Below are 72,089 nucleotides of genomic sequence, written 5' to 3'. Positions count from 1 at the left end.
TCCTTTAATCTTTAGTGTGCTTTCAACCAAGAATCCCCATCACATCTTGACTATTGTAGGTCAGACTAGCTGAATTGGTCAGCTGATAGAAATACAAAAAGTGGGCAGGAGGAGATGGAGAGAGTTGACAGAGGAAAACGGAGTGAGACAAGAGGATGACAAAGTCACAGAGGGGAGGAGAGATCAGGAAACATGAACATGAGAAGAAGGAGAAGAAGTGAATGGGAAGTATGAATGAACCGAGTGAGAAAGACGAGACAGGATCAGATACGAACAGGAACTGATAGAGGGGGATAAAGACAAAGGGGACACATGACCCAGTGCCAACAAATCCACATGGACCTCATCAATTCCAGGACAGTATACTGGCAGACACTATTGTCCATGTAGGCTTTTGCTTGTACAACTTATTTAGAAGTTAAGTTACTAATAAGAGTTATCCATTAAATAGGAAAGGCCTGCTATTAAAGCTACTGGAGGAGACATTAACGAGGACATGGTTTCATTCAGCTCAGCTCAGCACAGAGACCTGCCCTGAATGTCAACAGGCCTGCAGCAGCAGGACACAGTCACAGCTCGGGACAGTTCGGGACAACTCGGGACAGCTCGGCAGCCTACGGTCGCCTACGTGGAGAAAAGTAGTGAAGGCACGCGCTCTACATACACCGTCTGCCCACACCTCTGGACCAAAGTCTTCTTCACACATCCAGATGTGTAACGTTGCCTCGGGTACTCAACTCAACAAGACTTTAGGACATCCATTTAAACAGCCTACCAACCAACCAACGCATAACGTTATCTCAACAAACATCTTTATAATCCAGTAACTCTTCAACATACACCGTGACATTAACCCACATGTATCTGAATAACGTGAGTGTGTTGTTGTCTCCGTGTTATGATGCTGCCTGGTGGCTCAATAAGCAGAGGAACGGACCTCCAGCACACCGACACTAACATTGGTCCATGACATGTTTGTAACTAACATTACAGAAGTCTGCAACAGTAACGTTAGTCCAGATGTGTAACACCAAAGTTTAGCCCTCATCAGACTACTGCTGCTAACACGACAACATGTCAACAGTTACAACTCACACGGCTCAAGTTAACGGAGGGTGAGAGATGTTTAACATGTTACAGGTGGTTAACATGTTAACAGTAAACAGGGTGGACTTCATAAGAGTTCACGTTCATGTAAAGATATCTCCCTTTAACAGAGAACTCAGTGAACATCCACATTGTAGCCGAGCTAATGCTAACAAGCTGTCTCCATCAGGCTGGTTTATCTGGAGAATCTCTACAACGGTTAACTAAATACAGTTTTAATGACTTCAGAGACTCACCAGCGGTATGTTGTGATCCATTTAATGAAGCCAACCAGCAGACACACAGACAGACAGACAGACAGACAGACAGAGAGACAGACAGACAGGTAGCCAGCAGGATAAACTGAACCAACTCAATACTTCCTGGAAGCAGGCAAGGCCTGTGGAAGGAGGATGGGACACGGACAGAGAGGGGTCTACGACGCATGCGTAGTGTAACTGGAGCTGCGGTCCTGCGTTGCGATTGGTCTTTACTACGCATGTGTTGTACCCCTAAAGGTATGACGCGGTGATGATGCGTGATCATAGCCTCCTTCAATAGGCCTTGGAAGCAGAATATAAAGCGTTCTTCTTCTTTGGCTTCATTTCTGGCAGCGCAGACTCATCGTGAGCGTGTTACTGCCCTCTGCAGGGTCACAACCAACTACAACAAGATACCATTAAAATACTACTCTTGCTGAAGTAAGCGGCAATATCATATGCATAAAATAAAATTATTAGTAGTAGTATTATTACAAATTATAATAATAATAGGCCAATAATAATAATGATAATAACAATAATAATAAAAAATAATAGTGTTATTATTATTAGAATCCTTGAATTCAGAATGACTGCCCCGCCTCACCAAACAAACAGCAACAATACCTGAACAGTTCAGTTACAATACCTATTTCATTTCAACAAGGTGTCAATGTTCACATTTATTGAGGGCAACTTCACTCAAATAAAGAAAGAACAACCTTTGTATGTCTTATGCAGCATATAAGATAAGATAAGATAAGATATTCCTTTCTCAGTCCCGCAGTGGGGAAATTTGCAAACCTAAAGTGTCCTGTAAAATCTGAATTCATCCCACATCTATATATATATATATATAGATGTGGGATGATATAAGTAGTAGAATATATATATTCTACGACTTAATTTCCCAAAATGCCTGCATATTAGATCTATAAAGTAACCACTTCCTCTCATGTCTTGGTTTAGTTGTTTGTCTTAATCAGTTAAACACAGTAATTAGTAGGAGAAATGGTAGTATTGTTACTACATTATCATCATGTTGTTGTTGTTGCTGTTGTTGTTGTTCACAGTTTATTCATTTAGTTAGTTAATCCTTTATTTAAACAGGTGCTCTCATTGGATTAAAGTGTCGTTTTCATAAGAGACCTGTATACAAGAAAAATAAAAGCAGTACAAACGCACAAGCAAACACAAATACACAATACAAAAATGAGTTACAAGCAGCATTCAGATTGCCTTTGAGGGTTTTTAAAATGTCTTTATTTTTCCCATTTGGCCAGACAATGCTCTTTCAGGCACGTCACTTTCATTTGTAGAGCCTGATGCTCACCAGGCTCTCTCCTTCTCTTTCAGCTGGAGACCTCCTTGTGAATGTACTTCATCTTGAATACAATTACAACATTTCATTCATCACACATGGGTCTACATATAATTCATAAAGATTGTAATTTAGGCTAAATTAAACAAAATATTACATTACACTTCACAGATACATGTTTACTTTCAACTTAAACAAATGATACTGAGGCAGAAATGCATACTTGTCTAGCTGGACAATGAAAAACATTTGGGGTCTGCTTATTTGAATAAATTTGAAATGTCTAAACAATTGAATAGTTTTAGTCAATTTAGAATTTTTGAGTTTTAAGTTTTCAATCATAGTCAAATATGTTTTAAAATCAGTATCTTTAAAAAATAATAAAGCCATATCATTTTATGTATATAATATTTTGCAAGGATAATAATCAAATTAATCATAAAAATCTCATCTGCTGAAAAACTGGGATTGTTGACAGTGAGTAATATCTCAATCTTTGTTAGGATGATATCTTTTTCAAAATGTTTTGAAAGATTCTTCTGTAAATTAAACCAAAAAGAAGTAGCAAGAAAACAATCTACAATCACATGTTCAATAGTTTCCGATCAATAACTTATGAGCTCTGAAAAAGGACCTGAAAAGAGCTGCTGTAATGTAATTCTGTAAAAACGTCAACCAATCACTTCCTCGATGTCCGCTTTGAAAGAACCAATCAGATGTCTCCCTGCCTCCCTTGGCGTGCACCCGCATGAACTCAGAGCGCGTAACCGCCGCAGGTTAACAGGAGGATGGAGGAGAAAGCTCAGCCTGCAGCAGCTCTGCCGAGGTTACTTGTAACAGCTCGTCCTGCTAAAAAGCCAAAGACAAGAAAGACAGAAGCAGAAAAAACTGCGACTAAAAAGGCTACAGATAAAGCTCGAGCACAAACCCGAGTTTACATCGGGACATGTTTCCAGAGATGGAGACAACTGAGAGAGATGAAGGGCCTGCAGAGTGATGAACACGTTGCTGTCTATCTGATGGACAGGTACGCTTTGGTTTGTTCTTTTGGGGGGATTTGTTGTTTTCATGAAATATCTAGCCACTGTAGCTATTCAGGTAGTCATATACACAATGCTAACGTTAGCTTCCCTGTTGATCTAGACCAGAGGTCTAGTAGCAACCTGCAGCTCTTTAGCCCCTCTCCAGTGGCTCCCTGTGGATTATTATAAACATGGGAATGATGTAGATCTATGGTACGACGGAGTGTTAGGACCACATTGAGGAAATAATAAATAAATCTGAGATTTCGAGAATAAACTCATAATATCATGAGAATAAAGTCAGACGTTTTTGAGAAAAAAGTCAGAAGTTTACGAGAAAAAAAGTCATAGTATTGTGAGAATAAAGTCCTAATATTATGAGAATAAAGTCATAGGTTTACGAGGAAAAAAGTCGTAATATTATTAGAATAAAGTCAGAAGTTTTTGAGAAAAAAGTTGTAATATGAGAATAAAGTCAGAAGTTTAGGAGAAAAAAAGTCGTAGTATATGAGAATAAAGTCATAATATTATAAAGTAGCAATTTTACGTGTTATTTTATTTTTTTCTCTTAAACTTATGACTTTATTCCCATAATATTACAACTTTTTTCTCGTAAACCTAGGATTTTTTTTCTCGTAATATTATGACTTCATTCTGGAAATCTCTGATGTTTTTTCTCTCAATGTGGCCCTAATACTCCATAGTACATTTGCACTTTGGCACTCACTGCATTAGACTTACAGTATATAGGCTACTAATGTTTTGAGAATCCCCACAGATTTTTTTTTTGCCTAAATTGGTTCTTTAGATAGTAAAAGTTGCTGACCCCTGATCTAGGCTAATACATTAGCTATGTTTACACATTCCTATCTAACATAAGGCTAGCTACTTGTGTAGCGTTATATGGTCGGCGGTGTCTAAACGTGTCGTTTACATATTGGCGTTTAACAACTGTGTTGAAGCAGGTTATGTGTGTTGTTTTTTTTGTAGTTTCGAGAAGGATCCATCAATTTCGACGCCATGTAAACACGAATTAATGAGAACACCTCCCCCTGCTGTGTCAACTGTTGTTACGGAATCTCTCTCCGGCCGGTGAGTCTAGCGTGATGCAGATATGAACATGGCTTAGATGACCGTTCTCTTTGATGGGTAATAAATAGACAACACCCCAGATCCAATTGCCACAGGCGAGCCTACATTTCCAGAGGCATCACATGTCATGGTTGAGGATGACATAAATTGGCCATCCTGCATCCATTGCATATCATGACAGCCTGAAGCAGCTTGCCCAGTATCTCATTCTACCTGTCAACATGTGTCCTACTAAGGAGCCAAACAAGACGGTAGAGTGCCGGTCACCTGGACCATTCAAAGTCAATGTCAAGTCCAGGGGAACAGCTGCTGTTGTTGAATGGGTGAGTCTTTATTTGGCATAAAACTTCATTATTTACAGTTCTTATCATTCATGTGTTCATTATTCATTATTTTTTCTGTTATGTCTTTTTTTTCGACACTTTTTCTCAGGTGTGTCCTTATGGCCATACAGTTTTTAAATGGGCTTCCCAGCCAACGTTGAAATATGGCATGCTGGTTGGAGACTTCATGTTGGCCTTTAATATCCTGTTGTCAGGCAACACCTATGCCAAGATATCACTGCTATTCCGGTTTATGACAATGGGGACAGTGGAGAGGTCAACATTGTTCAGGATCCAGGACTCTTACTGTGTGGACACTGTGAAGGAGTTCTGGAGTGAGAAGAGAGCCGCAATCATCACCCAGCTTCAGCCAAAAGGGCCTGTTGTGGCACTGGGTGAGTTTGACAGACACACACACACACACACACACCAGACATACACCATATAAAATAATTATTTGTTCCCAAGAGATGGCATTAGTATGGCAGATGTATGGTGATACAAAGAGCAAAAACAGAAAAAAAGTCAAGTGCAGTCATAAAAAAAGTACGATAAAGTTATAAATCAAATTCAAAACAATGGGCACAAAATGTCCATTATTTGTTTACTGGTGTTACTCAATTGATTGCAAACTGATGCCAGGCTCCAGGGCTCTTTGTGTATGCTATTTGAAAAGTTGATAAGATTTTCTATGAGGTTTTTATTTTTAAGATATGAAGCGCTAGAGAGATATATTTCCTGTTTTTTTTTTTTGTCATGTAGTTGGATCATTATGACATGACCAATTTATCTCAGTTTGGAACACTGTATTTACCCTTGTTGCTTTCTTTTTGTTGTCATTTCTCTTTTTTTGTTTGTTCTATGTCAAGGCTGGGCAGCAAAGGGAGTGTGCCATTCTTCAGACCTGGAACGAGGATATCTGTAACCACTTTTGGTATTGCTGCAAGACTGCAGATAATAACAAAGATGTCCTTGTAAGTATTATAGCAATTTATCTATTTAGGTCTGACCCTTTTATTGAATATATTTTGTGCAAACTTTGTTTCATTTCTTGCTGACCTCATTACTCACAATTCATTTGTAACCTTTTTTCCTCAGGACATGTGGACTGGACTCCTCCAACATGTGACAGGACAACATGCGTGGATCAGCATGGCCCCTTGGTTGAGGACGACTGTATTTCAGGCTTTATCTGAGGCATTTCTCAAAGACTTTCAACCCAGTGCTGAAATGGCAATTTTTGGAGTTCCGGGGGAGGTTATATTAACGACGAATAAAATAAAAGATGTGTTTGCCTTTGCAACCCTTCTTGCTCGGAGAAGGATCTTGTGGGAGTGGAAATCGGAACGCCCACCGAAAGCTAAAATATTCCGTCAGAGGGTCAACCCAAAAATTCCACACAACATGGGACCCTTTAGTTTAGTATCTTATTTCAAAAGGCTTAAGACCCTTCCCCAAAATTAGGCAGGCACTGTAACCCCAGGAACCGCTCATTGAGAACCTCTACACACTAGAATGGGACTAGAATATGCATATATACTTGAACATCCACAAATTTGTTTGCTATAATATTAATTAATATTATTAATATACATATTTCAAAGCATATGTATGTATCTTTTCCTATGCAAAATGTTAAATTAATTAATCTGTATGTATGTTTTATTTTATTATTTTATTAATTTTTATTTTACTTTGTATTTATTTATTTTTTGTTATTTACATTTTTATAATCTTACTACTTAATTTTGAACCATTATTCCCTGTGTAGATATCTTATCAATGGGGGGTGGGGTTAATAATGTTCCTTTTTCTCGAATAAAAATATTTAAAAAAAGAGCTGGCTTTATAAACACTGACTTGAATATGCAGCTCACTTTATGTTATAGAGTTATTTTCTGTGCCAAAAAACAGGGACATTAAGTCATCAGAGACAAATTAAATGGCTATCGTTTAACTTTTTAAATCCAAAAGTACACATTCAACACAAGGAAGATGTGTCACTGTCACACAGTTATCAGTGTGATCAGTACGCACCTCACTGATGATCCACTAGACTCGCAGGGTGTTATTACATCAAATGTACCGTACAACTGTCCAGCCTACCATGCCACTAGTGAGACTGGCAAAACTAGTACTACCTGTATTACTATTTCTCCTCCTACCAACGTCTATTTCCACTGCTAAATAAACACGTATTACTATTAAACAGGTGCAAAACATGATAGTTGCCAGGAGAAATCACCCTGTAGAGCCTCCATCCTATTTTGTATCTAATTGTTTTCTAATTATTCTGAAACCAACCAACTAATTTTCCCTCCTGCTACCTAAAAAGAGTAGTAATTTTAATAACATACATAGGTAGGGCAGGAATTTGGCGTAAACTGCATTACTAATCTTAATCTTTATTGTACTATGCTCGAGTTCATTGAAGAAATGTTTATCTGACAAATGTGCTACATTTGAATCCATGCCCTAATAATCTGGGCTGCTCTAACTGATCTAATCAAGGATCCCCAACAAGGTCAAGTGAATGTGCTCTTCAATACTCTGAATTGAATATCAGGCCAACAGAAGAACATTTACTGAATTAGATTAGATTTCTTTAGGGAATAACGACCTAGTAGTAGTAGTAGTAGTAGTCTTTTTTTAAATTATTACATTACGCGCTGAAGTTATTACATTATTACATTTTTTTTTGCTGTTTATAATGTAATAATGTTCACATTATGAACAAAACTGCTCAAGGTTTTATTACATTTACATATACATTTAAATTATTACATTATGTGCAGTTATAATGTTGGGAGTTGCTACAAACAACCCCCACATGGCAATGTTAGGGCAGACCTATAGATATAGTTATAGAACTTCACTGACTGGACCGAAGTTCTATTACTATAGATATAGTACTAGAAGATGGGTCCAGTAGTAGTAGTAGTAGCAGTAGTAATAGTAGTAGTAGTAATGTTAGGGCGTACCTATAGTACTAGAAGTTGTGTCCAGTAGTAGTGGTAGTAATAGTAGTAGTAATGTTAGGGTGGACCTATAGATATAGTACTAGAAGTTGTCCAGTAGTAGTAGTAGTAGTAGTAGTAGTAGTAGTAATACTAGTAGTAGTAAGGTTAGGGTGGACCTATAGATATAGTACTAGAAGTTGGGTCCAGTGGTAGTAATTGTAGTAGTAATAGTAGTAGTAGTAATGTTAGGGCGGACATATAGATATGGTACTAGAAGTTGTCCAGTAGTAGTAGTAGTAGTAGTAGTAGTAGTAATACTAGTAGTAGTAAGGTTAGGGTGGACCTATAGATATAGTACTAGAAGTTGTGTCCAGTAGTAGTAGTAGTAGGCCTAGTAATAGTGGTAATAGTAGTAGTAGTAGTAGTAGTAGTAGTAGTAGTAGGACGGACCTATAGATATAGTACTAGAAGTTGTGTCCAGTCAGTGATACTGAGGGGAAATGACACAAAGTTGAAGGTATTTTAAAAACCTCCATTCATTGTTTTTTTTCTGGTTCTTGTCATTTAGTTGTTTGTGTGTGTCCATGTCTCATTGAGCACTTTTTAACTGACCTGTGCAACACAAATATCATTGACCTTTACCTTACTAACAGTAAAACAAACACAACTGCAGACACTAGTACTACAAATACAGATGCATGAACTGATATTGCTGGGGGAGGGGGGGGGGGCCCTGCAGTAGCCTGTTGACTTAAAAAGGCACTAAATGGAACCACTTATATAAAACACCTGTGTAACCTCCGAGTGGTGCATGTTGCATGTTGTAGCATTATGGAAGGAATGTTTGCAGAGAGGTGATGGACACGTCCATGAATAACTATATTGTGAATGCTGTCAGCAGACTGCAGCTCAGCTCAGCTCTGCTGCAGTAGGGAGGAGGAGGGAGGTTATATGAGGACAAGTCCCGCGCTCTCCGGTCACGATGTCTGATACCGGAGGTGCGACGGCCAATTAAATTCCGACGCTGCCTGAGGGCGGTCAACGTCACGCCCCCCTCCTCTCCCCCCCACTAACACATCTCTGGCAGACTGGCACAGACATTGAGACCAGTATCAGTAACACATTAACAGTATCAGTCCTAGCGGTAGACCTGTCTGTTGTCTCGTCCCTGCTGTCCTCCAGTCGTCGGACTATGTCTCTGCCCGCCGTGTCCCGGTTGTTGAGGAGCTCTCTGAGGACTCAGCTCGTCTCTGTGGCGAATGTGTCGGCTAAACCTGCCAAACACCACATCAGTGCAGGGGTGAGTTCAAGTTCACTGCTGACCATGACCTGACATGACCGGACATGACCGCAGCCAGCAGGGCTCCACATACCCGCCTCTGTCTATGTACGGTTATAACGTTCATAGGATCTATTCTCGGTGTGATATGACGGAGCAGTATTCAGCCTGCTGAGCGCACATTCCTCTAACTGCGTCAACCTTTACATTTCCATGCTTCACTAACAGCCTACTTAGTTATATCTCTCTATATATAATGTTGATTTTACTATTTTATCCGGGCACCTGCTGGTAGCCTTTATTTTATTTGATCAAATTAATTTATTATTGAACTCATTTGACAAGTGCGTCAACAGCTCGCCATTATTCCGCCTAAAGGCAACACGTAGACGCCTCTGCTATCAGCTCAGACATGAAGAGGAAGGAGAGATTAGAGAAGTGTTCACACATCCTACAGCCGAGCATGTATAGATATATTATATTATTATATTATACTATTATGTTTTATTAAAGCACTGCACAAGTTAAAGATGGTAATATATAGTTAGTAGAGTGTTGAGCAGGTGGCAGGTGTCTGACCTTGATGTTGATCACGGTCACAGTCACAGAGACTCACTAACCACAATAATAGTTATTAGTTTACATTTATCTCATTTGTTCCTGTTTGGAGAGTTATTATAATAATTAAGAGCATTTTAACACCGGGGCTACATATTGAAAATAAGGCTACATATTGATAATACGGCTACATATCAGCCTATAAGTATGAGGACTAGGGGAGACCAGGGTCAGTTGGAACATTTCTTAGTTTCCTCAAGTTACAACTTACAACAATTGTATCAAATTTTGTTACACGTCCTCTATGTGGAAATAGTTACAGACGTATTATGAATATGAATATGATGAACAAAGTATATTTATCGAGAAGATTGCATTGCATCATTACAATTTGGCCCAGCATGTGAGGTCAGCTGTGACACTGCAAATAAATGCGTTTTTACACATTTGAATGTATGAAATGTATTTTTACTTTGCGCGTGTTAACCATGTTAAGAGAGAGGTGCTATTTAAGAAAAGATGATTGTTATTGTTACTTTCTTGATAGCAGCATTCATTTGTTCACCTCTGTTTGACCCACATCAGATTATGGCAGTTATGGCAAGCCCCCCCTTCCATAACTACATGGACTAGATGCACTTTATTTTACCATGCACTTTAACCTTTGACATTATTGCAATTTGAACTGCATTATTTGTTTAATGATATTGTACATGCAGACTGACTATATCTATTTATTATGTATTTCATTATTTTTTATAATCATTGTCTTTATTATAATCATTGTCTTTTATATTGTATTCATTGTCTACTTACTTTATACTGCCCTTTAAGACAGTTTGCATATACAACACTGGTCACTATCCTTATATCTGTCACTTTGTATAGTACCCTATAATTATAGACTGTCTTTTAATGCATCGTGTATTTGATGGGGAGTTGCAAACTCAATTTAGTTGTACCTGTGCAATGTCAATAAAGGAAATCAAATCTAATCTAATTTTAGCTGAGAAGTGATTGCTTGTTTGGGGAAAAGCTCAGTTTAAGCCTGAACGGTGTATTTTAGCCTTGTTTACTTATTCTTTTATTAGAATCAGGAAATTAGGAGGGTTTTTTATTCAAATTGTATATTATTTCAACTTTTAGACTGTATTTAAAGGGAGTTATTGTATGCTTGTGTACTGCTTGTGTCAAGATAACACTGATGCACTGAGAAATGTGTCTTATTTCAAGCTGATATCGCGCCAAAGCGTGTAATAGACCCGTCAGTCCACCAGAGGACAGCGTGTCAGCGTCACGCTTTGCCTCACAGAGACGTGAATATTACACGCCTGTATTAACGTGCAGTACCAGCAGGGGGCGACAAAGCCACTGATTTAGGTTCAGGCAAGAAAACCATTTTGTGAAGTTAAAGGAAAACGCGGCTTAAAATAAGTATGTAAGACACGTGTGGAAACAAAGTAACGTCAGTACGGGAAATACGTGACAAACATCACGTGACAACCGTTACTACGGAAACAGCGGTCTCGTCCTGTGTTTGTTTGATCCATCCACCTCCCCACCCGTCCCACCCGTTCACCATAAGTGGTCTTTCTCAATTTATATATTACGTAACTAGCTCTGCAGTTAGACTTCCGTCACTACACAACACGTGACAAACGTCACGTGACAATAAATAACATTACCGTTACCTTACTCTTATTGATTTATATGGAGCCAGACTGATATGGAATATTTAAGGCGAACATCTATTTTTAAGAAAAATAGATAACGATCCAACATTAATTTCTTTCACAAATAGACTTTGTTATCTAAGATGATAGAACATATTGAGCTTAAAGCATCGTTTAAACATTGCTCCGTAGCGCCACTGGTGGCTTTTAAACCCATAGCACATGCTGACATACCTGTTGGGCTCTAACAGATACATCTGACTGGAGCATTGTTTTCCTGCTGCTACTTTCCTCTACACCAAGGAGAAAGACACAGTGATTTATAGAGTTTATTTTCCATTTGGAACACTAATCAAACCAGTCAAAAAAAAAAAAATCCCGTTTGAAAATCGTTGCTGCCTTGATTTAATCAGGACATCTGAACTGTCCTTGGAGACGGGCTTTTAGTTGCTGCTTGTACTCAGAATTATTTGAGGACTTTTTGAGTCCTGAATATACTGTAGGTGGGTAGAGGGTTGTTTTTGGGCTGAATCCTTACAGACTACAGAATCTAAGAGAAGTCTTTTTTTGTTGTTTCCTGCCAAAGATAACAGCAACCTCCTACTGTATATGACCAAATACGGACACGTCTAGTAATAGGAAAGAGAATAGGTTTAACCATTCCCTTCCTTTTGTTTTGGTGTTTTAGTAAGGTTGAAAATCTCACAATGCTACTGTGAACAGGTGGGACTAATGCGTGAACATTGTATTTGCCACCCTTAATCATTTCTATAAATCAAATTCATTTAAATTATTAAATAAATAAAAAGTGTTATGCTGCTCAGTAATATGAGTTCAACCATGTCTTTGTTTCTGTGTGTCCCTCAGGAGCAGGCGATAGCTATGACAGCCTTTTTTGTGGCCATCATGGGTCCCTCCTGCTGGGTACTGTCTCACCTGGAGGACTACAAGAAGAAGGAGTAGAGGAGGAGGAGGAGAGGGAAGAGGAGGAGGAGGAGGAGGAGGAGGAGGAGGAAGGAGTATCATTCCGGCCCAGATGAAGATGCAGATCAGCCGGCCAGTCAGCCCACTGTCCCTCCAGGTCTCTCACTCTGCTCCGTCTTTCTTCAGCTGATGAGACCAGATGCCACTTTTTTTTGTTTTATTGTTTCTGCACTTCTGACCTGTAATAATGTACATCTGTGCACCTATTAACCTCTTACCAATAAATACATGTTCAGTACATAGAAACTCTGTGTGTGTGCTGTTGGATTGCAGATTTTCCTCTGATTGTGGTAATAATTGATATTGCACCAATAAGGCGTATATAGGGCTGCACCTGAAGATTATTGTCATGATTGATTCTTCTGTTGATTTTTCAGACATACAGGCTTTCAGGCTTACAAAATGTCAGGAAATACCAACAAATAACAGTTGGCGTCTTCAAACGTCTTGATTTGTCTGTCCCAACAGTCCAAAATCCCAAATCTATGTTCAGTGTTCAATAGAATAGAATTGTGTACAGTATGTTTACCATATATCAAAGATATATCTGATGTAATATGTTGTACAGCTTCTAGATAAATTTTTACGACCATACAACTTAACTTCTATAGGAATCTGTCACAAGGTCCCTCCATCCACTTCCATCTACATAATGATAGATGATCACTGCATAGACAGGATGAGCATGATGTCATGCTATAGTGGGAAGATAAGGCCATCTTCACACTCTGAGCCATTGTTATTCAGAACCTCACATGCAATGCATGTTGGGACTTGGAGGCACCGTGGGACAGACTGAGCAAGACAATGGAAGGCCAGATTGAATATTTGAATGGAAGGTGAAGTGATGATAGTTTTAATGGACCAGACAAATCATCAGTATGACATCGAGCGCCAAATAATTCATAAAGCTGTTGATATGGTCTTTTTGAAGTGTGAGGAAATAACGTTGTTCTAGGCTATTTCACCGTAATGTTTGTTAAGTGTCAAATCATATGTGGGCTTGTCACATTATACATATTGTGCGCATGGCTTTCACTGGTTCATCTGCAGGTCAGGCTGCTAATCCAGGCAGTTTATATGGCCAGACACAACACAGACTTAAAGATTAATCCACTGACGTGTCACCTGTCTCAGCTCCTCCTTAGCTTCATCTCTATATTTACTCGCCGCGACAGCATGTGGCGTTTTTGGACCGGAGGAACTTTTTCATAGTTTTAAGACGGTAGTTCCAAGAACCCCCATTTTTATTGTGTCCGCACTGCAAGAACAAGGAACGATCGTCGCTCTTAGAACGCAGTTTTGCGGAACCTATTTCAGAGTAGGTTCTTTCCCAGCACAAGAGGAACCGTGAGTGATGTTAGTGCACGGTGATTGGTCGAACATATGAGCCAATGCAGCACCAGCAACCACCATTTTTAAAGACCCATTAGCCGTGTGAACCCCCAGCCCCCAGGAAGAGCGCCGGTCATTGATCCCAATATCCGTAGTGGCCAAACGGCGGTACTACAACTTCTGTGTACGTCACGTGATGTCATTGGGCCCAAAAATACTTTTTTCCCATAGACTTACATTGGGAAAGAGACGTCTGGAACTCAGCGGATCATTTTTTTTTAGGTGAATCAACTCCCCAGTGCGAACACTCTAATAATCCTTAAATCCCTAAATCATTAGGTCCTAAAAGTAGTAAAACGCACTAATAGCTGAATCCAGAGTTATTTCCCTTCCTCCCTTAAAGCTGAAGTAGACGAGATTGGAGCAAATATGATTAAAAAAAGTTATTTTTATAAAACGGTCACTATATCGTGACAGTAGTACATGAAACAGATAACCTGAAAAAAATCATGTTCCTCTGTGTCCTCCGGTGCTCCTAATGGCATCTGCAAGATTTCACAAACCGGAGAAAAACAAGCAGTAAGAGCTGATCTGAGGTCTGCTGTCCAGCTGCCATCTATGTCAATCACTCGCGAACTCCGACCAAACGGTCAAACTAGGCAGCGCTGATCAAATATGAATCAATATTCTGTTACGTTAATGCCTATTTCTCTCCTCAAATGTTTTCAGAATCATCTTGTAGTGTACGGTTTAGCTGTAAAATGAGAAAGTTTGTGACGCTGCCGCCATTGTGAAATCTGTTGAAGGAACGCCAAGTTCTGGTCACATGACCGGAACACAGCCAATAGGAACGCTCTCTTTCTGAAATGACCTGTGATTGGTCAAAGTCTCCCGTCACGGGGTCGATTTTCTAAAGCCTGAAAACAGAGCCATGAGGAGGAGCAGAAGTCTAATTTTCTCTCACAACACTTGAATTACAATATGCTGAAAGGTTATTATGGATTTTTTGCCCAATGATGCCAAAAATATACTGCCTATTGCCACTTTAAGCTTTAAAACATACTGGAACTGACTATATATCCCCTTGGCTGCTACACTATATGATCAAAAATCAGTGGGTACCTAACCATCACACCTATATGAGCTTGTTGGACATCCCATTCTAAAACCATGGGCATTAATATGGAGCTGGACGCCCCTCTGCGGCTAGAACAGCCGCCACTCATCTGGGACGACTTTCCACAAGATTTTGGTGTGTCTGTATTTGTGGTAATTTGTGCTCATTCAGCAAAAAGAGCATTTGTGAGGGCAGGCACTGATGTTGGACGGGAAGGCCTGGCTCGCTATCTGCATCTCCAAACCCAGATTCATCCAACGGACTGCCAGATAGTGAGGCATGATTCATCACTCCAAAGAACACGTCGCCACTGCTCCACAGTCCAACCACCGCTTGACCATTGCGTGCGGTAATTTGAGGCTTGCATGCAGCTGCTCGGCCATGAAAACCCATTTCATGAAGCTCCCGACGCACAGCTTGTCTGCTGATGTTGCTTCCAGTTTGGAACTCTGTAGTGAGTGATCATGCAACAGATGACAGACCCTTCAGCACTCGTTGGGCCTGCTCTGGGAGTCTGCGTTGTCTACCACTTCGTGGCTTCGTAGGCACTTCCACTTCACATTAACAGCACTAACAGTTGACGGGGCAGAAAGTTCACAAGCTTTTCACAAACTGTGACTTGTGGCAAAGGTGCCATGACAGCGCCGGGTTTAAAGTCACTGAGCTCTTCTAAATTCTAAATGTTTGTCTATGGAGATTTCATGGCCAAGTGCTGGATTTTATACACCCGTTAGCAACGGGCGTGGCTGAAACACTTGAACTCAATAATTAGAACAGGTGTTCACTGACTTTGGGCCATATAGTGTACCAAATACATGACCTCAGTGAACCACTGGGATACCACGGGTCTTGGTTGAGTGTTGGCATTAATAATGAATTAATCATCAGCAGGTGTTGTAGGAGATGACGAGGAGAAGGCCACAGACAGCAGGTCAAACTTTATTGAAACTCTCCAGATACTGTACGTGTTTTCACGAACGGCTCTTCATTTATTAGCAAATCCAAATGTTGAGTCTCCTGACTGGATAGTTTCTCACAGGAGACGTTCCAGTGGCCCACTGATACCTGATATTTACTTACAAGGGGAACTCATCACGTGAATCAGTAGAAAGTATCTGATGCACTCTGAAATTTAAAAGAGCATTTTAAAACAATTACTAGTAACAAAATAGGACAATGTAATGAATTCCTTAACCAGACGTTTGATTTTATTATAGGTACATTTTGTGAATCTGACATTGAAGTATTAGAACACCTTTATTGGATGTATTATTGTATTGTAATAAAACCTACTGTACGAAGAAAGTAAAGTTTCTGTCTTTGCTTTTGAAACAGAAGATCTGTCTTGATCTTTTGCTCAGTATTTCCCCCATAGAATGTTAAATCCATCTCTTTTATTATAATATATGAACTAGTAAAAAACAAACTCTTTTCTAATACACAAAAATCACAAGAATATTCAGTATATTAACATCCAGTCTAAATACGTTTACTGGATACATATGATGTAAACGTCACTTTATGAATACCACAGTATTTACCACTACTTAACCATATCTTATATATTTTGTAAAGTTGTCCAAAACTGTTTCCCCAGAGGAGGAAATATTTGTCATATGATAGATATATTCAGCACTTCCGTTTCTCCTAAGTCTGCTCTGAGAAGCTGTGACAGCCAGTTCACTGGTTCGTTACGCATTTTACTTTTAAAGTTGAAATGAAAACAAAGTGACCGTTACGTCATGACATATTTCCCCTTAATGGGGGAATATAAAACACGGGTTCATAGTTCGTTTTTTGTGTAAAATGCAAATATAATCTCCTAAATGACAACAGCTTTCTTACATGCAGCTCCCACCACTAGAGGGAGACAGAGAACATGAAGACAAACCACAACACAACACAATAGTTGAAACCTTTTTATTCCATGAAAATATTAACCATTGGCACTTAATTTAAAATCAACTTTTAAAACCTTTTTAATCTGGTAAAAATGGAACAAAATCAGTCCAGGAATGTGGACCAAACTGTGTGGAAATAAATGGTTCTATTACAGCAGATTCTCAGCTTTACCTTGACATTTGTCTATTTATTCCCACATTTACTTTGCCTGGCTGTAGATCACAGATATTTTGCATCAAAATCGGCACAAAATTGGAATTGTGAGAAACGCCCTAGGGAGTCGGGGCTTGATGGCATTTTCAAAACTAATTGTTTTTTTACGGGACAACTGGCATGTATGGAAGCCCAGCTCTGCCAGAAAAATAAACACATAAGTAGAAATGTAAAAATGTAGGGGATGACAAAATAAATAATAGAATGAATTAATGGCAAAACAAAACTATGAGAGGATCAAAATTAAGACTTTATCAAAATTATGATCTCTCAACATGTCTCAATTTTGACATACAAGTTTATTTAATTTATTAGGTCTACCTAGCTAAAACTAAGGCCGGGTTCAGACTACACAATATTTTTGACTGTTCCAATGGACACTATGTCAGAGTAGGCCATTATGGAGTCCAAATTCTTGCCGCTTGGCCGAGAGACGTCACATGAGACTACACGTTGGTCCCTGACCAATCACAGCTTGCCATCCTTCAAGATACGCACGATGTCATCGGGAAGGAGGTGCTAGGAACCGACTTCCAAAATAGGAATGTATACAAGCAATGGCAGTGTGTATGATGCTGGCTGTCTTGTGTTCAGAAAAGCCTAAACAAAAAAGAAAAACTGTGACCTTTCCTCTGATTCACGGTTCCACCTGGCAGCACCATCAGTCCTTTTTTTTTTTGCAGTTGTGCATGGAGAGCGCTCTATGCTCCTATTGGTCAAAGTCATGGAAGTGAAGGAACACGTCGTGAAAGGCAAAATTTGTTTTTAACATGCTAATCTTTCTGTTGGGACGTCGTGAGGTCGTCCACTTTGATACGCTACACGGGGTAAAACGAGCAATTGTCGGGCACATTTTCGTTCCCGATCTGAGTAGACACCCTCCGTCTGCCGGATCAGGCTACAACCGGGCTGATATCGTGTAGTCTGAACCTGACATAATGTAGTCTAATACAACAATCCTGCAATAAATCCTCCTTTATGAAGGTTATGATGCTCATTGTTTGTTACCTCCGCCAAGGAGGTTATGTTTTTACCAGCGTTGGTTTGTTTGTTTGTCTGTTAGCAGGATTACTCCAAAAGTTCGTGATGGATTTGAATGAAATTTTTTGGAGGGGTGGGGTGTGGCACAATGAACAATCCATTCGATTTTAGCATGAAATGCACGACCAATGGTCGACTTACACCCACAGTCTACATCCTGTGAGTCAGACTATAACCTTCATGAAAGAAGGGTTTATAGCAGGACTGTTGTATTAGGTCCACCTCGCTAAAACTACTGCCGTCTGATAAACTGGCAACTAACAGAAATGATAAATCTCACAATTTTGACTTGACATCTCATAAATGTGACTTATTAGTATTTTATTTTTTAATAATCCACCGTTTCCTTATCTTTTCCTAGTAGAAATAGGCCTAGTATATGTACCGATTGAGAGGGGACTTTTGTACAGCTGCTTTCATTAGTGTTACTGTAATGTTCTTTAATAGTGTTGGCTCAACACTTTTAGTGAAGACAGTGTCTTGCCTGGTTTATCCTCCTGCTTTAAGTAGCCTCAGGAACATTTCTACAGGGACTTTAAGTCCATCTGGGAGTCCAACGTAAAAGGACTCTGAGACAGCCCAGTCTGTCTGCTTGGACATTTACTGGGGTCATCGACGGTTCACAAAAAAGCATTTGCTTTTGACCTCTGATACAAGAATGCAACATGGGAAATTCATGTTGTTATTCATGTCAGATGAGAAGACTGATATGACTGTGTGTCCAGTACAGAGACAGATAACCTTCTGAAAGCTCTGTAATCATACGCACACAGGCCACCCAAATTAAAAAAATGTTAAGTACTCGCTGAAGAAAATATCCAGACCAAAGCTATCAATGTCAAGGTTTACAATATGTGCTGCTGTAACAGAACCAGAGAGGACACACACACGTGCTCAAAGAGCTAAATTACACCACCATAAAAAAATAAACATTCTCCAAAATGTAGAGCGTAAAAGCAAGGCCAAGGGTCATTTCAAACAAGGCTCGTTTGTTTCTGCATCAGCCACATATTTCAATGAGGTGCTTTGATTTTCCACTGCATCGCCAAGTCTTTGCAGGAACAATAATGTGGAATTTCATTTAACTCCTTCCAAAGTATGTACAGTGCAATGCCACACACACACTGAGCTTTTCACAGATGAAAAGAAAAATCAAATGTTCACTGAAATGACAAATTTTGAAGAAGTTAGTGGTTTTGGTGTGGCAGGAAATCTCACCATTAAAAATTTATCTACAAGAAGACGAAAGCAAAAACATCCCGTCCTGCTGGTCTCTAAAGTCGGTTTTGGGCACTGTCCACAAACAATTCCTGTCCCATTGTTGGTCCCATGGGTGCTGGACTTTTGCAGTCTTCTCGTCCTTACAATCTTAGTGTGCTGTTATCAAAGTTATACACAAAGTTATTTTCTGATCACGGCCTCTCCTAGCTTTACAGATTGAAACGTGAGCCGAACATTCTTGATTTGCTGCACATTTGCATGCACTTTGAGACAATTCTTTCAGATTAACAGAACTGAAGGGTAAGCTAGTGAAGTACAGGGTGCACATGGAAAATTCAAGCCATCTTTGGTTTGAAGGGTTAAAGAAATTCTTGGAGGGGATTATAAAAAAGAACTGTGGTTTTCTCTCTTTACTTCTGCATGAGTTAAAAGGGCTCTCAATACTGGGATCATTAAGATTATTATGTCATAAGCAGCGAAATGTAGGAAAACAACATTTCCAATTGGAATGTGCAAAACAATCCGCACCAGAATTAAAAATAAAACATGAAGAAAGAAACATTTTGAATGTGACTGAACAGAAACTCTGCTTCACAGATTCTACCTGGGGCCAGATCTATGAAGGATGTGTACTAGTAGAAACCGTGCAAACGCCATTTTCCCACCCACACACCTAAACTGGTATTTCTAAAAGAAGAACAGACTTCAGACCAGCGTACACAGTTTTCTAGAGATAGCTGTGGCTGATGTGATAAGGAGAAGATTAAATCTAAAGTGAGAGATGCAGCCTTACAGTAAAAAACATTGTTTAGCTTGTTTGCCAATTTACCTGATTATTATTTGGTTTTGTGTTTTTGTTCTATAAAATGTAAATCAAAAGGTGCATTTATAAGATTTAGGAGGGATGAATTTGATCACTTTTTATTTACTTTTGAGCAGTCGTCTCTTTTCATTCGATCTTGAATTGTGAAGCAATTTGTAAAGTCTGTTTCATTATGAGCTTGATAAATAAATCATTGATCGTCCTTCTGATGTTTAATAATGATGACCGATATACTGTACATCACCGTGATGATGGTTTACACTGTAAAGAGGGAAAAAATCAGAGATTTCCAGAATAAAGTCATAATATTACCTGAAAAAAAGTTGTAATATTACGAGAATAAAGTCATAACTTTACGAGAAAAAAGAAAATAACACGTCAAATTACTACTTTATAATGTTATGTCTTTATTCTCATAATACTACGACTTCTTTTCTCTTAAACTTATGACTTTATTCCCATATTACAACTTTTTTCTCGTAAACCTATGACTTTATACTCAAAATTCTATGACTTTATTTTCGAAATCTCAGATTTTTTTTTTTTTCCTCAACGTGGCCCTAACACTCCATCATACCATAGACCTACAACAATGATAAATAAAAATGAAAATGTAAACAAAAAACAGTTATTCATTTCCATTTTTAAAAATCCACAGGGAGCCACTGGAGAGGAGCTAAAGAGATGCATGTGACTCCGGAGCCACAGGTTTACAGCTACATGTGATGAATTAGTGGTATGGACGCTATAAATAGCCACAGCTGTTGTGGTGCTGTTGGAGAACCTCACTAATGTAGGTATAATGAGAGGTGGAGCGGGCACTAGCATCGATATGCAAACTGATGTTTAAGGGTGTCTCTACCTCCATTTATGGGAAACTGGGGGAGTGGAAATGAGGCTTGTGCGCCCAGCTCCACAATGACTGAGCTTCATACAACAGAATCAGACCTACGTGCGGCTTTATAAATCTGACGAAAAAGAATGGGTCTGCATGTTTCCGTCTTTGTGCGTACAAATCGTTTTAGTTGTGAATCTGCATGGAGTTTTATGCATCTGGCCCCTGTGATTTTTGCCATGTGTCTTGTTTCTGTTTCACTCATATTCTAGACTGGATTCTTAACTGGGTGAAACTGGCAACGGCTTCAAAATACCCTCAAAAGCTCCAGGTTCACTACATGACTGTGGTCATTGGATTACTTGCATATTCGTTTTGAAATATGCACCTTTAAAGCACAATCTAACTGTATGGGCCTGAAGCTGGCCCCCTGAATTTAACCCAATTTTAAAGCCCCGTCTTGTAGAGACCTATGATGCTTCACGTGATGCTATGCTCACAGAGTGCATGTTCAAATTCTAAAACTAACTTGGGGGGCCCACAGCTCAATCATCTAGCCCTGTTTATAGTCAAGAGAAGACTTTTCATCAAACTCAATGGAACCAAATGTGTGTGGCTGATGCCAAAATAGTTTGTGTCAACATGTTGATTTGTGGAAATGAACCAACACGGTGTTGACAGAAGCAGCTTTTCATCAAGACAAAGATACAAACATTAAATATCACATGAAAAACCAAAGTAAAATCACTGTGAGAAACTGGCCAACAATAAATACTTTAGTGGTAGTGGTGTCAGCAGCCAGTTTTCAATCAGTTCTCAGTAGTTGCTAAAACACAAACTTGCCAGCTCCATCTTTTTTCTTTTACAAATAAAAGTAGTCCATGTAGAGCTCACCTATGTCTGTATATGCAAGTTGCACATGATACTGATTGAAAAGCACCTGCCCAGCAGCTACCAGAAGCAACTAAAAGCAGTCACTGAAGACTGTGGGAATTTGATGAGCCCATGAAAAACTATAAGGTAGTACACTTCTGTTGAACCATCGCATGCACATTTAGTGCAGAAAAATAAGCAAAACATATTTGGTCATAAGGATTGAAAAGCTATAAAGACCTGCAAATAATTTAGAATATATATACAAATCAGTTCAGTGTCACAAAATGACACACGTGTCAAACATACTATCATTCAAAGAGAGAAAAGAAAAGAAGTTTCTTGTTTAGTAATGTGACCACAGTGGTGGCCTGTGTTCATTACCGCTCATCTACTCACTCAGAACCAACAAACAAACCAAGCAACTGAAGACATTCTCTAGGCTGCGTCTGCAGGGCAGAATTTAAAAAATAAAAAACAAGATCTAAAACAACTGCTTCACTTGTATGCTTGTCTATAATAACTTAGCTGAGAAAGCTGGAAGGGAACATTTTGTAGGTGCTTCTAACTCATTTGGAATTAACAATAACACACAGGCAGTCGGACTTGAATTCATTTGAACAGAAAACTATGAGGAAGAACAAAAGGAGCAGCAAGAGACAGTGTTAAAGAAAGACAGCCCTGAAGAGAAACACCACTTTGGAAGTTAGAAAATAGAAATTAAGGCCTCAAGGGGAAAAAGACAGAATCTTGCATATAACCATCATCTTCCTGACTCACCACCCTGTTATTCTGTCTCTGTGCAGTCGTTGCATGGAGTCAAACTGTTGTCAGACTGATAGTGAAAGAGAGACACACACAGCCCCTGAGAAAGGTTAGTGTCATCCTGCTGCTAACCTGTAACCCCGGCAACAGGGGACAACAGCATCCTGCTGCCTTCGCATCATACAGGAATGAGTGCAAAGCTCTGTGATGTGAATGCAGCATTGTGCTTTCCCACAGTGGACATCATACAGACGGACAGACAGACAGAAAGACAGCAAGTCAGAAGCCTTAGTGCTGCATAACACACACCTCCACTTTACACACTGCTCTTTCTTTGATAGTTGAATAAAATCTGCCCTGGTCTTGGTCCATCAGTAGGAAATGACATCATGTCCCGGGCCTTACTGGTTTACATGCGTCCCAGCAGGGTTTGCCAGGGATCTAGTCCTTGTACCATGTTAAACTCAGGACCCGTCGAGAGAAAGTGCGACTGGTGTCGAACTCACCCGGCAGCATCAGGGCCAGCCAGGCGGGCCTCAGTACTGCTAAAGGGTGGCTAGTACCCTGAGGAAGGAGATGATGAGGACACAAAATGACTGTCCTACACCGAAAACAAGAGCCTCCAAAGAGATCATCGTCTTTCCTGCTGCCTTGTACACACCTGCTATGGCAGCACCTTTAAAAAAAAAGAAAAGAAAACACATTATTCAACAGATGTCTTGTTTTGTTCAATCTAATCTCTGATAAGCTAACAAGGCTTTTTACGCCACAAATTATTTTCCATAAGACAGGCAAATTGAATAATGGTAAATGGACTTGCATTTACATAGCGCCTCTCTAGTCTTCTGACCACTCAAAGCGCTTTACACTACATGTCAGCATTCACACACACATTCATACACTGATGGCACTCATGGCTACCATGCAAGGAGCCACATGCTCATCAGGATGTAAAGATAAAATAAGATAAGATAAGATGACTTACTGGTGAGGACTCCCCCAAAAATTGGTCCCACGATGCCCATGAGGAGGATGGCGATGGGCATGAATCGGGCCATCTTGTGCTGGCGCAGCGTGGCGAGGGAGAGCAGTGCTGCAGGCAGGTGGAAGACCAGGGAGGAGACCGCTGCCCACAGAAACACTCCGTACCACATCTCTGGACGGACACACACACACAATCATTTGGACACACATAAATTCATGCCAATCAGAAGTACAAATTGTGTACAGTTCCTCAGTGCACTATCAGTGTTCATTCCTCCAGTAGAGTTCCCCACCTAAAATTGCTAAAAAAAACACAATGGACTACGCTTGGAGAAAAAGAAAACTCATATGTTCCTCGTCACATTAACGGACATTTCAAAATGTACACACCAATACAGTAGCCATTAACGCATTCAATCGATATTAATCATGACTACTTTATATTACTGGATTTTCTTACTTTCCAAAAGTTGGTCCATGGTAATACATGGATAGCCATGATGAGATACTTCAGTATATAATTAAACATAAAGATAAGTAGTCCAGACTGACAATGGGTTGGACCTCTGACATTGTATAGAAGACATTTCAAAATAAATTAAAGGAACTGTTTGTAACTTTTTACATGTATAAATCATTGCGGGTCGGTGTCCCATGCGCGCTCGCGTGTGGCTACGCTGTTCAGACTCAGACTCCAACACAAAATACACGGAAGCACCAAAACCGCAAAGTTATATCTAGTGAAGCCCGTCTGTTAAACAGTGTTGGCCGCGGTCGGAGGACGTGGGGGAGACTGTAGCTTTGGTCTCCAGGGCCGGAGTCTCTGCTGTACTCTGCTCCTCTGCCTGCTTGCCTTCACTCACACACCGCGCTCATTCTCGCTATTTCGCTCTCCTCTCTCGTTTATACGTGCACACTCCACACTGCAGAAGAGTTAGTTTAGCTCTGAGAATATCTAGTGAATGTACAGTGGACGTTTGTGCAGAAATAACTTCTGCAGCTCCTCCAGACCAACAGAGGTTTTCCGTGTCTCGTGAAGTGACGGGGCTCCACAGAGAGAAACGTTATCGTCTCCGACCAAAACTCCAGTGTCTCCCCTGTTTCCTCTGACCGCGGTCGGGAGGCTGAAGCAGGAAAAGCCAACACTAGAATCAGCAGTGATTCATGGAGAGACCTTCGTTTGGTCAGCTAACATTACTGCCAAGCAGCTGAAATAAAGAGAGATATTGTGGTTTTAGCTGACGTGTGTCGCCCCACTGTTTTGACCGATGCTTGTTCATGTCTATGTAGAGCGAGCACAAGCGCGAGCAACAGGACGCTGGCTTTCGTTGACTTAACGGCCACAAGTGTCGCTGTTAACAAGCAATTTCTGATTCTTACAAACAGTCCCTTTAACCGATAATGAAAACAGTTAGCTGCAGTCCTACATTATTTGTTCAATGTACTCAGCTGCAATGGTAAAAATGGTGGAAACTATCAGTGAAATGTGATTCACCCTTTAAGTCAGGGCAAGGCACAGGTTGAGATACTGTGTGTATCACAGCACAGCACTGTCTGCATTAACCAGTATCCCACACTATCGGATATATACAGTCTCATGGTGACATGTAAGAACCATTCAATGCAACATAAACACGGTTTAATTGCAGTAACATCTCTGGCAGAACAACAAAAGCACTATTTCCTGCACATTGCAGGCTTTCTAAGCAGCAGTAACGTTACTGATGTGGTGCATTTGTGTCCCCCCGCTGTTAACACCTGGACACTTCTGCTAGTCTCTTCCACTGACACCGCTAACGTTACTACGCATCTGTTAGTTAGCTATACACAAGAATAGCTACAGGCAGACGGTTAGCGAGACACTTCTGAATTAACTTCCATGTTCATACAGTAAACAGCATAAACAAGAGCTAGGAACAATACAACGTTATCTTCTCATAATACTAGTCGAATAGACACGTTGCTTAAAACGTCGTTTGGGATTGTAACACACATTTAACCATCATCTCCTGGAAACATTCAGACTATTAAAACAACGTTGAGAGGAAAGTAGCTAGCTAGCTTCACAGATAGACAGTAACGTTACCTAAACAATGCTATCGCGGACAATAACTAACCGGTGGAGATAACGAGACATTTAATGAACGTTTCACATTTTAGTTCAAAGTAAACCACCAGACGTGACTCGGTGTGAGATTCATTCTCGTATACTATACTATATACAGCCTTACAGCGCTGCTACACCGCCTGTAGCTCGTTAGCTGCCCCGCTAGCCCTCGTTAGCCCACCTGAGAAGTCGTTGAGAGAGGTGTCGTTTCCTCGGTATGTTCCGTTCTTCCTCGGCACTAAATTCAAGCCGAGTATTTGCTGGACGAAGCCGACCTCGCTGTACCTATCCTGCATGTCTCACTCTGATACCAGACACCGCATGAATGAAAGGTGGCCGACCCACTGGAGGAACCATGAGAGGCGCTGAGGGGTTTGACGCAAGAAGCCTCGCTAGCATCGGGCTAGCTAGCTGTCAACAACACAACTTGTTCTGACGTCACGAAGCGCCGGCTTTTTGCCCCAAGCTCGGTCTGTCAGGTAGCAGCGCTTCTGGCCTAACTGCACAATAAATGCTGTGGAGAGTAAATATTAATGCTAATGGTCAGTTATAATTTCCCCTTAACGTGGAAAGTTGGGAGAGCTGGTTTTGTATGTCGCAAGGAAGTAGGTTGCCTTAGAGGCTAAACTCCGGGAACATTTGACCCATATATACAGTGGCATTTGACATGGTGCACAGCATAGACATAGACACAGCATAGATATACAGTATACTGTATATACATGTCTATGGTGCACAGCATAGACATACAGTATACTGTATATACATGTCTATGGTGCACAGCATGGACATAGACACAGCCTAGACACACAGTATACTGTATATACATGTCTATGGTGCACAGCATGGACATAGACACAGCATAGACATACAGTATACTGTATATACATGTCTATGGTGCACAGCATAGACACACAGCATACTGTATATACATGTCTATGGTGCACAGCATAGACACAGACACAGCATAGACATACAGTATACCGTATATACATGTCTATGGTGCACAGCATAGACATAGACACAGCATAGATATACAGTATACCGTATATACATGTCTATGGTGCACAGCATGGACATAGACACAGCATAGACATACAGTATACTGTATATACATGTCTATGGTGCACAGCATAGACATACAGTATACTGTATATACATGTCTATGGTGCACAGCATAGACACAGACACAGCATAGACATACAGTATACGTATATACATGTCTATGGTGCACAGCATAGACATAGACACAGCATAGATATACAGTATATTGTATATACATGTCTATGGTGCACAGCATAGACATAGACACAGCATAGATATACAGTATACTGTATATACATGTCTATGGTGCACAGCAAAGACATATAAACATGTCTATGGTGCACATCATGGACATATACATTATACACATCTATGGTGCACAGCATGGACATATACATGTCTATGGTGCACAGCATGGACATATGCATTATACATGTCTGTGGTGCACGGCATAGACATACAGTATATACATGTCTATGGTGCACAGCATGGACATATACAGTATACATGTCAATGATGCACAGTGGCACAAACGACAGCAAGAAAGGTCATTAATAACACAAATGCAAATCTCCCTTATATGTTTGTTTGTTTCACTCACTCATAACCAGAATTATTTTATAATCTAGAGAAAGGCTTCTGTGGATATTAGGATTTACATTTTAACATAATTTGTGTTTTTCTAATCTGTTTTAGATTATGAGGATTTTGTGGTAAAATAAGAGTAATTGTAAGAAATTGCAGAGTGAATGCTGGTTGTTGAAAAGCTGACGCTACACTGCATTGCTGGCTTAAATGTAAAAGTTAAGAAGTAGGAATAGTTGGTAAAGTGGGAATGGGTTTAATTACAGTAGTATGAATGTCAATGAAAAGTTGAATAATACCAACGATATATGAAAGATGTGGAGTATTTTAAGGTTTGTTGAAAATGCTGATGCTAAACTGAATTGCTGCCTTTAAAAGTTGGATATTAACCATAATGTATGAAAGATGTGAAACATTGTAATGTTTGAATGGAGTTTCTAGCTGAAAGCATGAATAAGTAGACTTGAAAAAATGATAATGTGTGTGTGTCAAACTGCACTTAATAGCTAAACTCCTCTCATACTCCTGCTTCCCAGTCAAAAACTGTACCTCCGATCGCTTAATTTTTTTTATACGGTGAGAGATAGGACACCCTGCTGGACACTGTGTGAAATTTGTGTGTGTAGTGTCAAAATGGGAGGTTAGAAAACTCTCAATTTCTAACTCACTTTTGCCTGAGCAAATAAAATGCCGCACTGTAGCCTCCAAACATGACAAGAGTAACAATGCATGTTAACCTTCGCTACGAAAATAAAATCTAGAAACATTGGCCGAGGTCGAGGTTTGAGGGCGACCTCAAGCAGGCGTCACATGGCAGACAAGGTCAAAGTTCCGATTAGCCCATAGAAATGCCACAGCCTGCTCTTGCAGGTATGAATCTTGGTTGCCGATATTTTTAATTTCTCTTTGATTTTGGATCATATGAATTTGTAAAGTATTTGATTTTTAAGTGGTTATTGTGGTGATATTCGCGGTCACAGTGAAGCTGAACTCAGTTACAGTGGTTCCCCGGCGTCCAAAAATGACACTGACAGCGTTGATGAAGACCGGAAACACTGACCAATCAGAGCAGAATAGGTTTTCCAGGGTCGTGTGACCCGCAAATTGTTAAATCTGGCAAAAAACAAAAATCAAGGCAAAAGTGAGCATGGCTCACATACCCCTGCTCACTGCTTGACCCCTACTAAAGTAGGACCAAAGGTTTTGCCCTTTTGGAAAAATTTCAAAAATGTTGGGCACCCTGGACTTCTAACCCTGAAAAGGCACAACTACACCACACTGTCAACCATCATACCAAATTTGAAGTTCCTAAGTTAGATAGTTTTCGAGTTCTACTCCGGAAACTAAAGTGTCACCCTCCATTGCCATTGTTCAAAAATAACGAGAAAAATAAATTACTGACCTTTTCCAAGTTTTCCGTGACTGCAAGAAGTCTCAGCGGTGCGGACATCAGCGCTCTTGATATGGTCACCATCAAAATCCATAACTCCTCCAAAGTCCACCTTCTGTCGAGCTTACATTTTAAGTTTCCATCAACGTTTACACTGGTTTTCAATGCAGAAAAGACTCAGACAGGAAGAATGTAACATTCTAACTAATAATTACCATCTAATGCAGTGTTTCACATTCAATGTACATTAGATTCCAGTGGAACTTTTAAACCTTGACAGCCCATAAATATTGGTAATTGTATGGAGATTTCCACCGTCTGGAAATGAGCTTTCAAAGTTCTATAATGAGCACTCAAGAAACAATCTCTACAGAAACCTCTGATGGGATTGTGTAAATAATAATGGTCTAATAAAACCTAAGTCATGACAGACAAGCCCAAGAAACCATCTGCAAAGACCACTTAGCTTCAGAAATTAAGATGAAATTTAATTAATTCATAATCCGACAAAAAGTGGGTTGTACCATCATCTGTAAATTGCCTCTTCCCTTTCCAATGCTGGTACAGAAAATTTTAAGTTACATTTTCTTTTGGAACCAAATCCCAACCAGTGAATCAATTGATACCAAGATGGGGAAAAAAAAAATAAAAAGGGTCACATTTGGTGAGCAGAAAGGAAGCGGCTCCATGGAAAGAAGGGAAAAGGAAGCGCTGCACAGGAGTGTGATTTCTAGCAACAAAGACACCATTTAGATGTGTTGGTAAATGGTCTATTTAGGGCTCAAAGTGAATCTACTGTGGACGGATATTCAGCAGTAATGCTGCAACAGATCTGCTGCCGATCATTTTTTTTTTATCAGTAGACTAACAATTGGCCCATCGCAAAAGTTGGTCCTTTATTTATAATGCTAAGAAAAGAAAGTTGCTCAAAAGCCAGACATTTTTCTCAAGAATTGGTGAAGACCAAACCATAGCTAAAAGGCCATATATATATATATACACACACAGAGGCAACTACAATATGTCCGAACACAGCCTTGACAGGTTTTTACGTTTGTTTGAAAATTCAAAGTCAAATTTCCCAGTCAATCCATCGCCTCATGAAGGCGGACTTTTAAGAAGAGGTAGTGATTCAAAGAAAAAAAATGATGCAACAAGGATGCGTTCAGACTGACAGTAGCACTTAACGCTTTGAACTCATAGATGCTTTACTCAAACTGGACTTCCTGGATTAAACATCACAGCAAAACACTAGCGTCTGCTGGTGGTGGGGGTCTGTCCTTCAACATTAGCAGGTAAACAAGTGATTACAGAGTAATCTACCAGGAATGCGCACATTGATTTGATTGGCCGACATGGTGCGTTGTCACTAAGCCCACTAAGAATAAACACCTGCGCTTGGAACTTGATCAGCAGCTGATTTCACAACTGTCCACATTTACAATTGTAACATAGTCCTCTTCTTATCATAAAGTGACTGAATCACACCTAGCCCCACGAGGCTGAGCACAGAATAATCTTTCATTTGTGTTTAGTTTGACTTTAACTCTCCTGCCAAGCTCTCTAAAATGCTGTAGCTGCCTGAAATCACAGTTGTGCCACGCTGTATAGATGCATCTCCAACCTGCAATTTGCTCAATGAGAACTTGGTCTAAAGGGAGACCCACCCCCCCCAAATTAAGAACCACTGGTCTAAAAAGCACTTCAGATAAAAAAAAAGAAGAGAGTTTTGGGCCAAAGAGGACTGTGGTTCTAAAGAAGTTTAGTTGGGACTAAAAACACAAGCTCAGAATGCATGAACAGCTCCCAGTTCAGGCTGTGGTGACGACATACTGTATCACTCCTGTTTAGCCTTCTAGCTGCAAGGTAGGAACCCAGTTAGCATGAATGCAGCCTGCTAGAAGAGGAGAGGGTGTGTTGGTATGGCTCTTTAGTAACAAAACATAACCATCATCTTACTTCCATAATAAATAAAAAAAAAAAAAAATGATACCAAAAAAAGCGTGTCAAATCTTACTCAATGCAGAAGAATACAAGAGAAAAAACATTTACAAATAATAATAACCTGCAGCAAAATAAAACTTTTGAGTGTGTTTTTTGAAATGTGTTTCAATTGGTAGGAGCAGCTTCGCTCAGAGGCAGACCAATGGTGGGTGACAATTTTAAATAGAGCAACTGTTGTATTAAGTACGCAGGATAACAGATCCAGCCAAGTAACAACAGCTTAAAGGTTGGTTGAGACACCAATCAGCTATTCCTGTTTTTATGTGTTAATTCATCTTATGTTTCTGTATACATTTTTCTTTTTATAAAATATTTTATTCATACAATCATTTCTTTAACTATAGCAACATTACTATTTAATTTTGAGTGGCAAGATATCAGTCGCACATCACCTCATAAGAACAATAGTATATAAACAAATGCAGAAAAAAAATTATTCTGTATCCATTTGAGTATGTCTCTCATTTTGCTTTCAGTTCATCGTGTGTCTGTACACCTGTCTGTCCGTCAGTGGTGAGCCAATGGGAGTATTGCTGGTCCTGGTGGGGGGGGCGTGTGATTGGTACAGCTCTGAGTAGTGGCCCTCCGCTGGCTGGTCAGGAGGAGGGGCCCTGCATGGCAGAACAGGCTGGACATTGGCTGGCATTAGGCAACCCTCACGCCGGCCCATTTACAGCTGGCTCTGAGGATACGGCACTCTGGTCCAGTCTGGGAGAAAATGCAAAGTCGGAGATGTGGATCCATTTGAAGACAGAAGGAAACAAAATGCTTGCTGGCATGCTAGACTGACAGCTCACTGCTCAGTGTGCAGTAGCAGAATATTACTCTTAGTTCACTGGAGGGGTTACTTGGTTTAGTGGTGCAACTGTCACACACATAGTGCACAAGAGCAGTCAGACTTACTTGGCCTCCTCTGTGGCTGACATCTCATCTAGAGGACCGTTGGGAAGCTCCGCAGTGGGCCGACACTTCTCACTGCTGACAGGAGACACAGGAGAGGAGGGAAAAACAGTTCACCAAAGAGCTCGCCAACAATCACATTAACAGGACTTTTGCTGGATCATGTCCTTGTGATGGTACAATGTAAGATGCAGTCCAACATGTCCACAATTTTTCAACATTATTAAACTGTGTGTAGGATTTAGTGGCTTCTAGTGGTGTGGTTGCAGATTGCAACCAGCTGAGTACCCCTCCACTCACTCCTCCCTCACCAAGACTGCGGTAATGTGAACCGTGGTAACGGCGTTGGCCTCGCTTAGAGGCCATCCATACCATAATAACACTACTTTGGAGCAACGGGAAATCAGACGGCGGCTGGCGTTACCACAGTTTGTCACTCTGCGACTCCTGTTACCGCAGTTTCACAAGCGTGTCGGAGAACTGCGGTGGCCTTCAGATGACGGAAAAATGCTAACGTCTCTCTCTGGAGCAAGTGTTTGGTTTGTCTGTTCTGGGCTACTGTAGAAGAGGACCCGCTCCCTATGTAGATATGAAGTTATAAATATTATATTCCATTTCTGCTAATAGATCCCCTGAAATGCTACACACTGTTCCTTTAAATATATAAAAAACAAAATGTTTATTACAGTTTTTCTCGTTCGCTTTGGCTCAATTCTCAAATGAGAATTATTTTCTTCATAACAATAAGCTCAACTCTGAACAATTAGTTTGTTGTTCACAACAGATTAGAATTTCTCATTCATTCCAGCAAATTGCACGTGTTTTGGCACATGTGCAAGAGTCAGCACAATAACCACTAGCACACGTCTTGCTGATCTAAACTGATGAGTTGATTCTCAGTGAAACGGTCGTCCTCTTCACAACTTCTAAACATTCCTTCATCGTTGGAGCCATCACGTGCAAAATGATACATTTACTTATCAAAATCTGGCAGACATGCGTACATGTTTATTCAATAAATGTCTATGACATGGTGTTACGTAATGCGAGGAGGTACGTTTTTTTTTTTTTTTTTACTGAACTACAGCAGTTTCTTTCATTGTTGCAGGGTTTGATTTTCTTGCATGGATGTCATTTTGTGGCACATTTTCTATTCACTGTATAGCCTATGATTTTCCGTGAAAGCTCAAAGGTGAATTTTCTATTTATAATACATGTAGCACATTGATACACAATATATATTTACTGTATAAACATACATGTACATATCCTGTTTCTGTGTACTATTGTACAGTATTGACTTTTCCCAGTAAACTTTCACCTGCTGTTGAAATGGGAATCTAAAAAGCTCATTGCGAGCCACAACAGCATTCAGCTAGATAAAACTAACATTCTGGTATAGTACAGTAAGCAGTCAGTGTCAACAAAACACAGATTTATATATAAGATACATTTCCAGGGTTGACTGCCGTGGTGAAAAAACACCTAAACATTTTAATCAGTGCGGCTCACACGATGACAAAACAACTTTTCATTTTGGTGGCGTTGGCCAGTTTACTGACACAATAACTGGGTTTGAAGCAGGAATTAAGTATTTTGGGGGAGTAACTACTTTTTGCAGACATGCAATAGAGTTGTGATGTTCCATCAAACAGTTGTGACAGATGCTCTTACAGTTTAGAGAAAGCTACGACTGTTTGAAAAATGAGCCAAAGCGATTGAGAAAAAACTGTAAGAAAGACGACAAGTTGCGGGAATTACACTGTTTGATAAGATATTCTTAGTTTAGCACATGCCTGTGCCTGAGTGTCACATTACCTTAAAAGGATCTATAAAACAGAAACCTAATGTTTGTTTTGGTGGTACCATGATCTCCAGATCGTATATACCTAGACGAATTTTAGTTGGTTTAGTAAATAGTGCAGATTCAGATTGTGGCGACCCCTGCTGTCGCCTATACAGTATAGTAGGGTTCCTGTTAACCTGCCATCAGGGCCTTCTGGGAACACCTGGGCCCAGCCTATAAATCCTAGGCTCATGACTCATTCTCTCTCTCTCTTTCCCCGCAGACACTATTGCCGGGCATGTGGCAGCCTTAGGTTCTCTTTGGTTAATCTTTTGCTTGTTTTATACATTTTACAACATGCACCCACCATTTACACCCTCCATGCTCACCTTACCCTACTGATAGTACTGATATTCACACTCTATACCTTTTGATCCTTTTGTTCTGCATAATTTACTCTACTTTTGTTAAACAAAATGAATTGATTTAATCTTTACCATGGTGTGTCTCCCTATTTGTCATGGCCTTGAGAGCCAGGTTGTGACAAATTGGGACGAGCCCCCAGTTTGTCACAATATAACCAACCGCTGCCACTGTGGTTGAAGTCTGTCACTCACAAATTTGATCTGCCATTTTTTTTTTTTTTAATCTATGCGCTAAATGAAGGAATAACATTTTAGATCTGATGTCATTCAATGTTAAATATATTTAACACAAAAACATTATATGCATGGTAAATTTCAGTGATTGAATTACACTGTTGCTTCTGGGGGAGCCCTATTTTTCAGGGGTGGAAGGGTCAAAATTCAAATAGGAAAGAAATTACTGTATTTTTATTTAAATATTCCTTTGATTAAAAAAAAATCTTTGGCATAGTTGTAGTAGTAATAGTTTTAATTATATATTATGAGCTGCTTAGCGCTAATGTTAGGAAGTTAAACAGGTCAGAATTCCCTCTCTATTATTCATTTTATATTGCTGTGAAAACATCTCCTTCAAGCAATTATTTATTCAAGTCTCTCACCAAAATCAAAATTTCACAAGATTACATTTGAACACATCATAACGTTATAATTTACCTTTGCACAATACTCATGAATGATTCTGAATAGAGCTTGAACACATAATAATGTCACTCAATGGAACCTCCGTTAGCTCCGTTATTTAGCCAAGCGGGACTGTGCTGCTCGCCGGCTGCTAACAGCTAACGTTAACTAGCTCTCCTCCTGAGAGTGTAGCTTTAATTGGGAAAAAATAGGGTGCGTCACCTCAGGTTTATTAGCACTTTTGAGTGTTTTTTTCTCTACCCCCATGGCCCTGGTCCCAAACAAACTGAGAAATTGAAACAGCGTGCGTGTGGCGTTACGTCACTGTGCATGCGTGCCTGTCGGAAAGCATCAATAAGAGCAATCAAAAGTCACAGAGGCATGTGATTCCAAGAAATCGGACAACTAAGAACCGGTTCTCAATTCCCATCCACAGCATATTCCCCGTCCGCCAGAGAGGTGGATGGCCTGTAGATTTTAACCGCCATTGCCAACAATTTATCCTTATTTGGCAGGTGCTTATTTCAGACCCTGACTTACAGTTATGAGGAACTTACAGTGACTGTATCCGACTGCTACGGACACTGAAAAATCCTGCACGTTTCAGGGATTTAAGATGTCATGTAACTGAACATTTATATATGAGTAGTGCTGAATACTGCAGAGTCTGTGCACAAATGTTTTTTTTCAGTGTGTGTGTGTGTGTGTGCGTGTGTTTGTGTGTGTGGGTGTGTTGTGTCTGACCCTGTTTTGGGACAGCAGGCTGCGGCTGAGCTGTTGACGCCTGTTCTCTCCAAATCCACACACTCCACTACTGAGCATTTCTCTGAAGAAGCATTCTTCTCTTCATCACTGGAACACACACAGGTGCACAGAAAAAACACACAAATGTACATCAATACCATATGAGGTGATTCATTACCAACACGTTTCCCCCACAGAAACACACAGAACACAGTGAGATGTGAACAGTGATGCATGCTGAACCGACTGACAGAGCACACAGTAAAACAAAGGATGAAGGTGTTGAAATGGGAAACCGTGAACAGTATGTAGGAAAAGCATCAAAATGTACAGCAAATGGAGAAAGTCAACTGTTTTGATTGTTTTGCTACGATACTCTTGTTTATTTTGTAGTTACAGAGCCAAATAGTACGAACTGATTTGGACACTGATTAGACCAAAAATGCCAGCCGTCAGTCTTGCTTTGTGTCAGAGAACCACCAATTATCTTGATGAGGCCTCAATCAAAGCAAAACACCCACAAACATCCAAATATAATCTAATAGTTGAGGTGCTACATAATTATTCAGCACTTAATAATTTCAGAGTTGTAATACTATTAGAAGACTATGTGCCAAATTAAAAATCTCTGGTTATTTTTACATTTGTGGAAACACAATACCATTCATACCAGTATCTTCATGCTTGGTTAAAAGTAGTCTTGCTGAGTACTAAAACATGTACTTCTGTAATTCTACTTAATGTACAAAAAGGGACACAGCAACCCTTAATGAAACTTGAAACTTTCAATGCTCAAAAGAAAGGGTTGGTCTTCCTGCATAATGTGGCTGTTAGTCCTTTCACCATAAGACTTTCGATGTTTATGGTTTAGCTTTTCACAGATATATCAGTATTGGCAGCCCATAAGTACTGTAACAAGAAATTGCAGTACCTAAAAGCGACTATATATATATAATATATATATATATATATAATATATATAATATATATATATATATATATTATATATAATATATATATATATATTATATATAATATATATATATATATATATTATATATATAATATATATATAATATATATATATATATATATATATATATAATATATATATATATATATATATATATATAATATAATATATATATATATATATATATATATATATATATATATATATATATATATATATATATATATATATATATATATATATATATATCCATCACAGCTTGTGCACCAGAAAGAATTGATTGAAAGTTTATTTTCTACAAAAACACATTTTTGCAACCAAAATGAAATGAACCTTAAATAGAAGTTATTGACATTATGATACATTTTTGATTAGAAAAAAAGAGTTGCAATTGTTTTGTTTTTTTTTACAATTAATGGTATAGCATTTTCCTATGTACATAGAATATTACATTTTTGTACACAAGAAGTCATGCTGTATGTATTAGCTGTTCTACTGTTGCTGTGAAGAACTGTAATGAGTGGATTGTTGTCACAGGCCCTGTTCAGACCTGGTATTAACATGCGTCTTGGGTGATCCGATCACATGTGGGCAGCTCTTAAGTACAAGTGTCAATGCAGCCGAGACGCATTGAGATCCGACCGCATTTCTGAGATTCTTTTGGATATTAATATAATACTGTCGGTGATGTGTCTGTGTTTTTTGTTTTCCGATGCTCTGCACAGATCTGACACCTGCACGCCCGCCTGCCTGCCCGCCCGCATCCCCGGCTTTGAAGGTCAGTGCACCGCACGGCGGTGTCAGATGTACGGAGAGCCCTGGGGACCGCCGGTAGACAATAACCTTATATTTTAAGGTTAACAAAATGTACCCATATTCATGAATCTGTAGGATATTACTAAAGACATTACTCTAATCTTACATTGCAGCGTCTGCTGTATTAGCCATGCGTTTACTGTGTGTTTATTTGCATATAAAGCGGGGAAGTGAGATCCGATCCAAAGTGGTCACTCAAGATGCATGTGGAGACGCATTCTATTGCCAGGTGGGAACAGATGTACTCAGAGCTGTCCACTTGCGATCGTATCAACCGAGACACATGTTAATGCCAGGTGTGAACAGGCCCTTAAATAACAGAGGAAAGAAGGAAAATGGTTGTCATTATTCATATTGACTAATATGCAAACCTGAGGTTGAAACTAACTGTGCCATTATCATTCAAATTAATTTTGTGGTCACAAGTGTATTCAGTCAGATCCTGCTGACCAGATCTATTAGGTCTTTCACTCCTGTCAGGCAGTGTTGACTAATGTGTAACTGCATTATTTAAATCAGCTGTGTTTGCGCTGTCTAGGCAACCACACATTAGAATTTATTAAGCAAGTTACACATTCAAATTGGCAATTTGAATCTTAATAAAACTCAATCTTAAGATGGAGACGATGGCTGAGGGCCAAAGTCAATACGGAGGCAGACCATGAAAATGAAATAAACATATGAATAGAAATACTTATGAAGCGGTTTGTAACCAATAAAATCCAATTGTGGAGAAGTTGAGGCCACTTCAGAAAACTAGGCTGCACTTTCACCTGTGTCATTTCAAATAATAATTTGGTGCTAAAATCGGGTTGGCCTGTAGAGATAAAAGCCGTAAACTAAAATACTGCACTTGGACAACACCTTTGGTAGAAACACATGCAGAATGGAAATAATGAATTAAACAAACAAGGAGCTGAAACCAAAGAAGAAGATCAAAATTGGGAAAGAAAAGTTGGTGGTTGACGTGACAACAAGACTACATCACGGCTGCAGGCTGATCTCTGATTGGCTGTACATACCGATAAGATTTCAAAACTCTGAAGAAGACCACACCCACAACGCACAGCAAGAGAAAGAGGAGGGGAAGCTCAGGTTGTAAGTGTCGCTCAATTCATCAGACAGTTGTTATTTACTCAGACAGACAGACAATATAATGCAGCATCAACAAGGGGACAGAAGGACAGAGGACAACCAACTTTAAAACCTGTAGATTTATAGGCAAGTATTTCACTATGGAAGCACTGTTGAAACTCGAGTATGAAGCAGGACTGAAAAGTGGCTGTAAAAAAGTTAGTAGTTCAGTCATTTGTGAAGAATGGGGGATACAGTCAAGTTGTGTGCAAAATGTTAGAAAGTGTGCGGTAGAGAGAGAGAGAGAGAGAGAGAGAGAGAGAGTGAGTGAGTGAGTGAGTGAGTGAGAAAGAGAGAGAGACAGTGAGTATAAGTTAGCAGTAACGTTGTAGCTGTGAGCGTAGCAGTGCAGTGTATGTACAGTTTGTTTGTCAGTGAATAAATGCTACAACTCCTCAAGACACAAGCCAAGTTCCTGTGTCTTACTTGCCACCTGCTGATTAAAGTGAAGAGGGTTAGCACCAACGTTAGCGACAACTTTGGCTCATCTCACTTAGGTTGGGCTGACCTCTATGGTGGATCAGCTATTCTCATTTTAGTGACAAATATAGCCAAGGTGAAACTAATTCAAACATTCCTCCTAATGCACAAGTTGTATTTTGAATTTTAAATTTCATAGCATGAGATGCTTCTCAGCTTTATAGTCTGTTGTGACCTGTTGCCTTTTGGGAAAGTGTGTATTCGGTGTTTGAACAGGGTAATACAGAAGTGTTAAACTGTAAACTGTTTTCATTATAAAAATAAGGAAAATTTAAAAGTTTCCACTGGCCAAAATGTTACCTCAGCAAGAGGATTTTGTCGGTCTTTGACACTTGCACTACTGTCTGTTCAAAATATATGAAAACAAACGTATCCTTATGCATTTCTTTTTTTTCCTGCTGTACAGAACTCGCACCGTACCGTGACTCTTAAACCTGGGTGTGAACCAGAACTTGTGTGTATCGTTACACCCCTATCATTTTGCCATATACATAGCTTTAAACTTTTGAATTCTGCAGAGGGGGTTTCATACTCATAATATGGTGGAATATCATTTTAAAGCCTAAATATACATTTAGTGTAGAGCACTTCATCACTACATAGGCTAAGGATCTTTATTTTTTTCTATTGTGTGAGCCATAACCACCACATATTATTGGACAGTGAAAGAATGAGCACAAAATGTTAAACAACTGAACTAGTCTAAGGGCTTTATTTTCAACCAGCTCAAGCAGAGCTCCGACAGATTGGCATTATCCTGACCTAGAAACCGGCTCAGTCTATGTGGCATTTTGGTGCTTTGCACACACAGTGCACAGATGAGAGGAGGGGAACAAACTGGCGGAAGGTTCATTCAAAAGGAGGAAGAACAACGCAAGCTGTTGGTATTTTGGTGGACATTTGGGCCTTTCGATGTTGTGCTGAGAATAAATGTCTCAGAGCCATGTACGGCGTTAAGTCACTTCACTGCCACCTTGGTGATTTTGTCCACAAGAGCAAACTAAATACTTTCAGCAAATGCACAGCAATAGTGGAAAGAAGATTCAAATGCAAGTAAACTATTTTGATAAAACACACTCCGACCAATACGTGCGTTTGAATGGCCTGGGGGCCGTCTCGGATCTTGGTGTTAAATTTAGCACCGTCTCTACAGGAACTGTGACCGAGTGATAGTGTGAGGGCACTCATGAAAACAGATGTGACAACACTAATGAGACACATTCTGAGTAGCCTTTCTGGTAAAGACACCTAAGGTAAGAGAGCATTCCAGTGTTCCCCTCTTGGTGTTTTATGAACGCCAGGAACGAAAACTTTAGTATTGAAACCGCTACTAATGACATTCAGTCATTAGTAGCGTTATTATTAGTGTTGTTTGTGTGGATGTGTTTGGCGAACCTCTTAAAGACGGCGGTCTCGGTCTTGGCATCAACAGTGAGGCTGACCGTTTCTTTCATGGAGCCGTTGATGACCGTCTCGGTGATGCTGCGATGCTCACAAGAAGCTGTTTCCTCCTCTGCTTTAGATCTCCCACAATCCTTAGCTGAGGTGGAAGAAGGAGAAGCCACGCTGGTACCCAACCAACCATCACAATCTGGGGGGATGTTAAGAAAGGTGACAATGGGTGTCGGATCTTAACACTTGAATCTCCTAATGTGATTTGGGGTTATTTAGATTTTGCATGCAAAATTAGCACACTAGCCAGTGTCAAATTTCATATCAAAGTGTGTCCAGGTTGAGCTCGTCACAGTGGGACAACAGGAGAGAGTTCAGGCCACAGAGGTCTCACTCTGTCAACATGCATGTGAACACATCTCACCTTCAGGCTGCATGGGTGCATTGACCCCCAGAGGGTCCATTGTCTCTATGCTGGTTTCCATAGCAACAGGAGAGTTGCACCTCAGAGGGTCTTTGGGGCTAAAAGAGAGCAAGTTGTATTTATGAAGCAACTCCTTCAGATTCATTGACGATGAGAGTAGCTGCAGCACTGCAGGCACACGAATAGAAACTGAACCAGAGTCTGTTAGGATATCCTACCTGACAGGGGTGAAGTTGGAGAAATCAGCCCAGCCTATTTCAGTGCTGGAGGGGGCAGGAGGAGTGGAGCTCCATCCTGCATCGGGGAGGTCTTCTGTGGAAGAGGAGGAGGAGGACACAGCAGGGGGGGCAGCGGGGTTGTTGGGGCTGGAGGCTGGAGCTGTAGACGTACCTGTGTCCATGGGGATGTCATCAAAGTTGGCCGTCCAAACAGGCCCTAAAAAATAATAATGATAATAAAATTCATCAAATCAGTCCACTCCTGAATGCACAAAACCTAAACTGAAAATAAACCTAATCATGGCCTAATAAAGGATAAGGCACTGGCCTCCTGAGCCAGGGATTGTGGGTTCGAGTCCCATCTGGGGTGCCACTTTTTATGTAGCGGTTGCTGGCTGTTAAGCTGGGATGCCAGTCAGAGACAAAAGATAAATTGTACATATGCAGCCAACAAACCCCCTACAAAGGACTGATACAGTCTACCAGTCCCCTGAATTATGTACACACAAGCCAGTAGTATCACAATGCAAGCAATAAACACACCACACAGTGAAATGCAGTGTTCCCCACAGTGTATCATACATCCATGACAGTGCAAGAACCAACATACAGTGAAAAAATATAGCACGCACCCCTGTTAACCCCAACAGTTAGCTCAGTCGTTACTCTGTAAATACAGGAGTTCTCCATGCTCTTTTGTAGCGCCTCATTCGTCCATCCCGGGGTGTGTGTATGTGTGTGAGACATAGGGGGTGCGTCCTTAAAGGTGCGGATCACCACAAATACTTACATGAGCCCTAATCCCACATTGAATTAATCGTGAATAATCTTAACTGGGTCAAATCAAGTAAATTTTATTTGTATAGCCCAAAATCAAAAATCACAAATTTGCCATGGGGAGCTTTACTATCTATACAGGATACGACACACTCTGTCCTTGACAGTGCAACCTTCACATCGTATAAGGAAAAACGTAACCAAAAAAAAACACTTTTAACAGGGAGAAAAAATGGAAGAAACCTCAGGAAGAGCAACGGAGCTAAATCTTATTTTAATTTCAATCTTAAATCACGTCCTGGCAAAAGTTGTCTTACTTGGGTTCATTTGTTATTGTTATTGTCCTTAGGGTTGATATGTAGTAGCCTTGAGTACACCAACCTGTGTCGACTTCCATTCGGTCATCGGTGCTGGGATTGGAAGCTTCAAATGGATCTCTCTTCACATCCTCCTCCTCCGAGTCTGTGCTTTCCTCGCTGTCTGTGCTGCCTGAACTCCTGAAATGGAATACACAGATCAAGAGTTATTTCTAATCCACATCTAAGTTCATCCTCTTTTTATACTGGGGAGTGTAATAAATGTGGAGCTACTGAGAGATGTCCAAACTCCTACACGACTCTACAGCTTGACAGTTAAAGGGGATTATGCTTTTGTGCTTTTCCCCTTTCCTTTAGTGTCATACAGTTTTTTGTGCATGTAAAAGGTCTGCAAAGTTACAAAGCCCAAAGTCCACGCCAAAGGGAGTTACTCTCCCCCACAGAAACACTGTTCCTGAACTGCCTGAAACACCTTGATTGAAGTCCTGCCTTCTCTTCTGTAACATGGTGATGTCACCAAGTAACACATTTCCATAAACTAGTAGCATGGCACGCCATCAAACAAAGCAAGTTAGAGCGGAGCTGGAGCAGAGTCCAAAGAGTTTGGTTTGGTTGACCAATCACAACATCGGACCAGCCGACCAATCAGACGTCGACAGGCTGGCAGTCGAGAATCTTTCGACGTCAGATAGTGCCGATTTATTTATCAATCAGCAAAAAGTTAGCAAATGACTGTATTAATTACTTAGTGAAAGCCACTACAAGGAACTCTCATTTTGTGTTGACTTTTGACTGCATTGTGTCGTAAAGATCTGCGGCTACCAGACTCCTTTTAGAAATCCTCTCATTTTACTGTGCATGTACTTTTTTAAGTAGAAGGACGATGACTTGAAGGTTTAAAAGTCACCATAGAAGTTTATTCAGTATGACATTACAAAAGAATTTTCTCTTTGTGTGTGTGTGTGTGTGTGTGTGTGTGTGTGTGTGTGTGTGTGTGTGTGTGTGTGTGTGTGTTTGCATTTGTATTACTATGTTTATGAGGACCATTTCAGTTTGTAGTGAGCACATTTCTGAATTGTGAGGCTGGTCCACACTACTTGGTTTTGAGGCCAAGGTTAAAATACAGTTGAGATAAGTATAGGTGTTGGGGCCAGGGACTGCATTTTGTCAACGAAGGTCCTCACAAGTATATAGAAAGACAAACGTCTGCGTCTGCGTGTGTGTGTGTGTGTGTGTGTGTGTGTGTGTTTAACTGACCTGGGGCGTCTCTGTGCCTCTGGTGCGAAAGTGACGTCTTTTTCGTCCCATATATCTTCCTCATCTGAACCAGCATCTTCAAACTGTTGGATTTTCTCCTTACAGCGTGCCTCAAACAAAGCTATATTTGCCTGGAGAAACACACGGGCCACATACTTAGAAAAAACATTTTTATATCTACAGTACATTCACATACAAACTAGGGTTGGATCCTTCAGAACAAAAGCCACTCAGCAGAGAAGCAAGACATTAACATGTATGCCTCCAGTATCCTAGCACAACAGCTTCACAGCAGGCCTCAAACAGAGTCATCTCAATGGAAATAAACTTACAGCATATCCAAGTATGCTTACACTTTACATTAGTGCCTCTCTTCTGTTACATTTTAAAACCAGTGGTACAGTATTTGATCAAATCAGGTTGTGGTTGGATATTCGGGCTTTGCTCCAAGCTTCTGGTTCAAATGCAGGCTATAGCAAAGTTTTATTTCATCAAGATGAATCCTCATATTCTATACATCTGCCACACATTTGTTGTCTGGGAAGAGTTGTAATTTCACATCATCTCACTTTGTGGCATCTGCTTCTAAATGAATGTTAACAGTAATTTCGGGAAATACAAGACATGCCATATTGATAAAATAACACATTTTCATTTGTTCCATGATTAATTTACTTTCTCCTTCCATTGAATCACTGCGTATGAATTAAAGATTAATGATCAAAGTACTTACACTTTCATTTGTATTCAGTGAAAAATTGATGTCTGATATTCTATCAAAGGGAATACTGCAATGTTAAAGAGAACAGAGTTTAGTTAAGTTAGGGTCGTTAGGCATCCACATATATGGCAACACACAGGCAGACAGGCTCTAGCACACAGCTGTTAACACTTCATGTTCAATACTGCAGGCATAACTAAGACCTATTCTCACCCCATGCCCGGTTCATGGCAACATAAAGATAGTGCTGAAGAAACAGGGTTTTTTTGATGAACACTTTTCTTCTTTACATGCCTGCTTTGTGTTGTAAACTGATCAAAGAGAAGCTAAGAATCATACATAGGCCCTGGTAGAAAAAAAAACAAAAAAAAACAGCATTTCTTTTTTCACAAGGAAGCCAAAAATAGCCACTTCCAGTTTCCCAGAATATTATTCTGTACCCAACATTTAAAATAGTTCATCAATCATTTGAGGACAAGTTCAACATTTGGGGGAATTATTTGCCATCTTACTCAAAGTCAGAAGAGAGTAATATCAGTTCGTGGCTTAGCCTAGCTTAGCACAAAGACTGGAAGCAGAGGGAAACTGCTATCCTAGCTCTGTCATAGGAGGAAAATAAAGTGTTCATCCTGGTCATTATTATATATAACTAGGATTTACTAGGTTTTTAAAACGTTGTATCCTGCCATGCTGTTACCCTGTGTGTTTTGTGTGCAATGGAAGTCTGATGCTTTGAATTACAAGATGAGGTTTAAATCGGGGGATCCTCGACTAATGATTCTAATCATGAACGTTTAGGGAGCAGCCCCTAATCTTTAACATGTAGAAAATAGGGCTGCTTCCTTAACGTTCATGATTAGAATCATCAGTTGAGATTATAGTGCACTAGGATTTTATAACTCAATTATGACCAGGGTGCACACTTTACTTTTTTGACTGAGTGGAAATGCAATGTTTTCACATCACACATTATGAGGAAAAGCATTTAAATGCAAGCTTACAGGCAAAACCTGAGACTTAACATTATGGGTTAAAGAGCAGTTACTTGTTGGAACTATTTTGTGATGAAAAAGGTGGGAAGGTATAGTGATTTCACATTTGACTGAGCTGCACTAGCAGTTTCTCCATGCTTCTAGTTTTTTGTGCTGAGCTAGGCTAAAACCACCCAGGGCCCATCTCAGTGCCGGAAAGCCTTTAATCAAACTAATATGGAACGTCTCATCTGACTCTTAATGTCTTTTAAATCCAAACTGCCAGACTGTTGCTTTTAATAAGCACAGTCAGGAGTTCAGGGAGTCATTCTGAGCAGTTACAGTAGCTTCAATCTTTCCAGTAGGAAACAAGTGAATGAGACTGCAATTAACTAATAAACAGTAATACAATAGGTGATGGTAAGACCAAGCCATAGGATAGAGTAGTGGCGGCGGTTTTGCCACAAAAGATGAAAAGGATCATTTTTTTCTTTTATATTATATTTGTATTTGTCATGTTTGTTACGTTTTCGTTTTAAAACAAAAAATGATTTGTGTACATACAAGCCTTTTAGCACCATTTTAGAAATGATCTATGTCCATACTCATATGCCTGAAAACGCATATTCCATGAGCATTCACGCACACTGAACATGTGCGTGCCCTTGAGCAAACAGGAAGCAGGTTTTGTCTACTCTGCGGTTGGTTACAGAAAATACAAGAGTATTGTACTTCCTATAATAAAAGGTCTTATTTGATACTCAAGAGCTGCTACTAGGCTACTATAGCCTAACTACAGTTCTCCCTCTCTCACACACGCACATCAAATTTACTTTAAAAATGAAGAGCTACAAATCAAAGTCAAGACATTTGGTCAACACACGTCTCACTCGTTTCGCCTCAGTTTCGTTGTTGTCTGTTCTCACTAGTCACGATAGCAGAAGTTTAGTAGTCGATATCAATACCAGTGAAATTCCATGATTCTCGATACCAGTTTGATACCACGGCAAAAAAAACTAAAATCCCATGTACATCAAAATACACTCCTTTATTAGTGTTTGCATACGGGGTTTTGTTAGGAAGTTCAACAGGTCATAATTCCCGCTCTATTATCTATTTTATATTGCTGTGAAAACATCTCCTTCAAACAACTGGATTTATTCAGGTTTCTCACCAAAAACTACATTTTACAAGATTACATTTGAACACACCACGATAACGTTAGAATTAACCATCGCCCAACACTCATTTTTACTGCATAGAGCTGGTTAACGTTAGCCGTTAGCAGCTGGTAAGCAGCACAGTCCTGCATGGAGCTAACAGCTAACATTAAGTAGCTCGCGTCTTGCTGTTTTCAACAGGGACTTGTTGTTCGCAATGTAGCATTATCAGGGAACAAATAGGGTGCTAGGGCTGGATGCGTCGATAGTGAGTTTACGGCATCCCAATCACTTTTCCTATTGTCCCTGGGACATGTTGAATTAACCACTGGAAGTTGCATGGTAATCACGGCTGATGTCGCTTTTTTGTCGATACATAGATACAAAATATTTGAGACAGTTTTAATACTAATTTTCTGCGGCACCGATGCACGGGTACCAGCTGCACTTTCTGCTCTCTCTTCTCTCCAACAGCGAGTTGACACACCCACTACCATTCACGCCCTCAATGTTGTGTCTATTGTTCTCCGGGGTATCGAAAATGGTATCGAATATCGATATTTTTCAAGGTATTGTATCACAGTTTGAAATTCCAGTATTGTGACAACACTATTTCATCCGTCCAGACTAAAACGCAACCCTGGAATTTTCAAAATAAAAAACGGCATCAGCAGCCTTTTCAGTCATCTCCGTTTTAGGGGTGCTAGGCTTAAACGTAGCAAAAGTTGTGTTTTAAAACGAAAACGTATTGGTGTGGATGTAGCCTAAGGGTAAACTTTTAAGTCCTATCCACACATGAACCCAACAATCTCCATTCCCATCAGCTCATACCAGCCTACAGAGCCCACACACTTGAATTTCTCCATCTGACCACCTTATTACTATCCCCCAAATGGCACATATTTACTTCAGGAGGGAAAGTAATTGTACCCCAATTTACTCTTATTTTAATCACACATTACCTTCCAACTTGTGCATTCATGATAACTGGCAAGTATCCGACTTGTATACAATGTGTGTGTGTGCGTGTGTTTTTTTTTGTTCAGTCCTTGGATAAGTCCTCTCCTTGTTGACCCTTAAATGCCAAGTCAGATACATTCCAGGCATCTTGACTGCACAGAGGGGAAGACCACCAGACAGATCTTAGGCTTAACTAGAATGGGAGCATTATCAGTTACACCAATACAACGGCTCAGTAAATAACACACCTACACCTCACAATAGTTACCCTTCATGTCACCCTTACATGAAATAGTATCATGTAGAACTGACAGAATGCAAAACAGCAAGAAATGTTACTGTGCTCAATCTACCATATCAGCCTTGTGCCGTTTATTGTTGCCAGTTACTACTTATTACTAGTAATTACTACCGAGTGGAAGTTTTTCAGGTAGATTGAACCTCCAGACTTCCCATCTTTCGAAATGCACACATGTATCTTAATCTATTGTAGATCTACTGTATTAGAGTGGAAAACTTCTCTATTGAACTGTTCTTTTGTAAAACTATTAAAAGTTACATGAATTAATGTCATGACTTGAGGAATAGATGCTGCTGAACGTTTGTATTGGTGTATTGCTTGTTTCACCCGGCCCAATGTCTCATTTAGCAACATGTGATAATGCTAAACCCAAGATCTATGTAAGAAGAACAAGGCTCTACTTCAAATCACAAACTGTTTAAGGTAAACCAGACACTTTAAATCATTGATCAACTAACAGCCATCTCCCACAGCCCACAACCGTTGCAGAAGATTATACCCCAAAAATCAGCCTGCCCTAAGGAATATAAAAAGGGACAGCACACGGCAACATAAAAGCTGGATATTATGGTTTCTTCTGTTTAAGCCATATTTTGTATTTATCATGGCAGCCAAATCAAAAAGGAAATAAGGCACAAGTTGGAGGTAATGGCATTAGTTTTAATGCCTGAGCAAAATGATTTTTGCTTAGGCAATAGCCATCACTGTCATTGATCTTTTTCTGTAGCAAACTAGAAATTTAAAAAGGTTTCTGATCCAATCATAATTTTAGATTTATCAAAATGATGCTGCATCATTTTAGTGGCATTCAGATTTGAATGTCAACATGAAAGCTTGGAATAGGAATCAAACACAATATTTTTGTGTTATGATATGTCATAATGGGGCAGAGAATGGAGCACTTTAAAAAAAAGCTTTTTCTTTCTAAAGTGATATTAATATGCTGTTATTGAATGAATATATGAACACACCCCACCAACTTCATAATGTCTTAAGTGTCCTGTCCCTTCAGTGTTACACAGTAATATTTAAGACAGCAAGTCCAGTCATGCAGGATGAGTACTCACTCCACAACATCGTCCTGATCAGCAAACTCTTCGTCATTGAAGCCGAACTGCTCAATAAAATTGGACGTCATTTGTTGCATCTGATAATCAGAAAAGGCCTGGCAAAACCCAGGACCAACGATAATGATATAGTCTTGGCTCTACACAAAGCTGGTCATTACTTGCAGTACAGAAAACAGCAAATGCATATACTACGTTGTAAGAACAAAAGAATGTATAAAATGTAGGCTTGTCAGGTTAATAGCTAAAAAAAAAAAAAAGCACAAACATGCATTTGCAGTCAAATGCCAAAATGCTTTTAACATTAGTGAAAAAAAATATCAGTCAATTCTATTCTATTTAAAGTAACTGTAAAGTTTCCTAAATAGCATTAGTAGTTAAGTAAATTAATTCAAAACATGGTTGAGAGATGTTCCTGTAGACTGTTGCTGTGCATGACCCATAGTCACAAAGTATTTTAAGATTAAAGGCCTTGTTCAGAGACATGTAGCTTCTCACTCTATGTATTTCAACAATTTAATACAATTTGACGTGTTACGGTGGGGAAATGGGGAGCGTTTACTGTTGAAGAGCACAAGATTCAAAATAGTTAAGCTTTTGAGGATATGCATTGCTTATGTCCCATTACAGCTCAACAAGCAACTAATGACAAGGGGCTCCAGGAAAACACTTCTGTATTCCTGAGTGATGATTTTACTGATGTCAATTTCAATTTCCAATTTATTTTTATATACGTCACATCATAACAAAGATTATCTTGAGACGCTTTTCATATAGAGCAGGTCTAGACCGTACTCTATAATGTCGATGGCATCATCAGCCAGAAATTAGAGTTTCTGTATCAATTACTCAACCCATGCCGGTGATGCATTCTCTACTGAGGATAGGACTTCTCCAAGTAGCCATTGTAAGATGGCACACATTTTAATAGAAAGATTCTTCCTTTTGTTTGCTGCCATGGCTAAATCATGTTACATTGGCGCTTTTGTAATTTAGTGAAAGGTAGGTGTGCTCCGCCAATGGACCAAGGCAACCATGTATAATCTTGACCAAGTGTTTTTGGGGGGCCTTTGGAAGAAAACTGACAGTTTACTCCATTTCTATGCAAACTGAGTTCAAAGTAATTTTGACCCAAGTAGGACTGATTCTTACAGTTGTTTATAGTATACTAATCTCACACTGACGAGATAATATTCTCCACTTACACTGCTTAGAGGTTTTGCCTCCATTAGATGTCCGTGTGTATCCAAAGAAAAGCTTACACATGGCATTAACAGAGCTTCTCATTAAGACGGTCACAGAAAAACTAATGAATATTTGTAGATCAGCTAGGTCTGTGTGGCTATGGGCCAGCTTTGTGTGCATGTTTGCATTTGTGTGTGTGTGTTTAGGTCTTACTTGTTGTAGAGAGGAGTCCTGGTGAAAGCCACTGTCTTTAAAGTCCACCTCATCATCACTGGAAGAATGGATGTGGTGTGTATTCACCTAAAGAAAAAAAACATTTTAGCAAAAGGGGTTGTCTTTTGAGTTTGAGAGTAAAAGTCTGTTGACTGGATCAATGTGCATTCCAGAACCGCACTACTGAACAGGCATAGCTGTCCTAACATTACAACAATACAATTAATCAATCTTGATATTTGCTTGTGCTGTGCTGCAGTGTATCCTAGTCTAAATCTTTCTGAAAATGTACAGTGCAAGAGATGGATCTGTACTCAGAACACTGGATCTGGGACGAAAACACAGTACTTGAGTTTCAGTCACCGTTTCATTTCAAATCCAATATGCTGGACTACAGAGACAACAATAAATAAATGGCATGCTGTCAAATAACTGCATTGTACACTTAACAAAAGTAAACTGAAATAAATATTAAAGCTTGGCATCAGTGTTGATGTTTATGTGGTTACTCACCAGGTCAACAGTGTTTCTCTTGTTTGTGTCAGACAGCTGCCCAGAAATAAAGGCCTCCCATTTGTCTCTGTCCTCTGCTGGGAGCTCTGTGTCACACACACACACAACACACAGAGTTCATACTGTATATACTCCATCTTCATATACTCTACAATACCGTTAAAGAATTGTGCTCTCCAGTCCATTTCAGATGCCACTAGTTCTCTTGATAAACAAAAATAGGCTAAGCACAGAGCTAAGTGATGCCACAGGAAGATAACACATCATAGAGTCAATCGTCTCAAACTAAAAGATGAAGCTAAAACTAATCTGTAAGACAGAGGACAGAGAGATATGAGCCCACAGGCAGAAGCGAGTCCTTACCAGAGATGAGCTGTTGTATCTGTGGTCCATTAGGGCCTTTGTCACAGTTATGAACTATAGAGTTGGCTATTCTGGTGAGGTGACCCATGTAGCCTCGTCGCCGACCACCTTCTGACCTAAAACACACGCAAACATCAATAAAACAATGAGACAATGACAATGACGACTCAAACCTGCAGCACGTGGGGGACCACTGTGAGGGAGCGATCTCTGTTTGTAGTCACACTCACAGCTTAATGAAGCACCCTTCTTTAAGGTGTAGCGTATAAATCATAGACTGTATATCACTGTGACATCACCCATTGGACTGCCGTTTTGAAGCCTTGAGTTCAGCATTTTGGCTGTCGCCATGTTGGTTTTTCGGAACCAGAAGTGACACGAAAATGCGGAGGGTAACTATTTTAATGAACTGAAAACACACTGTGAAAGGGTTAAAGTTTTAAGACGAAAACAAGGACAACTCCCAGAGCGGACAACGCCGTGGTAGCGGCCTGTCAATCACAAAGTAGCCCTGCCCTAAAGCATCCCCTGCTTTGTGGTCTATTTGACTCTAAATGGGACTATAATTTACTAAATGAACATCATGCTGTATTGAAGAAGACTTGAAACTAGCGATTGAGACCATAAACTCATGTTTACAATGTTTACTGAGGTAATAAATCAAGTGAGAAGTAGGATCATTTTCTCATAGACTTTTATACAATCACAGGAGTCGCACCCTGCTGGCTGTTAGAAAAAATGCAGGTTTAAGGCACTTGTGCATTGGCTTCACTTCTCAAACCCGGAGGTAGCACACTGGTATAATACATATTACCTCCCCAACCAACGAATAACCAGAAAATGTAATATTCGGGTCCAGCCGTAATTCTACTACAGCAAATGACAACTTCATAACACATTGTTACACCCTGACAAAGCTACTTATGGTCGCATTTGTAGCAGAGCAGAATACTCACTGTTCTTTCTCATTGGAGCTCCAGGCCTCTACGATTCTCTGTATAAACTGGCACTTTTGAAACAGCTGGTGGAGGAAAAAAAAAGAAGCAAATCAAACAAAACCAATTCAGCGTGCTGACAACGTAGCGCATACTGCTGCTGTCTGCGCCGACGCACACATTATCGATAAGCCTTCACTAATTGCTGTATTTGGTCCATAGTGACTTGTGTCTTTCTCACGGTAGATAAAGTACAGTACAATATACAGTCCCAGTCATGGAAATAAAAAGATAATGCCAGAGATTACCCCAGATTACTTGTGATATAGTGCCTGTCACATAAGGGTTACTGCCATTACCACTGCATTTGTCCAACTTCACAATAAATGCATTATTGCATTTACACTGAACACGTTTGGCTTCATGTTAGTATTCTTTAACCATGTAAGGACAGCTTTAGTTTGCTATAGTCCTAGAGGTAAAAGCTTGTGCAGACCTAAAAAATGACATCACATAGAACTGATGTGAAGATCTCTTCTCTAGTATTCTTATCTTACATGTTTGATGAGGATGCTCTCCCTCGCATTTTCCTGCTCCGTGTCTGGCTGGATGTCAGTGGGGGCGGGGGGCATAGCCAGAATCATGGCTGTGCAGATCTCCACTTGAATGTGGAGGAAGTTGTTCCAGATGTATTTGAAATACATATCCTGTGGAGCAAAACAAAATAATATTAAAAAAGAGAAACATTAGTAAATGGTTTTCGATACTGATCTGTGCTTTAACAGATTACTGAAAAAAAATAGTTATTATTTCTAGTTTTCTAGTGTTCTTCCAGTTACAGTAACATTTTACACAGCTCTTTTGTTCCGGATATCTGTGGTCTCAGTGACAAACAGCCTTGTTAACCAATCTCCAGTTTAACATCATTATCTAAACCAGTGGTTTTCAAAGCGGGGTCCGGGGACCCCCAGCGGTCCTTGGGGGGGTTCCAAGGGCTCCCCATGTAAAAGGGGAATTATTTATTTTCACAAAAATTCCCCCCATAAGTAACACAATTACAGAATCTGTGATTATTTTGGTCATGGGTTTCATACACTTTCTGTAATAAAACATCTGTGGCTCAAAGGTAGAGCAGGTCGTCCACCAATCGGAAGGTTGTCGGTTTGATCTCCGGCTCCTCCGATCCACATGTCTAGGTGTCCTCGGGCGAGATACTGAACCCTAAATTACTCCTGAAGGCTGTGCCATCGATGTGTGAATGAGTATTTAGATTAGATCCTGATGGGCAGGTTGGCACCTTGCATGGCAGCCATCAGTGTATGAATGTGTGTATGTGAATGGGTGAATGCTGACATTTAGTGTAAAGCACTTTGAGTGGTCAGAAGACTAGAAAGGAGCTATACAAATGCAAGTCCATTCACCATTTTTAAAAAACCCTATCAGATGTGGGGCGGCTGAGACAAAATCTTATCAAATGGGGGTCTGTGGTCAAATTTGTGTGAAAACGTTTGGGAACCGCTACTCTTAACCACTTGCCAATGGAAACCAAAAGGAATTAAACTTTAAAATGTAAATTATAACCCTATAAATCAGACTGCATGCAAAACTACAGTTAGTAAATTAAAGCAAATAAAAATCTAATCAGGAAATTGCTGTGTAAGATAAATTGGAAATTACCATTGTTATTTATGCACTGCAGCTTATTGAATTATCAAATTCAAATCCAGTATGAAATCTGCTTATTGAATTTTAATCGATGGATTCAATTAAATTCATTTATTTAGCTTGTAATAGGTCAGTGAGAAAAGGAAAAAAAAAAAAAACATAAACGTTGGCCCAAAAGAAATACCAAATACAGATATTACTCACTAGTATGACTCCCAGTGTGTTGAGGTTAATGAGTTCTGTGTTGATGCTGTGTGTGTTGCTCTGCAACAGACTGGCCACCAGTCTGACCACATTGAGCCTGGTGTTACCCACAGGAGGGTCCAGCACCCCCCATGTTGTCTTCATCACGTTGGCCTGTTGGTGGAGAATAAACACTGCTCAATATATACACAACTCACTGGGATACATCCACACTTAATTACTGAATACTTAAAGCACGTGTTAGAAGACTCTTGTCACATACTGATTCTGTGACTGGACCATCTGTCATCTTCAGCTGTTTTCTAAGAAAAGTTTTAAAAATACTAATTTAAACTAAACTGAGAACAGCTGATAATGGACTAAAGGGATTAAATAGTCCCATGCAGACTACAAACCTTGCAACGTCAGTCCACAAGACATTTTGTTATTTCAAAACTGCTTAATAGCTGTCCGTGTGGTTTTTACCTTTGGGGGTTCCAGTAGCAGCTGGTGGAAGTCTTTGAGTCGGGGTCTCACAGCCTCCAGGATGCTGTGGTTGACTGAGAATGAAGGGTGCGACATCCCAGGGGGGCAATCCATATGACCCTCAAATCTATAACATAGAAAGTGACAACCTAATGAACTAGCTCACCAAGTACAATGTAGTAATGCCAAGTCTTTGGGACTGCCTACAGTTACAGCCTGGGAAAATGGGGTTAGGATTCTGATATTGAAGCATATATCTATACATGGTGTTCTTCTAAACCGCAATCATAGTGGGAATTCTATTTAAAATATGAACTTTGGTGAATTCAGGATGTATTTTTAGTAGTTTTTAATGTGTTTAGTCATTTATAACAACTATTTGGTGGTGATATATAAAACACACATCATAGAATTGCCTATTTTAGGTAAACACTGATGCTTTCATTCCTATCAGTAAAACTAGTTTCAGGCGCACTTTACCTCCAAGTAATGCAGTTTAGATAATCTGGATAAACCCATTCGATCATGTGACCGCTCATGTTTCTCTCAGCGTTGTTGCTGTGTTACTTTGGCAAGTAGTTGCACAATATTGTATACAGTGTAATAATGTATTAAAGGGACTGTTTGTAACTTCTTGCACGTATAAATCATTGTGGGTCGGTGTCCCGTGCACGCTCGCGTGTGGCTACGCTGTTCAGACAAGACTCCAACACAAACAAGTTATATCTAGTACAGCCCGTCTTGCAAAACAGTGTTGGCCGCGGTCAGAGGGTGCGGGGAAGACCGTAGCTTTGCTCTCCAGGGCCGTAGTCTCTGCTCCTCTGCCTGCTTGCCTTCACTGACACACCGTGCTCGTTCTCGCTTGCTCTTTCGCTCCACCGCTTTCACGTGCATGCACGCACACTACAGAAGAGTTAGTTTAGCTCTGAGAATATTTAGTGAATGTACAGTGGACGTTTGTGCAGAAATAACTGCTGCAGCTCCTCCAGACCTCCTCCAGTGTCTCCCCTGTTCCTTCTGACCACGGTCAGGAGGCTGAATCAGGAAAAACCAACACTAGGATCAGCATTGATTCATGGAGAGACCTTCGTCTGGTCAGCTAACATTACTGCCAAGCAGCTGAAATATAGAGTGATATTGTGGTTTTAGCTGACGTGTGTCGCCTCACTGTTTTGAGCGATGCTCGTTCATGTCTATGTAGAGTGAGCACAAGCACGAGCAACAGGACGCTGACTTTCGTTGACTTAACGGCCACAGGTGTCGCTGTTAATAAGCAATTTCTGATTCTTACAAATAGTCCCTTTAAACCAAAGGGATCCTTTAACAATTTACTGTAACTTCTGTCACTTCAATAGCTAATGTACATACAAAAAAACATAATGTTAATATATTTCTTAGCTTCAGCCATTGTTATATGGTTTTCCTTATTTAACATTTACCAACAATCTCATCATCTGCTATATATATATATACACATGTCAAATCAAGATATCAAGAGTGGCAGAGGCCACAGGACGTACGCTGGTCTCCTTGTCTCAAACAATGTGAGGAGGATCTGGATAACACTGACAATTGCAGATTCATTCTTCTCCTTGTCGAAGATATTAAACAGCAGCTGCTCCACCGTCTCTTGCCTGAGGAGGAGGACAGACATGAGGATGAAGGGAAAGCAGGCTTCAAAGTCACTTGTCAGGTTTGTAGTGCAGAGTCTGTTTTCAATAGCCTACTAGGCAAAAATGACAACAGCCATTGTTAGAATAAATGTATTATTACACACACTGTACAAAATAAACGGAACAAAAGCAAAACTGGTGAGCAAATAAAGGCTAAATAACTGATCTACATGAACATCACTGGTACAGTTATTAGAACCTAAGCAATGTTTTATAAAGTGAATACAGAGAACCTGCATACTTTTCAAGTGTAGCCAGAAGTGGGTCGGGGTCTGAGGAGCCCTGGACCTGGAACATCTGGTCTCTGCTCAGTCTGATGATCTCACACAGTGACTGGGAGGCATTGGAGTGTCTCTAAGTAAAGAAAATTGGATAAAAATGAAAACAAAAGACGATAAACTATAAATCTGTGGTTTTGAGTCTGACTCACTTGAAACATATTCAATTATCACATCAAAGTCATAATATTCCTGAAAAGATTTAAAATAAACATTAGTCATGTCACAAGAACCAATACTTCGGTACCAATTCGATGCCAAAATTCAGTTTTTGGGAAGAAACTTGAGGCGGATCATCAGGAATTAATTATAATTTTTATAAGAAATTTAAGAAGAAAAAACAGTATGCAAACGAGTTTATGTGTAAGTACATGGGATTTATTGGTTTGTGTGTTTTTTGTTTTACTGTAGTATCAAATTGGGTATTGAGAACTGTGGGATTTCACTTGTTTTGGTATCAACTGCAAAATTTCTGGTATCGTGACATCCCTAATAAACAAATGCAGATTAAAAATGTCTAATAAAATAAAATGGACTCTATCTGCTAGGCTCAATAGCTATAACAATTCTAACAAATAGCTATACAATTCTTTGTAATTTGGGTGAACTGATCCTGAAATGTAAAAGTGGACTATCAAATTCTCTGAAAACATTAAAATGTATCAACCTTAATTTCCCTTGGGGACAGTAAAGTATATCTTATCTTATCAAAATAGGTTAAATGAAAATCAAACAACAAAACGTTCCCTGGTTCATCAAGAGTCCACAGAGAAATTAAATATCCTGGTGACCAATGGAAGAAACAGAAGTGTGTGTGTTTGTGTGTTTGTGTGTGGGTGTGTGTGTGTGTGTGTGTGTGTGAAACTCACATCCTCATCTTGAGAAGGTTGTACCATGTCCACCAGTCTCTGAATCACCTTCTCCTCATTCAGCCACTGAAAGAGGACAGAGAGCAGAGACGGTCAGGACAGCACACAATAATAGGAGGAAAACCAAGAGAGCAAGACCTCCAATTTGAAGTAAAAGGGTTTATGTTTACCAATGCATAATCACTTCAATCATGTAGCAAGTGGGAAGATTCTGAGTATCGGATAACATTTACAAAAGTTTATTCTGACTTTTCTTTTCTGGCTTATGGAGCATGTGTGAAGGAATTTACAGTTACAACGCCACATTTTTGAGTTTCCAGTAGCTTTACAGAAAGACCAACATCTTAAAAAAAATTAGTTTATAGTCCTCTGCTGCCCAAATCCATGTTGCTAATTCAGCATTATTTTGTAACCGCAAAGTCTCCTTCTCCCTTAAAATTTATTTAGACATTTTATTTAAACACTTTAAGGTGGATAGTTTAGAAAGCGCCTTCAGCATTTTCTGAATAGCTAATATTGCTTTTCCAGTTTGAAAATCAGAAGCAAAGACCAATGACATCTCAACACCTGTTGGACTTATCCAAGTAGAAAGGCCTCATGCTGGTGTATCAGTAAAGAATAGCAGCATGCATTATCTTTTGTACAGCATTATCCAAATGACACTTGTCCTCAACAAATGTTTACTGAGCTATGCCAGATCACAATGAAAAAAACATTCATTTGTTGGCTTGTTCTTGTGGGTTGTGATGGTCTAAATTTAAAACTGTGTGATAAGTGAACAGAACGCGGGATATCATTTTTAGCACAGCTGAGAAAGTGTTGCCCCGCTACCCACGTTGAGAACGTCCTGTCGTAGCTGTTGTGGTTCGATGCAGGTTAGCATTCTGAGCAGCAGGTCCATGATGGCAGATGTCCCGATGTGTTTGATCATCAAGTCTACAAAGTCCTCCCGCTTCCGCAGAAACTCTACTATCTATAAACACAGACAAACAAACCATGCACACGTTCAAATCAGTACAGAGGATGAACGGCCTTGTTTCCTACAGGATAATCACGCTTAATCAGGTCACATGCTCTGAATGTTTGTTGTTAGTCTTTTCCACTCAACCAGGATATTTTAGACCATTGTATTTTTTTAATATCCTTTCTGGAAAAATCCTATCAGATGACAACTTGCATCCCATTCTCAGACACAACACCCTCTTGTTGCCAACTTACCTGTTCAGGCTTGCGTCCTATAAGAATGGATAGGACCTTGGAGAAGAAGCTGGCCAGGAGCGGATTGAGAGGCGGCTCATTCTGGAGGAAGCCATACAGTTTCATCAGCAGTTTCTCATCTTCTCCCAGTCTGTCGTTGATCTGGCCCAAATCTGATGTAAGCAGCTCACATGATATGTTGGGATACCTGTAAGAGAACAAAAGCTGCTCCTTAGATTTTTCCAATACGACAGTTACAATACTGTGACGCAATGTTTACACTGAACGAACCACCACTGGATAGATTCTTCATGACGGAGGCATGACGAGATTAACTACTGTAACAAACTACTGGTAGATGACAAGAATCCTAAGCGGGTGGAAGAAAGAATAACTGGATATGACCCCTAATGTTAAATTTCAAGTCAAGATACTTTGATGGATCTGATCAGCTTTGCATGCCCAGTTCTTCAAACTTTATTCTGAAACAAATGAAGGCTACAAAAATGTTGAGTTTACAACTGATTAAGGATGGGTAAAAGAACGGCAGACAAACACCTTCGCCAAGATATGATTCTCTTATTTTCACGGTTTAGTTAGCCTTCTCTTAATAGTACGACTTTGCTTTTCGCTCTGTTCTGCACTACGATTAGAGGGATCAGGGTCTAAATTTATTTCTTCTACCATAGCTCCTGGACCCCCTAAAAATGTCTCTGCTCTGAGAGTAATACTAACCGATGGCTCAGGAACTATCGTGGCAGATTTTGCAGTGCTGAGTAGGGATGTCACGATACTAGCAATTTAGTACTCAACCAACGTGCTAGTAGACCACAGTAAAAAGAAAAAGAAAACAATAAATCCCATGTACTTCAACCATAGACTGTATAAAATATGGACGTAGTCTCCGTGACGTCACCCATAGGTTTCTGAAGAGCTGTGAAGCTCAATGTGGGTGGCTCCGGTCGTCGCCATGTTGGCAGTGACGACAAAGCCTAACTCCCAACTATTCCAAGAAAGGGCAATTAGGTGGATCATCGGTGGAGCTGAGGAGGGACCGGGTGACGCAGCAGAGGAGACCGCTCGCGGTGAGCTACCTGAGAAGGTACCCACCTGTCACTCAAAGCATCCACGCCTTTAATTATGCTTAACTTAAAGCCTTAATATTAGTAGAAATTCTCATTACATCCCGACAGCAATCAATTAAACAAATGCTCTGACAAAAAGAAAAAAAAAAACGCCATCTGCATTTAAGTGGGTGAGTTATATAAAAAAATTCCGCCCCCGTACAGCTGTTACTAACAGGGAAGTTACCCAGTTGTATGTACCAGGCTGTAAACATGTTAATTTCTGCTGTAAACTTGGGCATTTCAATGGGGGTCTAAGGGGATTGAGTCGTTTTTGGTGCCAGCCTCAAGTGGCCATTTGAGAAACTGCAGTTTTGGCACTTAAGCGTAATTTTTTAGCACCAGAGGTTGCTGCTTGACTTCAACATACACTGCTTTATTACTGTTTGCATAGGGTATTGCAAATGTATTATTAATCCCTGATGATCCGCCTCAAGTTTCTCTTCAAGAACATTTTTTTCAAGATTACATTTGAACACATCATGATAATGTTATAATTTACCTTCGCCCAATACTCATTTAACTGTGGCCCAGCGGCTGCAAACAGCTAACGTTAACTAGCTCTCCTCCTGCTGATGTCAAAACAGATTTGTTTTTTACAATGTAGCATTACTAAAAATGCCTTGTTTAGTGTCATTTCTGGCTGCAAAAAAACAAGATGCTGACGGCCAAAATGCCGAACTCGAGGCTTCATAACCGTAGTCCACAAACCAATGGGTGACATCACGATGACTATGTCTACTTCTGATATACAGCATATAACTCAAACATCAGAGTGGCATTACAGTACTACAACAGTAATACAACAACCCAATGACTTATGTTATTGTTTCCTTGTGTATTCAAATTGCGTGTCAATCAATAATGACTTTTAATCTGTTATTAGAGTAATTTGCCAATTTTCATGCTTCTCTAGATGCAGTTCTTCCTGTTTGTCAACACAAATGGGAGCTGCATAAAATGCTTTGTGGAACCGCAAACAGGAATGTGCAAAAAGCGTCCAGATAAACTAAACAAGGAACTAAGGAATTTGAGTTCCTTGTTTAGTTCTTGTGGCTACTTAGTTCCTGGAACTATTCAGTCAAAAAACCACAAAAGGCGACAATAGCTTTTGCAGTGCAGGCTAAAATGTCCATCATTTCCCAGCTAATACTTTTAATCATTCTGTGATTGCCAAAATGCTTTTATTTATATATTACTGTATAATTGAATTGCAAGATACACTCTCCTCCTGTTTTCAATGGCAAAATGAATGGTTGCAATACAGCAGAGAGAGAATTATCAAATTGCAAATCTCTCTTGAAAGGAAACAAACCAGATCCTTCCTTTTGATCCCCCTTATCATTTGCATCATTTTCTCTTACTTGTATTTCACTTTCTCCTCAACATCAGTACTGGGTTCCTGTGTGATGAAGGTGACCAGGTCCTCCATGCACTGTGGTCTCAGCAGGAAGTCGACCAGTTTGAGGTTCTGGGCCTTGCACTCCTGCAGGACGTCGTCCTCATCCATCACCTCTGTCAGCGTCACATCCTCCTTCTCCAACAGCGTGTCAATGTGGGATGTGGTGTGGAGGTCAAATTTCCAAAACATGTTGGCTCTAAAAAACATTTGTGCAAACGTCACCAACAGCACATGTCATTAAAAACAATACAACATTTCCATCAGAGGTTAACAGATTATAATAAATGATCCCTAAGTTAATCTTTATAGTCACCTAACAGATCTTTCTTCTGCCTACCTGTGAGTATGTTAGAGTCCAGACAGTGGAGCTCAGGTTAAAAAGAGGTGTGTCCTAGTCTTTGGGAGTTGTGGCCCATTCCAGGCTAGCCGGATGGACAGACAGGTAGGCAGACAGCGGTGATGGACAGACTGACAAACGGCACACATACAGCAGTTCAACAGCACACACCTGTGAGGCAAGAAACAGATGGAGACATGTTATTAAAAGAACGTTCCACTGCTTTTCATGTGGATATCGTAACAATCTTGATTACAAAAGGACGAATAATTCACATACACCAGTACGAGCATTTCAAAGTAGAGGAGTGGATATTTCCGTTATTTTAAGATGCATCGCAATGCGGATGCACCAATTCTGCAGTGCGGGTCTTTCCTGCGTTTTGCTGTCATTATTTCCTTTTTGATCACAGGAACTTTCTTTCAACGGCGGTGTGAAAGGGAGCAAATAAAAAATAAATATAAAAACATGATTCAATTCAAAGTGGTAAGTAGACTTTTATTATGTAGGTAGAGCTGTACCAAATATTCCAAAGCTTCATTCATAACGTTGACATTCAAATTTTATAAAGATGGGCTCCACTAATATTATTAGTATTATACTATTTATAGAATTAGATTTCAGCGGTTGCTGTGGAGGATTGTTTCCGACTTGTGCAATCCAAACAATTTCCAATAAGTCCAGAGTGTTGTAAAGTAAAAAAGTCCACATTAATTGAAAAAAGATAGATGTAATCTTTTCCAAAATTCACATGTTTTATCGAACAAAATATTCTGCATCAATCATATTTGGTCTCCAGTCAGGAAAGGGATTGTGCACCTGTATTAACGAGGTGGTCTACCAGCAATTGAACAGCACCATAAATTACATTTATATGACCACAATAACACAAAATCAGTATATATTTTCTTATCATACATTCATTTTTCTGAATCAGCTTCTTGAGCCGTATGTTGCCGTTAGACATGTCAGAGTTGTGCGGTTACAGTTACGCACACCAGTGTTTACGTAAGCCAGCATATGCCGGCTTTTATACCGGTATCACGTGTAGTTGTCAAGCAGATTAAAGCGGGGGTAGGCAGTATATTTTTGGCATCATTGGGAACAAATTCCATAATAACCTTTCAGCATATTGTAATTCACTTCTGCACCTCCTCTTGGCTGTTTTTAGGCCTTAAAAAAATCTATGAATGATCAATGATCATTGAAATGAATGACTTGTACAGGTTACTGTATGAAAGATGATGTTTGAAATGAATGACTTGTACTAGTACAGGTTACTGTTTGAAGGATGATGTTTGAAATGAATGCCTAGCACTTTTACTGGTTACTGTAATAATGATTACATCTGTGTTTCTTCTATAAATTTTGACTTTTGGACTTCAGACTGAGATAATTACAGAGACGAGGTACGCCGCGCTCACTGTGAATGCATATGTGCTTGAGAGAGAGACAGAGAGAGGAAGAGACGGTTGACTGCACGCAATGTTTCAGTAAGGTATTAATATAAGGGGTGGGAGGAAAAAATCGAATTCCCCTATGTATCGCGTTTTTTAATTTTATTTTTACGATTTTGAAATAGATTTTGAAATGCCAGAATTGATATATTTGCCTCATATTAGTCCATATGGAGGTAGAAGGAAGTTACTGCTTTTATTGTTGTAGTCTGAGTAACGCGACGTCATATCCGTCCCAAAACAAAACACAGTCGGCTACAGTGAGCCGAAACAAAAAAGGCAGAAAACAGCGGAGGGTTGGCATGGATACGACCTGCACACTCACATTTTGAATCCAAAGGTGTAAACACTACACATCCAGTAAAGTATGAAAACACTTTGGGTTTCACACATTGCAGGAAAAGCAGAGCTAGACATCACGACTAAAGCTGCATGCTAACTCTGTCACGAACAGGAAACGTTATCGTGTCGCGGAAACGTGCGGTTGAGCCGGCCGTCGCTCTCATCTCCGTGGTCAAATGGGCCGACGCTACAACTGTAGAGCACCCATATACTGGCATTTATGTTAAACGCATTTAAACGGCCCCAATGGAGCTGACAATGGATGTATGAAGAGAACGGAGTTGACGGTAACAGCTAGCAACGGACTTGGTGAAGTTAGCGGAAGTATACACGTGACCACGTCTGCTTTTCAAAATAAGGTGTTAACAAAAGGAACCGTATATACAAAATACATATATGGAAATAAGATTGATGGATGATATTCACCAGTAGTTTAAAACATGACATGTCCCCCATACATTAAAAGAAAATACAACTAATTTGTGAGGGATTTAAAAGATTTAAATTAGATTTAAATCTAATTTGTTCAATGACTGATATATTTGACCTCAGGACATCTCTGACTACAAACTGTACATGCTGAAAAATCAAACATTTTTACTGTATCAGTTTAGATATTTTCCAAAGTAGAAGTCCCTAGAAATGTATGATTCAACTTTTTTCCATGGTCTAGTGTTAAAAAAAGCTAACAAATCGCAATAAATTGTAATATGGAATTGCAATAATTAAAAAAAAAAAATCATAATACATATCGAATCAGCTACCCAAGTTACGTGACAGTATTGAATCAGGAGATGGTTGTATCGTCCCAACCCTAATTAATAATAATTTGAATATCACCGTTATGAATAAATCTTCACAGTATTTCAGTAGGCTACAGCCCTACAAGCCACACAACACTATTTTGAACTTGACGAAAGCAGAAATTGGACCAAACAGCCTATTAATGTATTTTTTTGACCGCTTCATTTAACTTATTTTCAAGTTATGCCAAATGTAGGCTATTATATGGCTATTTAAAACATATGGCCGGTAGCCGTAATTTTGGAATATTAACGGCCATATAGTCTAGCGTAAACCCTGCTGCAGACTGTATGCATTGCCTTGCGTTACTTTGCTAACGGTACTTTTATGTATCCTGTGGGAGATTATAAGATACGAAAGTAAGCCTGCTTACTGGTTTGAATTATGTTCTGATATTTATTTTTTATTTGCTCCCAAGTCTGCTTCCCACTGCCGGGGTTGCAGCTGAAAAAATAAGGCTAAAATCAATCATTTCCCCAAGGGGATGAATAAAGTATCTTCTATTCTATAAGAATACATCCAAGCAACATATTCATTTAACGGAATACACAAATGTAACACAGTCAGATGTACTTGTGCCCTAGATGGTGCAGCAACATTAATTTATACATTGTCAATTTGAAAATACCCTGGGTATGTTGAACTCGCTTCTTAGTACAGGCCTCTGGGCTTTGGGTATCGGCCGATACCGTGTACCAATCCGATACATGTTTAATTAATAAACTGTAGGCCTCACTGTCTGGAAGTGACTGGGATCATTCTTTTACGTGTAAGGAACATAGGTTTGACTTACTCATTGCTTTCTTAACTTTGCAAAACAAAATGTAACAAACAAATATATACATTTACTGAATTGTTATGTAACATTAAAATAATAAATTGTGCAGCAGAAACTTGGTGAAAGACATTTTCAAAATTAACATGAATTACAATTCAAGTGTAAACATTTTTAATGCAGCAGAAAAATGGTGAACACTTAAAAAGGAATTAAAATTCCAGTATATAATGTATATAGTATATAAACTGAATTGAATTGAATAGATTGGCCGCATTGTCATCGAAACGATCCACCTATTTGAATCATTATCTGCACGATATCCAATATCCCTATCGATACATACCTGTCAAATATCACAGTTTTAGTTTCAAAATTAGGTGGTGAGAAGAGGAAAATCTGATTACTGGCCAGCTGCAGGTAAATATGTTTTATACTAACCATGCTATTACCATGCATGTAAACCTATTATCAGATTGTCGGCCTTAAACAGATTTCACCCGATAAATTGTTTTCTTGTATATGTGAATGTGACTTGCTGTTGACAGCATACTCGTAAAGAGGGGAAAGTGTGCACTGGTGCATAAACTACATTCCTATTTAACATTGAAGAATGAGATGACTGCAGCAAATATGTTCAATAAACACAACAGATGCTAGCCACTAAGAGCTCAAAACTACGTATAAGACTACAAAGTGGCTAGTCATGATCACATCAGTGTTGTTTTTGATTTAGCTTGTGTTTTTTCTTTCTGTGCCAATTACCTTAGCAACAGCTGTTCACCACTGGCAAAAGGAATACATCCATAATCGTACAAAGGATCAAGGCTCTAAATCAATGAATATAATCTATCCCTCTACCATTAGAACCTGAAAACCTCAAAATGACAGTGAGACACACATATACCAAAAGCAATAAAATACTCTGCGGAACGTGTGGAAAACAGCAATAACACAGTGTCTGATGGGATGCCACAGTCCACCAGCCAGTGTCACGAGATCCAAACAAAATCGATCCAGATACTAACGAGCTGCTGACTGTTTAGATCCATCTGACTGTCAAGTCCCCAACATACGTAGTGTGCGCGCATGTATGGTAAAAGAAGTTGTTGCTTGTTCTGTTTTAGTATTTTGACATAATATGCTATATGGTCCAACCACTAATGAATCATATTTACCTCTGTACTCTGTGAATAGTATTAACTTGAACCTAGATCCTGTGTTGTGTGTTGTGTGTGTGTTGTCTTGAATGCTGTTGTGTTGTTGTTGCTTTTGATGTTGTGGTCATTGTTGGTAAAGACTGTAATGTGATTGTGTACTGAAATGTAGCCTAGTAACAGTTCAAAGTGATTTAAGTGGACTCCAGGAAGAATAGCTGGGCTTCAGCCACAGCTAATGGAGATCCGAATAAAAAATAAAAGATGTCCAAATAAAAAGACAACAGCGTTTCCTTACTTATATGAACAGAGCTACTATAGCCTATACACACACACACAGCATTACACGGGTCAGTAATCTATGGTTTCTAATTCCTGAACCAGTAGAAGAGGTGATTGTGTCTCAGATTGAGGTAGTAACTGCATTGACATTAGTTACGGTAGTTACACTATATTGTCCAGCTATCCACCAATCGCACGCAAAGTCGGCGATCCTGGGAAAAAAACCATGATGGCCTTGTTATGTTATATACAGTTAGTTCAACCGACCGTCAGAAGAAGCTTTAATCCAGCTAAATGTGGCTCGAAACGTAAGACAAACACAACCTGATGATTCAAGCTATTACCTGGTTTATATAAGAGGTGAGCAACGTTATGTGTGTTTTGCTGTCGAGTTAAGTCCCTCCGTTTGCATTAACGTCAGTGCATTAGATACATACGAGGGCCCAACACAGACTACCGCTAACCTTAACGCAACAGCGACGCACCGGCGAACAGGCTACCGTCTCTAACTAGCGTTAGCTATCGTTAGCTATTGTTAGCTAACCTGGCAACCTAACATCTGACGTTAGGACTAACGTTAGCTCGAGTTGACCGGTATCACTGAGCTATCAGACTACCGCTAAACGGCGGACAAGTTGGCCGACTAAATAACGATATGGCTACCTAATAACAACCCCAATGAGATATGCGGTGTTAACGTTACCTCTGTGCTGGCTATAGGAACACCGAGAGAGCGTCTGACAGCGCAGCGTTCAGACGGCCCAGTGTGCTAACGCTATTCCTGCTAGCCTGCTAGCCTGCTAACGTTAGCCGGCTCTCTCCAGCCTGCTGGCTAATCGTCTCTTCAGCACCAACCAGTGCATGTGTGTACCTACCGGTAGACAACGGCAAACGGAGAGTCTCCAGCATGTAGCTTATGTTGCCATCAGCCCCGGGCCTTAACGAATGTACACCAGGAAAATACACCGGATTCCGGTAAGGGAAATAAAGCGTTTAAAAGTGATTCTGACAGGCGCGAAACGGTGGATGATCGGAGGGCACTTTTCAAGATGGCGGCTCCGTCAACTCCAGCGACCCCTTCCCCCACTACAGCTCCACGGCGTGATGTCACTCAAACTGTCACCGCCAGGCGATTGGTTGAAATCACATCGCTCAGAGCAGACCTCGAGGTTTGATTGGCTACTGAGCGTGTCACTTCATCGCGTCACGTAATCGATGTACAGATATTCTGTGGCCCGGAAGAGCGGAGTTTATATTGTTTTATTAAATGTAGGTGTTTAGTAAAAACACGTATGGTCGCCGAAGAAGTAAAGAAAAAAAAAGGTTTATCTCATGAGTTATATAATCATATCTGGGTGAAATTCGTTTCATTTAAAACATTACACCATTAACCCCGCTCGCACGTTATGTTTGGTATTGCAAATTGAACACTCTCTCACAGTACGAGCACGCCCCCTGGCTCTACAAGAAACGCCCAATTCACTGAAGGTTACATATAGGCATATTATAGTAGAGGTACGTTGAGATGATTTTCGTCTTTGGCCTCGACTAGTAACTGAAATAGCACACTGCATTTTGACCCACATGTAACTCTTATTGTGCAAAAGTTGATCTTTTTTTTTTTTTTTTTTACATTATTGCCATTGCAATCAGGGTTTATTGTTGTTGGGAAAGTACAACAATCCATACGCTTCAATACCACACTTCATGAAAACAAGTCATTTATTAGGCTTAAAATCAAAACAAATATGTTTTGTGCCAAGATAACACAGAGATTGAATTTTAGTAGCCTATAGTCACAAATTCCCCCCCATGATAACTTGTGTTATATGTAGGCTATAATGCATCGACAGCACAATAACCTGACTCCATGTTTAGATTTAGATTAGATGCATTATTTATTTCATTATCGATTAATCTGCCAATCATTTTCCTCATGAATCAATTAATCATGCATAAATAAATGGATCCCAAGTTAAACTTTCATACTCAACCACATAGAATACACAGTACAATGGATGTATCTAAGATATGTACAGTGTAAACGATAAGCTAGTATGTGGTATGTACAGTGTAATAGAAGCCAAAGTTAAACAGTTAATTACAGGTCAGAGTTAAATCTCATATGACACAGATGTCTTGTTTGAGGAACGGTTTAGGAGCAGTGTGAAAAAAAACATTTAGAGTAGAGCAAACATGATTTTGATAATAACAAAAAGAGGGGCAATCTCTTTAACCCGTGCTTTAACCCGGCATTGTGCTATTACAGCAAGCATAACTTTTTCACTACTAATGTGACACATTAACACATGATTTGCTGTTGCTATGGGACAAAAGTATCTTTGTGAATGCTAAACAAAACTAGCTTTTCTGGGTGTGTGTGGTGCGTGTACATTCTTACATTTTCAAGGCTTTAGTCAGAGCATCTCTTCAGTCAGATTTAGAGTGCTATGCTATTTCGCATCCAAAATAGCAAGAGGAAGGAAGTCAAACACAGTTATGACACTGAAATGGGCATACATTCACAGGCAGCTGCAATACCATCACCTTCCCCTTAAGCATTAGATCAACACTTGATACCTCAGTGTTGAAATCTATAAAAAACGTACTCATATTTGGGAGGACACATTTCAGTTTATCAATAACAGTAAGGCAAACTTTGTAATGTCAACAACAGACCAAAAACTCAAGTTTATGACATCGAGTGAGGAAGGGTTTTCTTTGTTCACAATGAACACATTGTCCTCTTCACTTCTGTAATGAACATTTTAATGTTAGAGTACGGAATAGCAGACATACTGAACATGAAGTGAAATAAGGAAGTTTTTCACCTTGGGTATTAAATACATAATTATGTTCATGCATACCTCACTTTCCTCCTGAAAATAATATGAATATACAAAATTCATCATATCAATTCCATCTCAATGGGCATCTGCGGACACGGGTCCACAGTGACATAAAAAGGCAGCTGATGACATTAAACTGTTAGTTTATGATGTTGGTGTATTTATTTCGGTCATAGGATGTGTTTTTTTTCCAACAAACATTATAAATAATATGTTCATATTCAGTTTATCAAGTCGATAGGTCTTTTTCATAGCAGACATTTGACTTGTAATATAGGAAAAGCACAGGTTGTGTCATATTCAAGTGTCCCAGCAAGCTCTAGCAGGTGGACTTCTGTGTTGTGTTGGTTAGTAATGACACTGGTATCTCTTTGGATCAGTTGATCTCTGTTTATTCTGAAAATGACAAATAATAAAGCAGAACTTCCGTGTAAATAATAGGCCTTCTGCTCGCTCCGGCTCCTCTCCTGTTGGAGAAATGTCCAAAAAGGTACTCATAGTATAGTAAGATATTCAACATGCAATAAACCCAAATACAGTAAAACATACTGTACCTGACAATGACAAATAATAAAGTAGAACTTCATAATTAATACTGCCCACTCCAGCTACTACACAAACAAAATAAGTATAACACTAAGATTCAAGCCCTTTATTGTCATTGTGTAGTACAACAAAATTAGATCGTGACAATCCCATAGGTGTTAATGAAAAGATAATACAATATAAAAATACAAAATGTATATTGGTGAGATGATAGATTTGCCAGATTTCAGTTTTGCCAGATTATTGCACAAAGTGTCCGTCTGATAATTATATAATTATTGCACAGAGTGATCAGCATATGTTATTGCACATATCCGTAACAGTAGATTTACAGTATTTACATTGCACAAAAGTGACCAACGTGTAGATTTACATTGCACGATCTGACAGGTTTTATTGCACGTGTTCAACTCAGACAGAGGAGAGGTCAGAGTTCAGGAGGTTTATGGCAGTTGGGAAAAAGCTGCTTTTAAGTCTGTTTGCGTGTGTGCGGATTGATCTGAAGCGCCTGCCTGATGGGAGGAGCTTAAACAGATTGTGTCCGGGATGAGTGCTGTCCTTGATGATATTTTTGGCCCTTCTGATACAGCGAGTGTTGTGAAGGTGCCAACAATGACCTGTGCTGTTTTCACAACATGCTGCAGGGCTTTTTTGGCAGCTTTGGTGCAGCTGCTGTACCAGGCTGTCATGCAAGCTGGACTAAACAAGAGTTAGCTTAGTTTGCCACAGCTCTAGACTAACATTAGCAGCGCTAACTAAAATAACTTTTTAAGTGCCAGTACTCTGAAATCTATATATTGACAAGTGATGACAGACATAGGCCTAATATTCCTGGGAACAAAAATCTACAAGATAAACAATGATAAATAATAGGATGGATTACAATAATAAATGGACAACAAAATGGCACCACCGACCTCTCCATGGAGAGGGAGGAGTACAAAGTAAGGGTGGGCAGATCGATATCAAAATATGGATACTACTACTACTACTATATTCTAGCGTCAATAGGATCTATACCAAAAAGGGGATCAGTGTCTCTCTTTTACATTGTACCATTTGTATTTCATCCAAGAGTAGAACTGTATGTGCAAACAATATTTTGTTGTCGTGACTTCTCAGTGCATGTAGCCTACTCTGCTTCTCCACTGCTGTTCTCGTGTTGTGTGCATTCAAGCAACATACGTGGCATCATGCACCCAGACTAGTTCAATCTGACACATACTGTAAATGCAATGATGGCTGGACGGAGGAGGAGCATCATTTGGAGCTATTTCAGATTTAGCCTATTGATGATGCATTCACCTCATAAATCATGACACTGCTCTCCCCTACATGAAAGTACGAGTTGCTTTTAATAACAAAAAGTATTGGTATTGATATCAGCAATTCTGGCCCTGTATTACTTGGTATCGGATCAAAACCAAATTTTTATACAAAGAGGTGAAGCGGGCAAAAGGAAATAGTGGGGACCACAGAAGAAGAAATGAAGGAGGTGGGGCTTTGAACTTGACCTTTACAGATACAGTGTGCACATACTAGGCCTGGAGGCCTTTTATAGTCAGGTATTAACTATCATTTGATATATTTGTGATATTATAAAAACAAGAGGTTACTGTTCATGTCACACCATGACAGCAGTGAACCAGCGTGCACAATACGTAGGACTCTGAAACTGAAGCAGCTTAATTCATGTTAATATTGTTACACCTGTGCTTTTCCTTCTGTGACACGTCTAAATGTCTGCTGTGAAAAGAATTCACAAACTTTTAGAAGGTAATTGCTTGGATTTGGGGAATGAGAAGGACAAATCTGCCAGGACAGAGGTAGTTTTATAAATTTGGCATCAGGAAAATAGTTTTCTACAAAAGGCTTATATTTAATGACATATGGAATATACTAATATGAAGTGAATGAGATGCAAGACACATTTTTTCTCACAATCTTCAGGGAAAGACAAAGACAGTGAGGAGGTTCCTTTGGTGGTAGAAGAGCCACTGATGTTGTGTTAAGAGGCGATGACATGTAGACAGAAGAATTATTATTACAGTATTAAAGAAATAAAAATAAATAATATATAATCAAATCAATAAATACAGGCTAAGGAGGATTTTCATATAATCATAATAATAATATTATTATTATTATTATTATTATTATTATTATTATTATCATTATCAAATCAAAATTCGTAAATAGTAGATTAGTCTACCCTCCGAAAAGTAAGATTAACTACATTTCCAACCAATATGCAAATAGGCTACGTTAATCAGAAAATGTGTTTCTTCCGTCTTTCCCTGCGACACCTGAACGCAGCAATTGGTTTACACAAATCCTGTCCGTTAATCGCTGCTCGCGCTTCTCACACCGGCTCGGCTCGGCTCGGAGGGATTCAGACCGATTCAGACATCATGCCTGATGCAGTCATCTGTGGGTGGTGACAAACTATAGCTATAGCGTGAATATACAATCAGTGTGACAAACACGCGCACACACACAGCGGTGGAGGAACGGAGGACGCAGCTGCTGCTCGATGGCGATGAAAATGGATTTAAGTGCGACCATAAAGCAAATGGAGACGGGAGAGCAAGACACTGCTCTGACGGCTCTGCAGAGCTACAACAAGGAGGTAAACAACTAGTTCATCATACACATTCATGTTCTGTGAATGGTGCCTGTTTAGCATGAATAGCTGTAGGTCAGCTGCAAACACCTTCTCAGTTTAGATGGTGATGCTCGCATCATCATTGTTAGAGGAGACCAGGGCTGGTTGGCACACTTTAGATTTCTCCAATTTACATGATTATTATTATTAGCATCCCTAGAAAGCTTAAGGTCTTCATTGCATCACATTTGATTAAAAGCATCTAACAATTAGCAAATATTGTGACACAGCCATATATGACACAACGTGCCCATGGATTTCAAATAAATTATTTACACGAGAATACTGAAGATTATAAACTGAAACTGAAATGTTGAAATGATTCTTTTTATTTCCTATCATAGAGACTCTAAACCAGTTTTAAATAGGACATTAAAACATGCATGTTTGGGCACATGAAGTGCCCAAATATATTAAATTAAAAAAAGTTGTTAAAACCACAGATATGATACATTTAGAGAGAGACAGAGACAGGTGATCAAAGAGGGGAAAGGACGGGAGATGGAGAGACAGAGACAGGTGATCAAAGAGGTGAGAGGACGGGAGAT

General features: G+C 39.7%; 4 protein-coding genes across 12 annotated transcripts in view; 1 reads left to right on the top strand and 3 right to left on the bottom strand.

The window, feature by feature from the left end:
- The window catches only part of wu:fa25f02 (integumentary mucin C.1), a 9,021-nt gene extending 6,904 nt beyond the window's left edge, over nt 1-2,117 (bottom strand). Inside the window, exon 1 of the mRNA XM_037768325.1 lies at nt 1,344-2,117. The gene's annotated coding sequence lies outside the window, so the exon portion shown is untranslated. The remainder of the gene's footprint in view (nt 1-1,343) is intronic.
- Nucleotides 2,118-21,719: 19,602 nt separating this feature from the next.
- tmem170a (transmembrane protein 170A) lies at nt 21,720-26,223 on the bottom strand. Of its 2 annotated transcripts, XM_037768504.1 has the most exons (4): nt 25,956-26,223; nt 23,669-23,839; nt 23,345-23,359; nt 21,720-23,247 (listed from the first exon to the last, which is right to left on the bottom strand). In XM_037768504.1, the coding sequence occupies exons 1-4, from the start codon at nt 26,068-26,070 to the stop codon at nt 23,240-23,242; spliced, it is 309 nt and encodes a 102-aa protein (XP_037624432.1). In that variant the 5' UTR covers nt 26,071-26,223; the 3' UTR covers nt 21,720-23,239. The 2 variants fall into 2 exon arrangements, with proteins under 2 accessions (XP_037624432.1, XP_037624431.1); XM_037768503.1 differs by having other exon boundaries at nt 21,720-23,359; nt 25,956-26,211.
- A 3,037-nt stretch (nt 26,224-29,260) lies between these two features.
- On the bottom strand, nt 29,261-66,587 carry ppp6r3 (protein phosphatase 6, regulatory subunit 3). 8 transcript variants are annotated; one of them, XM_037766513.1, is made up of 26 exons: nt 66,357-66,587; nt 60,665-60,835; nt 60,290-60,523; nt 57,823-58,009; nt 57,440-57,577; nt 56,605-56,670; nt 55,699-55,811; nt 55,305-55,418; nt 53,785-53,911; nt 53,320-53,472; nt 52,008-52,157; nt 51,472-51,536; nt 50,516-50,631; nt 50,153-50,238; nt 49,640-49,726; nt 48,242-48,321; nt 43,795-43,849; nt 43,062-43,192; nt 41,869-41,984; nt 40,711-40,927; nt 40,493-40,590; nt 40,072-40,267; nt 38,085-38,102; nt 35,274-35,381; nt 31,701-31,775; nt 29,261-31,505 (listed from the first exon to the last, which is right to left on the bottom strand). In XM_037766513.1, the coding sequence occupies exons 3-26, from the start codon at nt 60,514-60,516 to the stop codon at nt 31,454-31,456; spliced, it is 2,775 nt and encodes a 924-aa protein (XP_037622441.1). In that variant the 5' UTR covers nt 60,517-60,523; nt 60,665-60,835; nt 66,357-66,587; the 3' UTR covers nt 29,261-31,453. The 8 variants fall into 8 exon arrangements, with proteins under 8 accessions (XP_037622441.1, XP_037622443.1, XP_037622438.1 ...); XM_037766515.1 differs by having other exon boundaries at nt 48,242-48,288; XM_037766510.1 differs by having other exon boundaries at nt 48,242-48,339; nt 66,357-66,586.
- A 4,597-nt stretch (nt 66,588-71,184) lies between these two features.
- Nucleotides 71,185-72,089, top strand: part of ric8a (RIC8 guanine nucleotide exchange factor A) — a 21,801-nt gene continuing 20,896 nt past the window's right edge. Inside the window, exon 1 of the mRNA XM_037768505.1 lies at nt 71,185-71,505. Coding sequence (XP_037624433.1) covers nt 71,410-71,505 — 96 coding nt within the window. The 5' untranslated portion in view covers nt 71,185-71,409. The remainder of the gene's footprint in view (nt 71,506-72,089) is intronic.

The sequence above is a fragment of the Sebastes umbrosus genome, chromosome 4 (assembly GCF_015220745.1).
Source record: "Sebastes umbrosus isolate fSebUmb1 chromosome 4, fSebUmb1.pri, whole genome shotgun sequence".
Taxonomy (NCBI): Eukaryota; Metazoa; Chordata; class Actinopteri; order Perciformes; family Sebastidae; genus Sebastes; species Sebastes umbrosus.
Note: the sequence above shows the minus strand (reverse complement) of the source record. Positions and strands in the feature narration are given on the sequence as shown.

Excerpts from the sequence above, each read along its gene's own strand:
- tmem170a (XM_037768503.1), bottom strand. The coding sequence starts at position 26,070 with ATGCAGGATAGGTACAGCGAGGTCGGCTTCGTCCAGCAAATACTCGGC. Across the intron at positions 23,840-25,955 it reads CTCTCTCAACGACTTCTCAG|AGATGTGGTACGGAGTGTTT; the intron begins GTGGGCTAACGA and ends GTGTCCGTCCAG. Across the intron at positions 23,360-23,668 it reads TTTTGGGGGAGTCCTCACCA|GTGCTGCCATAGCAGGTGTG; the intron begins GTAAGTCATCTT and ends TTTTTTTTAAAG.
- ppp6r3 (XM_037766510.1), bottom strand. The coding sequence starts at position 60,516 with ATGTTTTGGAAATTTGACCTCCACACCACATCCCACATTGACACGCTG. Across the intron at positions 58,010-60,289 it reads GAGGAGAAAGTGAAATACAA|GTATCCCAACATATCATGTG; the intron begins GTAAGAGAAAAT and ends GTTCTCTTACAG. Across the intron at positions 31,776-35,273 it reads GCCTGCTGTCCCAAAACAGG|CAGTGAGAAGTGTCGGCCCA; the intron begins GTCAGACACAAC and ends GTCTCCTGTCAG.